This window comes from Mugil cephalus, chromosome 14, assembly GCF_022458985.1.
Source record: "Mugil cephalus isolate CIBA_MC_2020 chromosome 14, CIBA_Mcephalus_1.1, whole genome shotgun sequence".
In the NCBI taxonomy this organism is placed as follows: Eukaryota; Metazoa; Chordata; class Actinopteri; order Mugiliformes; family Mugilidae; genus Mugil; species Mugil cephalus.
Window position 1 is genome coordinate 23,409,001 of NC_061783.1, and position 61,956 is coordinate 23,470,956.

General features: G+C 39.1%; 4 protein-coding genes and 1 long non-coding RNA gene across 9 annotated transcripts in view; 1 reads left to right on the plus strand and 4 right to left on the minus strand.

Annotated features, from left to right (window-relative positions):
- The window catches only part of LOC125020590, an 11,137-nt gene extending 3,770 nt beyond the window's left edge, over positions 1-7,367 (plus strand). The window contains exons 3-5 of the mRNA XM_047606025.1: positions 677-796; positions 5,874-5,923; positions 6,274-7,367. Coding sequence (XP_047461981.1) covers positions 677-796; positions 5,874-5,923; positions 6,274-6,411 — 308 coding nt within the window. The 3' untranslated portion in view covers positions 6,412-7,367. The remainder of the gene's footprint in view (positions 1-676; positions 797-5,873; positions 5,924-6,273) is intronic.
- On the minus strand, positions 1,925-4,966 carry LOC125020589. Its single transcript, XM_047606024.1, has 2 exons — positions 4,438-4,966; positions 1,925-3,531 (listed from the first exon to the last, which is right to left on the minus strand). The coding sequence occupies exons 1-2, from the start codon at positions 4,759-4,761 to the stop codon at positions 3,022-3,024; spliced, it is 834 nt and encodes a 277-aa protein (XP_047461980.1). The 5' UTR covers positions 4,762-4,966; the 3' UTR covers positions 1,925-3,021.
- Positions 7,368-8,476: 1,109 nt separating the features above from the next.
- Positions 8,477-16,250, minus strand: LOC125020160. 2 transcript variants are annotated; one of them, XM_047605454.1, is made up of 8 exons: positions 16,091-16,250; positions 14,223-14,495; positions 12,398-12,697; positions 11,726-11,791; positions 11,006-11,068; positions 10,811-10,924; positions 10,048-10,107; positions 8,477-9,975 (listed from the first exon to the last, which is right to left on the minus strand). In XM_047605454.1, exons 1-8 carry the CDS (start codon positions 16,152-16,154, stop codon positions 9,830-9,832), a joined length of 1,086 nt encoding a protein of 361 aa, XP_047461410.1. In that variant the 5' UTR covers positions 16,155-16,250; the 3' UTR covers positions 8,477-9,829. The 2 variants fall into 2 exon arrangements, with proteins under 2 accessions (XP_047461410.1, XP_047461409.1); XM_047605453.1 differs by having other exon boundaries at positions 8,477-10,107.
- Positions 16,251-27,675: 11,425 nt separating this feature from the next.
- Positions 27,676-39,240, minus strand: LOC125019527. 3 transcript variants are annotated; one of them, XM_047604347.1, is made up of 6 exons: positions 39,151-39,240; positions 38,665-38,943; positions 37,802-38,062; positions 36,715-36,768; positions 35,151-35,246; positions 27,676-27,870 (listed from the first exon to the last, which is right to left on the minus strand). In XM_047604347.1, the coding sequence occupies exons 1-6, from the start codon at positions 39,209-39,211 to the stop codon at positions 27,815-27,817; spliced, it is 807 nt and encodes a 268-aa protein (XP_047460303.1). In that variant the 5' UTR covers positions 39,212-39,240; the 3' UTR covers positions 27,676-27,814. The 3 variants fall into 3 exon arrangements, with proteins under 3 accessions (XP_047460303.1, XP_047460304.1, XP_047460302.1); XM_047604346.1 differs by lacking the exon at positions 27,676-27,870 and adding an exon at positions 34,799-34,873; XM_047604348.1 differs by lacking the exons at positions 35,151-35,246; positions 36,715-36,768; positions 37,802-38,062; positions 38,665-38,943; positions 39,151-39,240 and adding exons at positions 28,398-28,658; positions 33,459-33,737; positions 34,264-34,500.
- Positions 39,241-45,273: 6,033 nt separating this feature from the next.
- On the minus strand, positions 45,274-48,908 carry LOC125019528. Of its 2 annotated transcripts, XR_007114079.1 has the most exons (6): positions 48,856-48,908; positions 47,624-47,686; positions 46,353-46,406; positions 46,202-46,270; positions 46,069-46,122; positions 45,274-45,941 (listed from the first exon to the last, which is right to left on the minus strand). It is a non-coding gene; the product is annotated as an uncharacterized LOC125019528 (long non-coding RNA). The 2 variants fall into 2 exon arrangements; XR_007114078.1 differs by lacking the exon at positions 48,856-48,908 and having other exon boundaries at positions 47,624-47,812.
- Positions 48,909-61,956: the final 13,048 nt, after the last annotated feature.

Here is a 61,956-nt window from a genome sequence, read left to right on the forward strand (position 1 = left end):
TGCTGAGCGGAGGTAAAACCGCTGATGGTGTTTCAGTGGAAATCCGTGGTTTCATTGATTCGGTGTCAGCAGCTACAGAGGAAACTTCTCTTTTCAAACAGAAAACCCCAAGAGCACGGAGACATCAAAGATAAAACGAAACTTTAAGAAGGACAGTGGTGGAGGACGGTGGAGGACGGTGGAGGGGGGTGGTGCTAATATGCTCATTTCTTCTTAAAACAAATGCAAAAAACATCCTGAAAGTCGACAAAGAACAGAATAAACCAACAATACCAACACCTGGTACAATGTTTCAGTTTCATGCGTCTGACTGGGTTTACTTTCTGGACTTCTTTCCCTCCTTTCATCATTTGCTTTCCTTCCTTCCTTCCTTCCTTCGTTACTCTAGGAATAATAATAGGAATACACTGTAGCTCATATTTTATGAGAATAAATCACAACATTTTTCATTTATTATTTGTTTCTTTTCTCATCATTTAGTTAAAAATCATTTCCTCACGTCCTTCGTGTCATAAAGTCTGCAGGTGTCTGAAAGCAGCTTCATGCTGAACCTTTCATCTGGTTTCAGGTCTGAAAAAGAAATAGAAATTCTAGCCTGGAGCTGACAGAGCCTGAAAACTGAGCCTGAGGTTGAGTTGAAGGTGAACATGTGGTTTCCGTGTGTCTCTGTTTCCAGGAGTCGACGGCTCCAGAAACCAGACGTCGTGGCAGCCATGTTGGAGCCTGGGGTTCTGCCTCCTTCCGGGTCTGCTCGCCACCGGCTTCGTCGCCGTGGTCGGATTCTACTTGTGCTCAGGTAAACGAGGTCCTACGTTCAGGTGACGTACAAATAAAACGCATACAAATCACAGCACGAATTTACAAAAGTGCAAAAAATTACATAGAAGACATTTTTTTTTTTTTTCAATGAAAATAACTGCGATTCCTAATTTGTGGACAGAACACGACATTTTATTTTAATCTACTTTTCTTTTCCTTTATTCCCTTCTTTTTAGTTGTGGTTTTTAAGAGTGTTACTTTTAAGGCTAAAGAAACGAGCCCAGATTACACTGACTTTAAAAGATATTTTATTAAACGTTGACATTCTCCTAATTTACTTGTTCTTCTTTGCACTAAAACTAATGGAAAAAGTTTAGAGTTGTTGTTACTTGTAGGTTGTTATTATTGTGTTGTGTCACTGGTCCAGTGGAGACTAAATTTGGCCCCGAACTAAAATGAACCCTCTGGTTTAAACTTGGACTCAGACTTTAATGATCCAGTAGGAATATTACTTGGTCACAGTTGTTTGTAGTTGCACATTAAAACCACACAAGTAAAAAGATTAAATAACCTGCTACATATTTACCTTTACTCCCCTCTGCTGGTGGAGCTGTGGAACTACAACTCTCACATTTAAAAAAAAAACTACAAACACATTATAAACTCAAAACGCTGAGTAGGTTGTTAGACGTGTGTGTAAAGCCGCTCACATTGTTGGAACCAAAACTTAATGTGGAAATTCACATTTTATAGCTCAGAGTATAATTTTGCTCACTTCATTATCTGCACTAGTAAATCTCAGCTGCTGTCGTATCTCCTTCTGTTTGTTTTAACCCTCTGACCTTCCTCTGGGTCGTCTATGAGACATCAGCAGCATCTTTTTGAACCAATCAGAGCTCCGGAGTAAATGCTGCATGATGTGATATGATAACAGTCATTATGGGATTCAACCAGCTCAACTTCTTATTTTTTAACTGTGTGTCAACGTTGATTCCTCCAGAACAAAACCACCTTTGACTTTTGTGTTCATGAACAGGATTCAGTTTACTTTTTGTGTGTCCTACAAAGGCTGGAATGATGAGAGGTTCAATAAATCCCAAAAACGTTACGTGCACGTTGTCGTAGTCTACACCTAATGAAATAATTCCTCCAGAGAAGCTGCAGATGAAGTCATCAGTCATGACTGAGCTCAGTGTTTAATGGTGGGTTGTTTTTACGAGCTCCTATAGCTCAGATAAAAATCACAAGAACAGTCATCAAGTTTAAAATAATAAAAATAAATCAATTATTTTCACATCAGGACGTCGGTTTAATTCAAACATTCAGACCTTTAGTCACAGACATACGGAGAAATTAAAAGCTGTAACACATGTTTCAGTCCTCATTCCCTGACTTTAAGAGAACATCTTTAAAGAGACCTGGCGTTGGTCCAGCTGGAGGTAAATAACCACAGGAAGGAATAAAGTGTCAGTAGATGGCAGCAGAGATCAGATGATTCCAGACACTAAACCCTGAACCTTCACGTAGAAGAGAACAACGATAAACATTTTCAAGGTCCTCAAACGCAACGCGAGTCTGTGAAGAATCGAAAATTAACTAAATGAGGGAGTGAAAGTAAAAACTAATTGAATCTAAAACCATAAAATGTCTTTAAAAGTGAAAGATTCTTATTTTTAGGAAGTAAAGAAATAGTAGTCACACACATGTGTTTGGTTGTAGATTTTACATCTGCAACTATAGTGAAAACAAAAACTTAGCGGATTTAAAACCATAAAATGTCTTAAAAATTATTATAAAGAAATAATAATGTCTGATTTTTGTCTGATTTTACTTTAGATTTTCTGTCCATGTTTTATAAAACTGTTCAGGTTTTTCAGTTTCCATTATTTTCATTTCCATTGTCAGTGTTTCCATTAAACGGCAGAAGTTGAGTTCAAGTTCCTGATGAAAATCTGAATTTCCCCAAACGCAGCATGAGTCTGTGAAGAATCTAAAATGAACTAAATTAGGCAGTGAAAGTAAAATCTAAAACCATTAAGTGTCTTTAAAAGTCAAAGATTCTTATTTTCAGTAAAGTAAAGAAAAAAGAGATAATGATCATCACATATTCGTCTGGTTTTACTTCAGATTTTCTATTTTTGTAAAACTGAGGTTAAAATGTTTCCAGTAAAAGAAAAGTTCTAGTCCCAGATAAACATAACTATGGTCCTCAAACACATCATGAGGACAGAGTCCTGAGGACTGTGGTCCTCAGGACGTGGTTCAGAGTGTCTTCAGCAGCAGGCCGTAGGGACGGATGGACTCCTGGACGATGGCCTGGGTCTTGACGTGGTTGCAGCCCTCGGGGACGTAAACCAACCACACGTCCTCCCTCTGACACTTGGTCCTCTTCTTGGGATTGATCCGGTTCTGGAGGACCACCTGGTACGTCTTCCCATCCACCTTGGACTTGAACTTCTTGCAGTACTTCTCCGCCATCTTGACGTCCGGTGTGGAGTACACCCCCCGTCCCCTGGTGTCCCCCATGGTCAGGGAGGCGGCGGCGGCGTCCAGGAAGGAGGGCTCGTCGGACGGGTCCCCGTCCCGGGTCAGGATGATGCCCAGGGAGCCGTCCATGTTGTGTCCGTGGTAGGAGACGGGCCAGGCGTCGTCCCCCGTCCCCAGCCAGTGGTCCCCATCGTCATAGCGATTGGTGACGCGCAGGGCCACCCGGTTCCACCCGCAGGGGCGGACGTACAGCTCCTTACCACGCATGAACTTCCTGTCGCCATCCTGGAGAAGGAAAACAGAGCCGTTAACAGCTACATGCTACATGCTAATCAAAACATAACCAGTCAGACATTATCAGCTACATGCTACATGCTAACCAAATCATAACCAGTCAGATATCACTTACATGTTAGTCAAATCCTTATTAGTCAGACATTAACAGCTACATGCTACAATGCTACATGCTACATGTTAGTCAATTGTTAGTCAAATCCTTATTAGTCAGACATTTGCAGCTAAATGCTTCATGCTATGTGTTACGTGCTACATGCTAATCCTATCATCAGTCAGACATTAACAGCTACATGCTAGGTGCTACATGTCAATAATCCTATCATCAGAACTTAACAGCTACATGCTACATGCTAGTCAAATCCCTACCAGTCAGACATTTACAACTAGAGGCTACATGCTATGTACTATGTGCTACATGCTAACCAAAACCTTACCTTTTAGACATTCACAGCTACGTGCTACATGCTAATTATATCATAGTCAGTCAGACATTAATAGCTACATGCCACATCCTGTGTGCTATCAGAAATTTACAGCTACATGCTACGTGCTAATCAAATCCTTACCAGTCAGACATGTACAGCTACTATTCAATCACACTGACACACAGCTAAATACTAAACTTACAGCTTCCATTCTATATGCTACATGCTATGTGCTATATGCTATATGCTACATGCTACATGCTATGTGTTTTCTAGATTCTTTTTAATTAAATCTGACTGATTCATTCATAGTTATTCTTTTTTATTTTTTATTTATTCTTATTTATTTGTTGTCAGGTTTTTAGATTTTTTTTGTATTTAAATCAGACATCCTTCTCACTCTGTTGTTGAGTCACTAGTGATCAGCTGGTCAGACCAGTTCCTGGAGGCCCAGGTATCGAGGCCTCACCTTAATGTTGGTGAAGTCATAGTCGTACTGGGGATGGAAGAAGTCCTGGGGGTTGATCTTCACCGTGGTCTGCAGGCTGGGCTCCTGGGGGCCCTCGGTCAGAGCTAGGGGGGAGCTGTAGAGGTCCTGGTCCTCGTCCACCAGGGACAGGGTCCCTAAGCTGGGGTACTCCAGCTCCTTGAAGCCCTTCTGCTTGTAGAACTCCTTGAGGGCCACGATGTTAACAAAGTCCTGGGGGGTCAGCTGGGAGGCCCCGCCGGTGGACTCGACGTTGCAGCCGGACAGAGCCGACAGGGCCTCGAGGCAGAGCTTCTGGTCTGGCATTGTCCCGAGAGGACGAGGACGAGGAGGAGGAGGACGAGGACAAGGAGGAGGACGAGGAGGGGACGTCACTGAGTCTCTGAGTCTGTGTCCGAGTCGTCTTTTATAAAAGTTTAAATCTGGGAGCTGCCTCCGAGTTCCAGCTCCGACACAAACAACTCGCCCTCCTTCACTTCTTTCACTTTCACTTAGAGTTCCTGCTTAGAGCGGCGGAGGGGGACGGCTCTAACTTTAACTCTTCGCTGGGTCCCCGGGCGTCTGCTCTGGGGTATCACATGTTTGTCATTTGCAACAACAACAACAACAATAAGAAGAAGAAGAACAACAACAACAACAACAATTAATAAAGACAATAAAGATACATTATGTCAACTTCAGTAAAACCATAAAAAGTGAATAAAAAAGATAATTAAAAGAAATAAAAACGTGATCACATTGTTATCATTTACATTAATACTGATAATGATGATGATATAATAATAAAGTCGGGAGAAATTAAAACAATTAAAGGGACAAAGAGCTTCAGTGTCAGTCAGAAAACCTATAAACAAACTAAACAGAATAAAAATGTATATTTTTTTCATAATTTCTAGTTTGTTTAAAGATTTCAAAATTTCACATTTCATACAAAATGCATTTTTAAAAAAGTATTAAGACGAAGCTCCTTTACAGGAATAATTTATATTTCTGGTGCAGCTTCAAAGTTAAAGACTCATTCATGACATATATAAGAGGAAACTAAAGCTTGAGCAGAAATGAAAGTTATAAAACAAGAATAAAAGAGGCCAAGTGTGTTTAAATGTTTCTCTGTCTGTCTGTGATGTGCGACAGTTTCAGTTTTGCAGAAATAAAAGTATAAAAGGTTTCAGTTTGAAATGAAACTAAACGGGAGCAGGAGACAGAGAAGCTCATAAAAATAAACAAGTTCAACCACGTGACTTTTATTTTCAGATGCTTGACTCTTATACACATCACAGATTTATCTGCTTCCTGATTTTCATCTGCACATGCTCAGTCTGAAGAATCCTGAACATGTTTAAACGTGATTCGGTTTAAAGAAACAAACTGAACATTAATGAAGCTGCTCACCTCCTCTGTCTCTGCTCCGTCTGCAGGTAAACCAGCTGTTTGCTGCTGTCGCCGACGGCAACAGGACGTCACGCAGGTCAGGACATGGTCTCGTGTTTGATTCATTTTATTTAAATAGTTTTCATAGGTGCAGAGACTTGAAAACTAATCTGAACTAAGGTCATTTAAAAGATTCAGGGGGTTAGGAAACACAGAGGATGATATATTTGTCTAAAATCTTTTAAAGTCTTTATATTATTCTTATTCTTAATGAATTTATAATTGGTTTAAAATGAGCAGGTAAACTTATAGGATTTTCTCCAAGTTTTTAAAATTTTTTTTGATTATTATTATACTTTATATCATTTCTGTTCTTTAATGATGTGTAACTATAGTTATTTAGTTATTTTTATATTCTGATCACAAACCTTTCAAACCCTCCTACAGGAAGAGTCTTTACATTATTCCAGCCTGAATCATCCACACAAGCCCCGCCCCTCCAGCAGAGGAGGAGCCGGATTCGACAACGTCACGTACTCGACAGTGGCCAATCAGATGGCGCCAAACGCATCACGTGATTTGTAGTTTTGTAGTTTTTCGTTTGACTTTGAAATAAACTGGTTTTTATTTTTATTCTACTAAAGGTTTGAGGATTTATTGAAATATCTGACTTATTATTATTAAACTAATAATAATAATGATGATGTTAATAATGATGTATTGAATGTATTGTTTATATTATTGAAATACATAATGTAATTTCTTTTTCAGAGCTTTGAATGTCAACAACAGAACCCCTCATTTCAAATATGTGTAGTTCAGCTGAATCAGTGTTATTCTTAATAAGCTACGTCTTCTTTTTATTTTTCTCCTTCCACATGGAAACTCTCTGTAGATGTCTCCATTCAGACACCAGGGGGCGCTGCGATAATTCAAACTAGTCACTTCAGCCAGACATTAAAAATGATCAATTCTATGTATAAATAAAACATAAATCCCTTATATTCAGTTCATATTCTGAATTATACGCAGGATAAAACGAATTTCACTTGAATGTTTGTGTCATAGTTATATAATAGTTATGTTTATAGTAATATCAAGATAATTAATAAAGATAAAGATAATTAAAAACTGACTGGTCGTCTCAGCTGTTTTCTAAAGGTATTTTCTAGTTGTTTAATCAAATTGATGCAATTAGAAAATGGACCTAAATGATTTTTCTTTACTTCCATGAATCTTTTCATTTCATTTTGAAGCTGAACTGTTTTTAGCTGCTTTCTTTTCTCCTAATCCACAGAAACATGTTGATATATTTGTCATACGTGTTTTCAGGAGCTCTGGATGTAGATGGTGGAGAAATGTTCTTATTATGTTAAATCTGTGTCTTGTAAGAGGCTGTGACGGCTGCAGACCAGCTGCTCTGCTGTGCTTTTAGCTTCATGTACACATGTGAATATAAATATAGATCTGTACTGTGGGTGGAGGCAGCTGTAGCTCCTGGACTTCGACTTTGTGCCTCCAATAAACTGAATGTGAGATCACTGGTGTGTGTCTGTGTGTGTGAAGCTGCTCTTATAAGTTTAAGTTTCCATCAGTGCTAAACTTAGAACCTCAGCCGTTATAGACTCCTGCACTGTAAAACATTACAAGTCGGTAAAATGTGAAAGTATGAGTCAACCTGAAGAAAAACCTCTGATTCAACTCAAACAGTTAAAAACAAAAAGCTAAAAAAAAGAAGAAGCTAGCGATCATTTCTTTTTTCTTTTTTTGTCACATTATCCTTTGAAGAAAACTAAATTTGGCTGCGTTACAGTTTGTGGCTTCAATTTCTGCAGGAACTCTTCTCTTTAGTCAAATGTTCGTAAAATCCAGTGTCATGTCATTTAAAGTCTGGTGATGCATTTTTCTGCCTCTGTTCACCTTCGTGACAGAAACTCTGCCATAAAATCCTCATACATCAATATTTCTTTTCTGCTTTTTCTTTCATAAATGTTTGAGTTTCTATAATTTAAGGATTTTAACTGTATTTCAGAGCTGGTCTGAAAATACAAAGTATTAAATATTGTTTACAAAAAAACACAAAAACTGAATTATTTTCAATAAAATAAACAGTAGATGGAAGAGACTGTGGTGGTATTTAGAGTCAAACATTAGTAATAAAACTGGTTTGATTGCATTAGTATTTTTTATGTAGTGTCTCTGGACTCCCCATTGACTTCACTATTGTATAGTTATAGATTTATCTAAGTAAAATATGAGAAAGATCAAAATCTTGTCATGACTATTGGAGTTGAGGTTAGTTAATGGGATGTGATGTTTATTTTGTTTTCTGATTTTTATGATCTGCTCACTTGGATGAATGCAAGTATCTTTAATAAACCGCACGGTTTTCTGGCCCCTGACATACTCGGCTTGTGAGCGCATTGATTCCTGGTTTTTACAAATGTAGAATTTAAAATGAGGAAAGCAGCAGCATCCACCTGCATTCCTTTAATTTCTTTTATTTATGAGGCTAAAAACATTTGTACCAGCTTCGCTGAGCGGCCACAAGATTCTCAGAAGAGAAGTGAAAGGGAAACGAGTGTGAAGAGAAACGACCTCAAAGAAACGTGACTGTGTGAAAATTACAAAACAAAAAACAAGACGCAAATCTGCTCAACATTATTTTATTAACCTCTTTATTTCAATTTCTTGAGGTGACAAAAGATTTTTAAAGATAATTATTCAGACAAAAACAACTTTCTTTAGATCATGAGTTAATTATAATGAACCTGAGATGATTAAAGACTAAAAGCTGCTGGATTAATAAACACATTAGATCAGTTAAAAGTGAAAGTGCTTTTATTTTACAGCTAATACTTAGAAATGTGAGAACATGTGAGAACATGAGAATCGAACCTGAAGCGTCAGCGGCGGCTGTGGTCACAGGAACTTGCTGCTGCACCACAGTTGTGTCTACGAACAACGTTGTGTCAGCGTTTGTGTGTCTGTGACGACTCGATAGAAGCTTCAGACTCATCTGACTGTGGTTCACACCAGAACAGATGAACCAGGCACCAGAGGAACAACTCCCGGCTTTACATGTGGTAACTTCATGTCATTCTTCATCTGTCAGTGAGGCCTGTTTTCATGTGGTTTTCAATGAGCCAATCAGAGAAGATCAAGGAAACATGGTCAGGTCTAACCAGGGTCTAATCTGGTCTGAAGAATGTTTCTAATGTGATGATGTTGACAAGTGTCTGAATCAGCTCTGACGTCCTAATGTGACAAATACATGTTTCCATTAGTTTAAGGACCAGGAACCAGATATGAGAAATAAATTCATCTGGATTTAACACATGAAAATTTAAAAAATGAGAAAAAAATTCACCAAAGTAAAACAGTCGTCTGAATCCAGGGTTGGCATTTAGATTTTCAGTGAGAGTCCTATAGAGACTGAGACCAAACATTAGGTCCAGGTGTGAACCCTGATCTGGTCTGGGACCCATGTGACCTCATTCCTTCGGTTAATGTGAACCCACATTGAGTCCTGGTCCCAGTGAAGACCACCTTTTAACTCATTCTTTCATCCACTGGTAGAAATTAATAAGAGAAATGCAGCAGAAGTAGCATCTTCCTTCCTTCTGCTTAGCATGTAGCATGTAGCATGTTAACAGCTCTGTTGACCTCCAAGATGGCGACAGGAAGTTGACACATATTTATGCGGCGTACGTCCAAGAAATGAGATCGTCATGTGAGAGTCTTTCCATCTGGTTCCTAAATCTGGATCAAGTCTGGTGTCTCTGGTTCTGGTCCAGTGGTAGGTAGAGATCCATCAGAGTCAGCAGCTGATACAATATTCTACTGACCACATGGGGGCGCTGCTGCTGATTTACACGCAGACTGAGATCAGATCTCAAGTGTCGGCTGGGGACGCATGTGGAGACTCGTGTTCATTAATGAATTAAGACCAGGTGTGAAGACAGAGACTTAGAGACGTGAGATATGAAGTTTGAATCCATCTTTATCTGGTGATGATGGAGGAGTAGATGACGCTGTGGTGGTTCTGGTCCGGGGGAGTCCTGCTGGGTCGCTCCCTCCAGTTGTGTCGGCCCAGGGAGGCGTAGTGGATCGTCTCCTCCTCCTCCTCCTCCTCCAGAGACTCGGACTCTAAAGAGAGACAGAACCGCTTCAGTCCTGCAGCGGAAACTGCAGCAGCATCACGACCTGGACCCTCGTTACCTGTTTGTCCTCTGGACGTCTTCCACGGCTGCAGCTCCGTGTCCTCACGTCTCCCACCGGCTGCAGAGACACATGGAGGAAGAGGGAGGAGACGTCTGGAAACATGCTTCACAAAAACAACCCGACCTCCTCAGTTCTTCTTTATCCTTCCCCAATAACAATGAGTCTACGTGCTCCTATTAATGTTTGATGATCAGGATCAAGTGCAAGAAAAATATCATCACCTTTTTTTTTATTCTTTTTTTTTTTTTTTTACAAAATTATTTTAATAAACAATATCATATGTTCAATCTTTATTTTAGATTTTTTTGTTTTCTGAAAAACCTGAAAAAAAATAATTTGGGCCATTATCGATAGAAAACAAATATATATTTATATGGAATTTTACTTTAGATTAGAAAATTCTAGTTTAAGTATAAAATGATAGATAAAATTTATATAATGTTTTATAGAAAAATGTTTTTCATGATGGATGATATAAAAAACTAAATGTACTTAAAAGAAGAACAAAAGTAAATATAATTGATTATTTTTTTACCAATATAGTAAAAATTCAATAATAAATTTTAATTCAGTCAAAGAAGTCTTTAAATAATTCTTCATCTTCATTATTTTTTCTTTTATATTTATATATATTTATATATTTTTAAATATAGTAATGTAAACAAATCCAGATGTTATTTTTTTTATTATTACTATTATCACATCTAAAAAAAAATCTAATTTTTAGACTTTTAGAAATTAAAATAATGACGGCATCTACCTTCCTGTCTCTTCCTCCTCTTCCTCCTGAGCTTCATCCCGCTCAGTAGAACACAGACGGCGGCCATGAGCACGACCATCAGCGCCAACCCGACCACGGCCACCAGCAGCAGAGCTGAGGACCAGACACACAACATCTGCTCAGGAAACCAACGTCTGGAAGCTGTGGTTCAGAGCTGAGCATCCTGAGACCAACCGTTCTCTGAGCTCTTCTTCCTCTTCTTCTTCTTCTTCTTCTTCTTGTCGGCGTCAAAAACATCTGAGAAACAAGAGAGGAGGAAAATAAACTCACATGTTCTGTGTTCAGGCTGAAAAAAAAAGCTTAAATTCAGATAAAATCATCAAATATTTAAAGAAATACAGAATTAAATTATGTTTCAGTAACAGACTGGAAAAATACTGAATAAATAATAAAAATAAAATGTATTATTTACAGGTATCTGTGTATAAATGTTATAAATGGTCTGCACACACTATTTTGAGTAAAATTTCCTGAATTACACAATTTAAACAAAAAAGGTTCAATTTGCTAATAATCTGCATAAATATGGTGAGTTTATGATATAATCTTACATACGGAGGCCAGAATGAATCCAGTTATTAAATAAAGCATATCAGGATTTATTTTATTTTATTTTATTCGAACAAATACTCAACTAAGATAATTTAATTTAAAAAATAATAATTAAAATAAAATAAAAAAGTAGATCAAAGCCTTTAGATTGAAAGTTCAGCTGCTAAAATAAATTCCGTTTCAGTCTGTGTGAGGAACGAGTCTGGATTGTGTGTTTGATCCTTTAATTTTATTTCTCTTTCCTCTGTATTTTATGCATCTGTTCATTCTTACGTTTGTGTTTCTTTGAGACACCTGTTAGCTAAGGAGCTACCGTATCTGTGACCTCACAGGACGTCCTACCTGTCGCTGTAGGAGACTCTGGACTGGTCCTGGTCTCTGACTGGACGCTGGTCGTCTCTGGACTCACTGACAAACACAAAATCAGTTCAGTTCTCTGTGTTTAACGGTCAAATCTTTAACTTTATACACAATTCCCTTAAAAAAAAAGTGTAAAAGCTGCAGACTGTGTCCTGGTTTTAGCTCTGATCAGATCTGAGATCAGGTCTTTATTAATCCGGGGTGGTTACTGTAGGTTAGTCCGTCATAAAAAGTGACAAAAACTCCTGACGTCTGGATACGATGAGAACATTTAATAAAGTCACTGATCGTCTTCTCTTCAGAAAGCAGCACAAACACACAGCTTTCTTTTTTTCCCTGAGTGTCTACACACCACATACCAACCTACATATCAGTGTTACCTCCTTACACACTATTATTATAAAATAACTGCCACATCATGTGCTCTATTATTGGCCCAATTTTCTAGTATTGTCTAGTAATGTCTAGTATTATCTAGGCTTTGTGTTTTCTTCAGAGCGGAGTGTGCTGTCAGTTTGTGTTGTTGCAATGTGTGTGTGTGTGTGGGGAGGGGGTGGGTCATGACCTTTGAGGAAGAACATTTACACCCTGTGTTCGTGTTGCATGTGTCAGAACAGACACTAAAGCCATGAAACTTTCCAGTGTGTGACTCACCTGGGAGGACGGACACTTTGGCCTGCAGAACCCCGTTGCACAGATACTCTCCGGCGTCCTCTGGCTGCAGGTTCTGGATCTGCAGGCTGTCGTTGACGAAGCTGAACCGACTCCTCCCCTCCTCCTCATCATCGTCCTCCTCCCTCTCCAGTCTCACCGTCCCGTTCCTGAAGCGGGTGAGGATGGCCTCCGGCCTCCGGCCTCCCACCCTCTGGTGAAGCCACCTCTGTTTGTTCCTGGCGGAGCTGCCGTTGCAGGAGAGCAGCAGAGTCCGGCCCGCAGACACCCTGAAGGTCTGACCTGGGGGCAAACAGGCCGAGGGAGGGGGTGGGGGGTGTTAGTGAGTGGTTCATCGATATTAGGAAAAACAGTAAGTATGGCAGCAGTATAGGTCGTAAGCCCCGCCCCCTCCATGTTAGTGGGCAGGACTTGGGTCAAACTAAACTAAAACAGGGGAGCAGGAACGTCAACACAACTGAATGAGTAGTTGTGACGTAAACTATCCAACCCCCCCGGAACTAGTTCTGTGTCATGTGTCAGCAGAGAACTCTTATTCATAGATTAGCGCCAGTTAAATATAATTTCATGTGCGGGTCCAGGTCTCATCCTGACGACGTGGGTGTTGTATGTGATAAATTTACACCGTGGGAACCTTTTCTATCTTTCTTATCCATCCCTCCTTTTCCGGCCTGCGCTCAACATCCTCTTTCATTTAGAAAATGTGCAGCAACGACAGAAGTGCACACACCAAAACCGGACCAGTTAACTTCCGCCCAGACAGTTTGTGGTTTCTGCGTATTTCTGTACAGGGAGTTGTTGTTGGCTCACAATCCAGAATGATTCAGCCCTTTATTTTGGTTCCTGTTGTGACATGTAACAGTGTTTGTCAGAGCGTTGACTGACCTTGTTTACTTTATGTGAACGTCTAGTTTACCACCTTCAATTAGCTTCAGCTAGCAACCGAGGCCGAATGTGTCCAGACTAAAGCCATGGACTTGAATACACCACAGGAAGAGCTACTATTAGCTGAGAAGCTAGGAAGAGCTACTGTTAGCCGATGGGCTAGGAAGAGCTACTATTAGTTGGCAAGCTAGGAAGGTAGGAAGAGCTACCATTAGCTGAGAAGCTAGGAAAAGGTTACCATTAGCGGGGAGACTGGGAAGAGCTACTATTAGCTGGGAGACTGGAAAGAGCTACTATTAGCTGGGAGGCTAGAAAGCTAGGAAGAGCTACTATTAGCTGGGAGACTGGGAAGAGCTACTATTAGCTGGGAGGCTAGGAAGAGCTACTATTAGCTGGAAAGAGCTACTATTAGCTGGGAGACTGGGAAGCGCTACTATTAGCTGGGAGGCTAGAAAGCTAGGAAGAGCTACTGTTACCCGAGGGCCTAGGAAGAGCTACTATTATTTGGAAGGCTAGGAAGCTAGGAATGGCTACTATTAGCTGAGAAGCTCAGAAGAGCTACTGTTAGCTGGAAGGTTGGGAAGTAGTAGCTCTTCCTATTCTGACAGCTAATAGTAGCTCTTCCTAGTCTCCCTAGCTTCCCAACTCATAGAGGCTAAGAAGAGCTAGCATTAGCTGGGTGACTAGGAAGAGCTACTATTAGTCAATGCTCCTTACCAAATAAATAAAAATTGATGTGTTTGTTAAAGGTTTGTCCATGAAAAGAAAAAAAACAAAAAAAAAAAACTGTTGGCTGGATGTGAAGATTAGCTCCAGAATCTCTGTTGGTCTCTACTGGAGCATGAACTACTGGATTACTGGAGTTTATGGAGTCATAATGTTTTCCCATGATGCACCACATGCAGCTCCGCCTCCAGCGTACCTGTCAGCACCTGCAGCTCCGCCTCCAGCCTCTGGTTGCATCGATATTCTCCGCTGTCCGAGTCGTCGAGCTTCAGGAGGCAGAGGACTCCGTCAGACTTCAGGATGTAGTGCTGCCGGTCCTCGTTGGTCTGGTGGTCGCCCCGTCGGGTCACCAGGACCTTCCTGTCCCGGAGAGTCCAGACCACATCCCAGCTGTCATCAGAGCACGGCAGGCAGACGTGGTGGTCCTCCGGGACCGAGAGGCGGATCACCTCTGGAGGTCTGAGGGTTCCTGCCAGGGAAACAAAACAGGCGTTTAACCTTCATGAATGAATTCCCCATATCCGGTCCCATATCTGGTCTTTAAACAAATGTAAACATGAACCTGCAGAACAAACACATCAGGTTCAGCTGTTGATGAAGAATCTAAAACACAGGTAGCAAACATATGGCCCACGGTCCAAAAACGGCCCACCAGAGGCTCGAATCTGGTCCATGGGATACAAAGTGCAAAAATTGCATTGAAGACATTCATCATAATTTTTCCAGTTAACTGCCATCCCTTGGTTTCACGCAGCTTTGTTGAAAGAGTGACACAACACAATACAACGCTGAGACCTGAAACCAAACACAAATTGCACTTTCTTAAGAAATGTCTGGTGTTTCATTACATGTTTTGCAATGAGTTCCTGTGAAGAAACAACTGGACTGTTATGTGTAGTGTAGTGTCATCATTATTATTATTATTAGCGTTATTATTCGGGATAAATAATCTAAAACTATCTAATCTAAATGTAAACATTTATAACGTACTTCTTTGCACTAAAACAAAGGGAAACATTTGGAGTTGTGGTTGTTCATAGGTTAATACACTACTACACTACTGTGTTACTGGTCCGGCCCATTGAGATCAAACTGGGCTTAATGTGGCCCCTGATCTAAAACATAAAACATATTCTGGTTTGTGTAGAAAATAAAACTGTCATGGTATTAATCTCATTTGCTTTTCTTTCATGTTTCTGTTCTGAAAGTTTGTTTCTTGGTGGTTTTGTTTCCTACTCTGCTTCCTGTGTTTGGTTTGACCTTTTAGGCTCGGCCCTCATTAGTTTATCCTGTGTCTCATTCACCAATCAGCCCTGGTGCTTCTGTATAGTCTTTGTCTTTGTCTTGTTTTCTGTTCAGTTTTCTGTTTGTTGTTCACCTTGTTCCCATAGTTTTGTCTTTTCTTTTTCTTTGCCCGTTCCATACGTTTGGTCCTCTGCTCTACGTCTTTAACACCAGCTAATCTGGAATCTGCCCATCAACCCGACACATTCAGTTTCTATATTTGCTGCTGAGTGACTGCTCTGCCCACAGAGTCACTTCCTCTTTTATCGCATGGAAACATGTTGGCTGTCAACCGGTCAACCACAAATAGCGACTGAGCTGGAAAATAATGAAATGACTTGTCTTGATAAATTCATTAGAAAAAACTCTGACGGCGTGTTTCTCCCCTTTTGTATTTATTAATTTTTATCTTTAGGTTTTAATTTAGTTACAGAAAAAAACGCTACAGAACAGAATAACAAGTCATTTATTTTGTCATTAATTATAACTTCATCTGAATCAAATAAAGAGTAAAAAAACTCCTCGGGAAATTAATTTTACAGGTTAAAGCCTGTGACCTTCATGGTTGAAGTTTCTGCAAAGTTCCCACAGTGGGATGAAAACATTTACTCTCACTTCATACTCTATATACCTTATATGTAAAATATGCATTTAATAAATAAATACAAAAACTTGACAAACTCCTGCTGCAGTACACGCACACACACACACACACATATATATACATTAAAGCATGAAACACTCATGAAATAATCCCGTGCATAGAGAACAGACGTGTACCTGTGGAGCTTTGGATGCAGCCGAGCAGGAACCAGATGAGACAGAAGAAAAACAAACTGAGCATCTTTAAATAAAAATAAAAACCTGAAGCTGCTGCTGATCCTGATGAACGTCCGCTCCGTTAAAACTCTTTTCCAAACGTCCCTGCTTCTCTTCTTCCTCTTCCTCAACTGAAACGGGAAATGGAAAAAAAAAAAAAACTGGAGCTATGGATCGATCTGGAGAAGGAGAAGCTGTGGATGCTTCATGGTTTTAAATAGAAAAATAAAGATCAATGTAAGGAAATAAAATATGTTTTAATCAGACCTGAGAAGTGAATTAAACATCTTCATTGTCATTATTATAATCTTCTATGTGTGTAGCATCAGTCAAAGGATTTCATTAACTAAGAACAGTCACTTTTTGCTTGTTCAAATCTGCTGTTAATTTTTTTTGAATTGATCATTTTTCATTATAAATAAAGTTTAACCTCTTGAAGTCTTGTCCCTGACACACTGGATGTTGCACAGGTACATTTACAACCACGTTTAGGCTGTTAGATCCCATAATCCTGCTCTTTTGTTACCCCTGAAACATACAACTAATGTTGAGTTAGCTAGCAGTTAGCATTAGCAACATGTAAAAAGAATCCTCCAAATAATGATTAACTTAACGTAATTTCAGTCACAATTTATTCCAACTGACAACGTTATCCAGGCTCAAACTGATGATGCATTACACATTAATCTGACCTGAATGGCTATGACTGGCAGTAGCTGGTATTTGACACCAAAATATACAACAACACGACATTTTCGTGGTTGACAGTGACAGTGTTCGCCTCCAGCTTCCCTGTTTTGCCTCCAGCTAACATACTGACGTTAGGTATGGATAAAAAATAAAAGAAACAAAAAAGTAAAACAAAATCACAAAAGGAAAGTTACGTTGAGTATGAAACTCTTGTCAGTTACATTTTACTAGATAATTGCAACAGCATGTGTTGAAGTCATTGTTGCAAAACTTGTTCTGTAAAAAGTTTGTTTGCTATCATGATCAAAACCACAATTTCTGATGAACCCACATCAATTGCATGCTTAAAATAACATACTGGTCAAAGCCCCGCCCATTTCAACAAAAACCCGACCCACTTCCGGGTTAAATCCCGCCCATTCCCGGTTTAGACTCCGCCCACTCTGAGTACACACACAGATAGTTCGTATGGTTAACAGATACAGATACAGATAATGCTGTTCTTGCTCATCCCTACTATATGTATGTTATTTTTGTTTTGTTGTGTTTTGTTTTGTAGATTGTTTGGAGGTGTTTTTTAGTTGCTGGATGTATTGTTTTGTTGTGTTTTTGGGTAATTGAGTACTGCAGTGTAAAGATAACTGTGTTGGGTGTGGACTCCAGGAAGAATAGCGATGACCTTAGCCACCAAAGCTAATATAGGTCCAAATAAATGAAATGAAATGAAAAACGAATGAGTCATTTTAAGAAAATTCAGTCGGTCAAACATTGAACAGTTTATTTAATAAAGTGTAAAATAAAACAGCTCTAAATGTACTTTATAAATAAAATAAGATTTATAATAATAACAAATAAAACTATTATTTAACACACTTATTATTATTTATTGTAAAATGACAAATGAACCTCAACAACCAGAACAACTTTACTACTTTGTATTTTGTGTTTGAATGTTTATCTGGAGCAGTGTTGCCACAAATTATCGTACCAGAAGCTAAAATTTGTCGTATTTTGAGGAAAATTATCGTACAAACTCAGGAACATCTGCTACAGTAAAACATTACCACAGGTCGTTTACAGTTTAGCTCATAATGCAGTTTTACCTTTAAATAAACTAACAGCAGTCACGTATTGAAGGAGTCAAATCAAATTTTTGTACATCATGGGATTTTGCGATTACTGATCGTACAGAGGGTGAGATTATTATCAAAAAACGTCAGATTTTTAATGTGAAAATTCAGCAGTGAACAAAGAGGAACACGCTGATGACACACAGATAAAGAATGGGTTGTATTTACATCCATAAATAAAGTTTTTTCTCCAGATGAACTCCTCCAGAGGTCAGAGTTCAGCTGCTGTAGGTTTCTGCAGTAAAGAGTACGGGTTCGATGGCGACAGCCCTGCAGGTCAAGCAGATATTAGATTATAGAGGTTTATTTCTTTTTAAGTCTCTCAGATACATTGATGTAAAAAACGCATTTGATGCCATGAAAGGCAGAAATGATGAGCCACTAAAAATAATTTACCTTCGTTACTTCGTCCACTAACAGCTTGGGCACCAACCAGACAATATGGGGACACTGCAGGTAGAGTTCATGTATTTAAGTGACTGTGTGTTTGAAGGATTGTCAGTAATGTGACTGATGTCTGGTGTGTTACCGCTCTTGTGTCCTGGCACTGGCAGCTCACTGATGGTGGCGTACGTCGGGTCGTTTTGGTTCGATCCTCCTGTTCAAACGTCACCAGAAAACAAAGTGATTTTTAAAACCAGTCTCGTTTGACTTGAAGCTTTATTTTTTTATTTACTAACCTTTAGAGACCAGGCTGTAGTAAACAGCTGTTTGTCCTGCAGAGAGTTGGACACCTTCCAGAAGAAGCAACGAGGAAACAACATCATTTTTAATTAAAACCTACTGATAGCATGAATCTGTCTACTTCTGTCTCTCACTTTGGTGCAGCTTTTTCCCTCCAGGTCATCAGACGGCTGAACTCTTAATAAATATTATAATCTCTCTCTACTCTTTACTTTCTCTGTGTTCATTAGACAAGGTCAAATCAGTTTCCTCCTATGGACAATGTGACGTAATGAGTTGTGTTAACTCATAATAAATGATTGTTAGTTCTAACTGAGCTGAGTTTATTCATATTTTAAGGCAGCAGGTGATTAGATTAGATTCAGCTTTATTGTCATCACACATGTGCAGATACAGATCAACTAAATGTAGTTTAGTCGATCTAAAGTGCAGAGGAGCAGTCAGCAGTAAGAGCATGTAGCATAAATACTGAGATATATATAAGAGGTATGGTACAGGTTGGTTTATAGCAGATGGTGAATCTTTGCTGACCAAAACCACTCAAGATACATGAAAACTTTATTTTAGTTTCAGAAACATTGTAGTTTTGTTTACACACCTTCACGGTTTGTAAACAGTGTGATGTTTTTTGAGGGGCGGGGCTTAACTGGAGGCAAAATGATCTCAAACACTATAGCCTGTAAACACCGGTTAGCACATTTCAATGGACAGTTCTGGCAACAATGGACGAGGAAACAATATATATATAATGGCAGATTTACACATAACCCGTGAGCAACATAAACAATAATGACTGAGTACATGAACATTTACAGATGGATTGTGTGTTAATAGTAAGTGGACTACAAACAGGAAGTATAACATAATCTACATGAGGAGGAAGTAGCAGGTGATAAGTTAGGCGGTATCAAATACAGATAAAGTGAACGTTAAACAGTGCATAAATAATAAGCAGTATTTGTCTAATGTAACTAAACTAGTGCATATTTGGTACATAGTAATGTGCAGTAAAGTGTGTGGTGGTGGTTTAACACTGAACCCTCCACTGGTTCTTTTTACTTTTTATAGTGTGAGGTATGTCCATAGGTGCTGGTGCTCTACATTTCTATGCTGTGCTGAGCCGAAGCGACCACATTAAGCTCTATATAAAGAGGGTCTATGTCTGTCTATGTCTGTGTTGGTTCTCGCGGTGCAGCTCAGTTAAAGGTTCATTGTTAATCAGTCTCCATCTCAACATATGAAGAAAGTTGTTTTTTTCCTCACCGTTCGTAGGAGGAGGTCTGTCCACTGGTATCTCCTCATAGACGTGTAACTTAATCTCACTTTCTGCAAAAAGAAAGAAAGAAAGAAAGAAAGAAAGAAAGGACTTTATTAATGGTATAAAACAGATCAAACTGATGAAACCATCACATACTTTCCCACCATGAAGCTTCGACACTGATGAGGAAATGAGAAATAAATGACGACACTGTGAACAAGAACCAGCTTCATCTCATGCCTACTTCCAGTTTAACAGGGCGTCCACACTCATCGGTTTCTCTTTTAGTGGTTAGTCAGAGATCATAGTGTGTTAAATAAAAACCACCCACACCAACTCCAACCACCCACACAACATGAGGTGATGCAAACGAGGCCTAAAACGTTAAGAAAGTGGAAGGAGAAACATTGGGATGATTCTGATTCTGCTCCTACAACCATCCACTAAATACTAAAACTACTTTTAGCACAAACCACTACCTCATTGTCTTGTCCAACACATTTTACAGTCAGGAACTATTCACTACAGGCCAAACGTTTGGAAGCAACTTCAAGTTTCTGTTCACGATGCCTTTCTTAACAACCAGCATGAGTTCTATCTATTCTAGGATGTTGTTTACTGTAGGATCAGACTTTACTTTTAGTGATATGAACCATTTTCCTCAGTTTACTTTTAGGTGAACATTAATGTTACCAGCACATTGGTGAATAAATGTCAGCAAAAGAAAAGAAGAGCTTAGTTTTAGGGTCGAGAAGATTTACAAGAGTCACAACTTCAGTGCAAAAGTTAAAAAAAACTATTCGCTTTAATTCTTTAGCTCTTTTGAGAGTCTGCAACCAAACATCCCTGGTATATGTCATGCTGTTGTTAAAGGAGGTTATTTTGAAGAAAGAAAAACTCAAATACCTGATAATTACAGTAAAAATGTCTCTTTATATAATAATCACGATTATTTTAATGCAAAGTATAAACTAGGAAACTATGATCTTTTATGTGTATATTTGATCTTGCTTCCAAACCTGTGGCCTGTAGTGTGTATATTCTTATATAAATAGCATCTTATTTTATCTTATCAGAGCCAATCAGGTCGTGAGGGCGGGGCTTAAAGCGATGATGGACACAAGAGTAATGGCGACGTAGAAACTAAATGTCTCTGATTGGTTGGAGGACGATCCACCTCATAATTAAGACCAGGTAAGAAGCTCACCTTGTCTTTTAAGACGTCGTCTCTGAGTGAAGAAGACGGCGACGATGATCAGGACGATGATGACGCCCCCAGCCCCAAAAACTAAATACTGCCACAGGTCTGGAAAAGAAGCAAGACACAAAAACTGTGATGATACAACAAGGGCGGATAATAAAATATTTATTGTGTTTGTATGGTTCAACATGTGTCACAAACAAACATTTAACATCCTAGTGGTCTATGTGTTACCTAGAGACGTTGGTGTTGGAGTCGTTGTTGGTGTTGATGTAGTTGTTGTTGGTGTAGTTGTTGCTGTTGGTTCAGTTGTTGTAGTTGTTGTTGGTGTAGTTGTTGCTGTTCCTTTTTAACATGTTGGAAAAGAAGATTAAGATGCATTTAAATGTGCTTATAACTGATCATAAACACATTCAGCTTTACCGTACGAATGTCACAGAGCTGTAAACCTCAGATGGAAACAAAAGAAACGTCGCTATCTATTTTCTGTTTTTTTGTGGTTGTGTTTTGTACAGCAGCTGTCTCACCTTTGAAGCCACTCAGATAAACGTGGCTGTAAACCTGACCTAGTTTCATGTCCCTATTGTCTTTGGTCGCTTTACATCTGAAAAGGTTTAAACAGTCGCTATTCAACCCTTTCAGTCAGTTTAATCATTTCATTTTAACACATATCTGCGTTTAGATCCTGGTGAAGGTGACGTGAATACAACATGATGCAACATGGACTGATGTTGATGGACAGCAGAGCTGGGAGTTCTCTAAAAAAAAAATCTTTTATTAAGTTCTATTTTAAGATGAATACTAATCAGACGTTTAAATATAATCTTCACACAATCTGTTTTGAATCATCTCACTCTAAAAAAAGGTCCACCTGGTGTAAAACGAAAGTCACACAACAAGACATTTGTTTGCACAAAACATTTGTAAAAGCAAACACACAGAGAGAAAACATCATCACACTCATCTGATCCTTATATATTAATAATTATAACTCAGCACAGTTCAGTTTTATTTATTTAACTCCAGTAATAATCCATGTTGTTACTAAACCCAGAGTCTTTGCAACTCTAAAGTCACCAATTAAAACAAATAAATACAAAACAATGCATTTCACTGGATTATCGGCTCCTTTTCTTTCACTGCTTTTGCACAAACTTGACAGTTTCACACCAAACGTAGCGTGATCTCAGTTCTCAGTAAACTTCTTTTATCACCCATCTAGGCGACAGACCTAGATGACTCCAGTCTGACCCCACATTAACATAACACCAGAGTGCAGGCCTGTACCAACACAAATACATCACAGAATCTGCACGATACATCGAAAATTCAAGATATCCGGTATCGACTCGACAGCTCAAACTTAATATTTTCCTCTAAGTCTTGTAAGTCCTGTAAGTCCTGTAAGTCCTCTAGGTCCTGTAAATCCTCTAAGTCCTGCAAGTCCTCTAAGTCCAGCTCAACAAATGGACTGCCACCTGAGCTCCAGCCTGTAACCAACCTCCACTGACCTTTCATCCTCACTAGGGTCATGGGGGTTGCTGGAGCCTATCTCAGGGCTAACACAGAGACAAACAACCATTCACTCTCACACTTTAGCAGTAGCTAGGGTCAACATACGGTCACGAATTAGCTTAGCCTAGCATATCTTTGGAAACCAGAGTACCCAGAGAAAACCCACACAGACTCAGTAGCAAAGCAACCGTGATCGCTAACAATTGCTAACGGACTCTGAACCCTCTGACTCCAGAAGGACTGTTCTTTTGCACATCAGTATGTATCATAAGCAAACACTCACACAGAAAACCTTGCTGCTGCTACGTCTGCGTATACACATGGGAACTACTTATTTTATTTTATTTCATTTCTTAACTGTGCACTGAAGTTATTGTTTACTTTAGTGTTAGAAAACGTCTGTCTTTACCTGTTGTGCCTGTGCACTGTATCTCTTCACCGTGGGATAGTAAGCAAAGTTTGGTTGATTCCTGTGTATGTTTGGTACATGTGAAGAAACTGACTGTGACTTTGACTTTGATAACAGGATCTAACTACGTGACCTTTACGCTAGCTAGCAGAAATGTGAATGCTATCAGATGGATAAGCTGTTTCCTTTGTTTACACTCTTTATGCTAAACTAAGCTAGCTGTCTGCTGGATGTAGCTTAATGTCTGTTGCACTGAATTATTCTGTGTTGACCTCTGACCTTTTCTACCTCTGCCTTGTTTCTTCTGTGTGGTCACGTTGAGATAACCAGCAGGTTTTCCATCACAGTAGTAGAGTCCAGAGTCACCAGGACCAACCTCAGTGAAGATCAGACTCCTGCTCTCAGTGGAAACATCAGACCTGATTGGTTTTTCTTTTCCAGCCATTTCTCTCCTCCATCTTGGATCATGTGATCCTCCAACATCATGAGAACAATTCAGAGAGAAGCTGGTCCTCTCTGTAACACTGTGGATCCTGGTTCCTGAGAGAAACCACAGACACAACATTCAGGTTTCATAAAGAATCTAAAGCAGGTTTTAGACGACGAATATAATAAATCTACTAGAACAGTGGTTCCACATGAAGAAGAATCAGTTTCAGGCTAAACGACTAAAATTAGCTGATCCAGATGTTTTCAGTTTCCTCGGTTTCACATCTGCTCTGAGATGAAGAAGTTTAAAGAATTCAGATAAAATCATGTTAATGTTCATGAGTTTAATTATTATTTAACAGAACCCTCAGCAAAAACACAAACACACACACACACACACACACACACACACACACACACACACACACACACATACATACACACATTACACAGACACACACACACTCACAACCATATACAATGTAAGAGCTGTTGAGACATGGCAGTCACTGAGGTTAAGACAAGGAGACGCTACCCATAGGGGCCCGTCCTACGCAACCAAGGAGACTAAAACAGTAAGATGTGGTAGGGAAAGAATAAATAAATAAATAAAATAAGTAAATAAATAAGTAAGTACTAAGAGTGGAGTAAAAGTATTAAAGTACATGAAAAACACTAATGAGAAAAATTAAAATAAATATAAATAAAATCATTTTAAAGCCTGATGAAAGAGATGAGTTTTCAGCCTCTTTTTAAAAGTATTACTCGTCTCTGAGGCCCTGACGTTCTCCAGCTGTTCCACAGTCGGGGCCATAATAACTGAACGCCGCCTCCCTGTGTGTCCTAGATCTAACCTGTGGTATTGTTAAAAGGCCGGTGCTGGAGGACGTCAGGGTTCATGAGGGTTGATACGGTAAAAGTAAGTCAGACAGATAAGAAGGCTACTAGAAGTTTACTTTCTATGTACTATATCGTACAGAATGTTGTTTTATGTCTTGTGATCATGTAAATACGTTGCAGTCTAGTGTCCACACAGTATGAGTTACTGTAACTTTAGAATAGTTTAAGAAGTACATTTCAAGTATATACATGACATGCTACAAGTAATATACTGATTAAACTTATAAATATACTGAAAGTACAACAACAACTACAGTAGTAAAATAAAAGAGTGTACCTGTTGTATACTTCAAAGTGTAGTTTTGTAAACTTAAACAGCCTTATAAAATATACTTAAAGTTTACTTTTACAAACTTGGAAAAAAATGTTTCACTTTAGTCTGAAGAAGTATTACATTAATATACTTTCTAGTACACTACAAGTACATGGTCCTTACTATACTAGCTATACTTATACTCAAGCATACTTCATAAAAGTATACCACTGTTTGCTAAGAGAGAGGAAGATGAGAAAGAGAAAGAAGAACTTTGATGAAGGCTAATCTTACCTAATGGGATCACAGTCAGTTCCACAGCTTCATTATCACACAGATATTTTCCAGAGTCAGAGACATCAGCTCTGATAATATGCAGAGATTTATCAACTAATGAATTGAATCGTTTGCCTGGATCATTAATGTGTTTTATGTCTCTGTCACCATCAACTGTTAGAATATCAACTTTGCTTCCATCTCTCTCTCTGCTCCACGTCACGTTATTCTTCACAGGTTGACGACAAGGAAGAGATATTCCCTGTCTTTCTTCAACTACTTTATAAAATAAATCTGAAAAACAAGAGTCAGAGTCAGAATCACATCAAACCTTCAGATGAAGTTGGTTCATATTAACGTCACGCGACTATTTCCTGGTTCACAGCTAAACACAGACAGACAGACAGACAGAGCTCTGAGCTCAGAGATGTTTCCTCTGAACTCTCATCTTTGTTCCTTATGTTTAGAAAAAGTAATAAAAGAGATCTGTCTGACTTGTACATGTGGTCTCTCCTGTTCATAGTCTCCATCTGTAAATATTGTCCATCTGCTATAAACCAACCTGTACCAAACCTCTTATATACCACAGTATTTATGCTACATGCTCTTACTGCTGACTGCTCCTCTGGTTCAATGATGAACTACATTTAGTTGATCTGTATCTGCACATGTGGAACGAGAATAAAGTTAAATCTAATCTAATCTAATTCTAGTCCATCTAGAAAATAATCTGCAGGGTTCTTTTCACCGTCTCATAAAAGTTGACAATAAAAACTGAGTTCTAGTCATTAAATGGGATTAAATTAGAGTTCTCACCTGCAGAGACATGACAGCCCAGAGCACAGGCTAAGAGGCAGCAGTAGATGTTCACCCTCATCCTGACTCACTCTGAAACGTCTCCGCTAACTCTCACCACTATTTCTATGAGCTGTGAGAACAGGAACTCAGTGGTCTGGGTGGACATGGGAGGCTTTTTCTGGTTGATTATGCTTCCTTTTATTTGAATCAGCAGTAATATCATGTCATAGATAAAACAAATACGTGTTCTCACTTTTTATATATTTATTTATTTATGTGTTTGTCAGAGACGACGTTCACTGAGAAAACGATTTGTGCATTTTATTCTTGTTTTGTCTCTGAGCTAAAACTAGAGGAGAATGATTGTTGAGAATTAAATATTGTTCGTGACTCTGTCTCTAGACTCTGGAGGTGGAGCCTCCACGGATCAGACTAGTTCCTGGTCCACAGAGTCTGGACTGAGATCAACACCTTGACCTGAGGAGGTTCTTCTTCTCTAAGATGATTCTTTACACTCTGCCATATTGTAAATATATCAAATATTGTGTTTTATATCCATTAATTCCAAATCTGTAGATATCTAAAGAAGTCGTCCCCGTCTCCTCTGGTCAGGTTCCTAATTTCCTGCATTTGTTAAATTTATTAAACTGTTCCTTCATGGACTCACACTGAGGCCTGAATGAATTTAAATGTAGCTGCAGCGCAACCTACAGGTGAAGAGTTGAAGTGGGTGGATTAGACCTCTACAGGTCATTATTTAACCTCCTGTTATTTATCTTTGGGCTCAGTTTGACTCCATTCACTTAATGTCTCTAAATATTTGATTAACATTTATATATATATATATATATATATATCATTGTATATATATATATATATATATATATATATATATATATATATTTTTATTTCACATGATATATGTGATATTATATATATGTTGATATGAGTATATGATGTTTTGAAGGATTTGAGTAGATTTTGGTACAATGTCCTAAGCGACGTCACGTGATTGACAGCAGCGCTTGTTGATTGGTCAATGTAGGTGCGGAAGTCCCTCCCTCCCTCTCAACCCGGAAAAACAAACGGTCGTTCAAAAGAAAGACAACGGCTGTTTGGGGGATTGTGTTTATTTTCGTTATTTATCAAATGCACATAACTGTAAATAACCGCATGAGGCAGTGAGACAGAGAGCATTTCCTGTCCGTAATTAACGTCAAACGGAAAAAGAAACGGCAGCGGAGAAAAAAAAAAAAAGTCCCATCGCCATGTCTGTTTTGGATTTCAGCGCATGCGTATTGCGTTACTTCTTGTATTTGGTCCTGCCGCTGAGCATGATGTTCGATACCATTGATTTCATTTCTTAATAGATACCGATACTTTGTGTAGATACACCCTAATGTATCTGGTAAACGTAAAAAGTATTTTTTTTTAAATCATAACTTCGAAAAGAAAACAAGACGTCAGAGTAATTTATTTATTCATTTTTAACTTATTTACTATATACCTGAGCAAATACAACAACAGAAAAACCAGAGACACAATCATAGTAAACATGTGAAAATGCTGTTTCAAACACACAAAAAGAAAAAGGAAAAATATATTTTTTTAAGAACTACTACCAACAACAACATATGTGCAATGTCCTGTTTCATGTGTAATATTTACTGCACTGTTGTGTATGTAACTACATGTACATGTACATATATATTTATACCTGCTGTTTTACACTGTCTGTTTCCCTCCCATCTGTAGATGTGTATATATCTACATATATAAAAACATGCTAATTTTATATATTTTCTGACTTGAACGCTGACTTGTTTATTTATATCTTTTTTATATATATATTTTTATGCTTTTATTTTAGTTCTTTAGTCCACCTATATGTGCACTGTGTGTGTGATGCTGAATGTCTCTGCTGCTGTTAACAATGAGAGTTTCCCTGCTGAGGGATGAATAAAGGCAGATCTTACTATAAAATGAAACCTTGCATCTTACATTCTTGGTCACAGTAGCTTAGAACATAAAAGAAACACAAGTAAAAAGAAAGATAAAATCAAATCAAAATAAGGATTATCCAGTAAAATAAAATGGGAAACATTTTAATCAGAATATATTAGCTGGTAAAACAGTGGGGGATCAGGGATCAGTTCCTCTTTCTGCTGAGGGTCTCTTCTGGTTCTGGATCTGTCCAGCTGTGAAAGACAGAGAATAAAACCTGTTTCTAGGTCTTTTACTCCTCATTTAAATCATCATAAAGGTGGTTTAACTGGTGGGAACCTGTTATCCACGTCTGCACAAGATTTTCTAAAACTACTTCTTCAGTTCCAGTGGCTTCTGACATATCCTAACGTCTATTGAACCAGCTGTGGGATAAATAATGATTATTTCATTTGATTTGATCTTAAATACGTATAAACATACGTATGTGTATATACATACATGTAAATACTCTACACTTCCTGTTTCCTGCTGCTAACTGCGTGTCCTTGCCTTTTACTTCAACATGTGTAACGACAATAAAGTTGAATCTAATCTCACACCTTCAGTCTCTTGAATGATGTCACACGTCTAAAAAATCTCTGGGTTCATTGGAAGAAGGAACAAATGTTGATGATGTAATTTCATGAGCTCATGGGAGGTTGTTTAATCACTTCCTGTTTTAGCTCCAGCTCTGAGTCATATTTAAACTGTAGGTTAGAGACACATTTGAAGTTCTGACCTTTACCCCCTCCGTCAGGTTTCTTCTGTGTGGTCACGTTGAGATAACCAGCAGGTTTTCCATCACAGTAGTAGAGTCCAGAGTCACCAGGACCAACCTCAGTGAAGATCAGACTCCTGCTCTCAGTGGAAACATCAGACCTGATTGGTTTTTCTTTTCCAGCCATTTCTCTCCTCCATCCTGGATCATGTGATCCTCCAACATCATGAGGACAATTCAGAGAGAAGCTGGTCCTCTCTGTAACACTGTGGATCCTGGTTCCTGAGGGAAAATTATTCAAATAAAAATAATTTATTCTGATTAGAAATGATGGAATTTGTCATGTTGTAAAACGTGTTGCATAATTCAAAGTGTAGATTAGATCTTACCTGATGGGATCACAGTCAGTTCCACAGCTTCTTCATCATCACACAGATATTTTCCAGAGTCAGAGACGTCGGCTTTGAAGACGACCAGAGATTTATCAGCCAATGAACTGAATCGTTTTTTTGGATCTTTAATGTGTTTTATGTCTCTGTCACCATCAACTGTTAGAATATCAACTTTCCTTCCATCTCTCTCTCTGCTCCACGTCACTTTATTCTTCACAGGTTGACGACAATGAATAGTGACCACCTGTCTTTCTTCAACTGCTTTATGAAATAAATCTGAAAAACAGGAGTCAGAGTTCAGTCAGAATCACATCAACCCTTCAGATGAAGTTGGTTCATATTAACGTCACGCGACTATTTCCTGGTTCACAGCTAAACACAGACAGAAAGACAGACAGACAGAGCTCTGAGCTCAGAGATGTTTCCTCTGAACTCTCATCTTTGTTCCTTATGTTTAGAAAAAGTAATAAAAGAGATCTGTCTGACTTGTACATGTGGTCTCTCCTGTTCATAGTCTCCATCTGTAAATATTGTCCATCTGCTATAAACCAACCTGTACCAAACCTCTTATATACAACAGCATTTATGCTACATGCTCTTACTGCTGACTGCTCCTCTGGTTAAATGAGGAACTACATTTAGTTGATCTGTATCTGCACATGTGGAATGAGAATAAAGTTAAATCTAATTCATCTAGAACAGTGCTTCACTGTGTCTCCCTACGTGTACAATATCTAGGGATATTAAATTAATCAATTAAAAACAGCTGATGCATATATTTTAATGTTCAGCACATGGCGACAATATACCAAATTGTGAGTGATTGTGGCACTCGATGGAGAATCATTGTAGAAGCTCCAGCTCAAAATCAGAGCAAAGTTTATTTTATTTATTTATTTTACGTTTTGTTCATTTTGTTCATGTTCTGTCTGTGAGTTCTTGTTTAAACGGTGCAGCAGACAAACAAAAAATGTAAACAAATATGTGCAATCGTTGAGAGTATATAATATATATATATATATATATATATATAAATATATCCTGTTTATACAAAGACTTCGTGTACATGTATATTTATACCCGCTGTGAACGCTGCCATGTTAGTTCGTAATATATCTTTTATATATATTTTTCATGCTCTTATTTTTATTCTTTAGTCCACCTATATGTGCACTGTGTGTGTTATGCTGAATGTCTCTGCTGCTGTTAACAATGAGAGTTTCCCTACTGAGGGATGAATAAAGGCAGATCTTACTATAAAATGAAACGTTTCATCTTAATTGTGACCCTGTTCTCTCCTCTTCTGTCCTCCTCATCATAAATGCCTCGTATTCTGTGTTGTGGTTTAACCTGAGGTGTTTTCTCACTATAAAAACTAAACTGATTGATATTGTCTCTGCATAATTCTCTTAAACCACTTCAACAATTTATAAAACTACCAAAAAATGAATCCCAGAGGATCTTAACGCTTTAAATGCTGGTTGATTATTTAGCATGGCAGCAGCTGGAGGTAGGCATCATGGTAGGGTGTACAATCTCTCCACTAGCCTTTACAATGGCAATGGAGGTGATTATTACGGCCTCAAAATGGGTGGTAGGTGGAAAAAAGCTGCATGGAGGGCTTCGTCTCCCCCCAATTAGGGCATACATGGATGACATGACGACTGTGACGTCTACTGCTCCATGTACTAGCAGACTGCTGGATAAGTTACACAGTGCTAGAGAAGCCAGTGAAGAGTCTGGGAAGGTGGTATGACACAAGTCAAGATATGATCCAAGGCATTTCAAGCATAGACTGATCAGGGCTCCCAGGAAAGCTGAGATTATGGTGCATGCAAATTGGGTTATTACCCCGACTAATGTGGCCACTGATAGTGTATCAGGTCCCTCTGACAAAGGCTGAGAAGCTTGAAAGGATGATTAACTCATCAATTAGGAGATGGCTTGGTGTTCCACGCTGCTTAAGTGGTGCAGCCTTGTATAGGAAAGGCATACTGGAGCTCCCAGTAACTAGTCTAACAGAGGAGTTTAAGTGTGCTAAGGCTAGACTGGAGATGACTCTCACTCAGTCAAAAGATCCAGTAGTCAGGCGGACAGCCCCCACGGTTAAAACAGGCGGGAAGTGGAACCCAAGAGACACGGTTCAGGAGGCGCAGGCTGCCCTCAGGCTCAGAGATATCATGGGGCATGTGCAGCAAAGAGGCGTGGAGGCCTGGGACTGTGTGCAGGGAAACCTCTGTGGAGCAAGGCGTCCGCGGTGGAAAAGAGGAAGATGGTAGTGGAGGAAATTCATCAGATCAAGGAGGCGCAGGCATACTGTAGGGCAGCTAAGTGTGGGCGGAGCCTGGGAGCTGAGGACCGACCTAGATGGAGCCTTGAGCGTTCCACAACAGATACCCGTGAGCCTTAAAAGACCGGACGTGCTGTTGTGGTCTGAGAAAGAAAGGATAGTGTATTTTGTGGAGTTAACTGTCCCGTGGGAAGACAGAGTTGAAGAGGCGAATGAGCGCAAGAGAGATAGATATGCTGAGTTGGCATCGGAAGCGGAGCAGCGAGGCTGGAGCGCCCGTGTGCGCCCAGCGGAGGTCGGCTGCTGTGGATTTGTGGCCAAATCCGCCATTGCTCTCCTGTGTGAGTTGGGCATTCGCAGAAAAGAACAGAGGGTTGCCATAAAGAATAAGGCTTAACAGTCCCTGGCAGCGGAGTGAGTGAGTCAGTGGTTGTGGCTACGGAGGAAGCACGCTAGCTGGGGAGCATGCTAAAGGTAAGGCTAGCTATGTACTGACAATAGGTAGCAGTTGTAGTTAGATTAATCTAATCTGTCTGTTGAAAGGCACACGGGAGGTGACTCCGGGACGCTGGAGTTCACTGTTAAACCTTCTTGAGATGTCGTGGGCCTAACTTAACGAAACATCGGTGAAGGGAGGTGCCCACTTGAAACCCCCAATGATGTGCGGGATACTGCACACTGCCTACTGTTGCTAGTTAGGCTCGTTTGCTGGTGTTTTCTTGTGTGTAACTTCTGATCTTGGCAGAGGAGAGGAATGTTGCTTGAAGCATAGTTGTATGCCCCATCAATCCTTACTTACTATTGGCGGCTAGGCTAATTAGTTGGTGCTTTCGAGTGTTTCGTTTCTGACATAGGCAGAAGGAAGAGATGTCCTGGTCTGAGTGTAGTTGCATCTCCATCATCTCTATTACCGACTGCTGGTGTCTAGGCTAATTAGCTGGGGTTTTATTTCTGTGGCTAAGCTAATTGTATCTCGTTTCTGACATAGTTTGTAGCTGACTGCTGGTTGGTTTTCCAGTTGGACCTGGCTTCTAAGAGAGTTTTGCCTTAAATCATGGCACAAGGGATTGTAACATCTCGTCCTGTGTATTAATGAATATTTAAGTCACTGCTGTTAAACTATATAACAATAAAACTGGTGGTGGAAGGCTGGGCATTTTTCTCAGTCTTAGATATGACCAAGATTATTTAAAATATTGACTTGACTAGATTATTAGTTGTTGTGTAGCATCAGATTTAAAATTTACTGCTAAAATGTCCCATTATAACCACATGTTTTATTCTCTCAGCCATGACTCAATAAACTCATTTATTCTTCAATATGGTCAGATTTGTCATTTTTAATGTTTAACACTAAAATCTGTCACTTTGTTGATGTTTTTATCCTGAATGATTCTAGAGGGAAGTAAATTAAACTGATGCCTGAGGATTAAATGTCCTTCATTTGTCTGTATTGGTATAAAACAGAAGACAACAGCGTCCTCTAAACCACTTTGGTTCTTTACTGTGGTTTTACGATTTCCGTGAGGATTGTATTGGTGGTGGTGGAGGAGTTGTAGTTGGTGGTGGTGGTGGTGGAGGAGTTGTAGTTGTTGGTGGTGGTGGAGGAGTTGTAGTTGGTGGTGGTGGTGGAGGAGTTGTTGTAGTTGTTGTAGTTGGTGGTGGTGGTGGTGGTGGAGTTTTCCCTATTGATCAGTTGAATCACATGTCACCAATCAAATAAATAACCATAGTTTGTACACATCCTGTAATCTAGTTTCCATTGATCATAGATTAAAGGTCTTGCTACAGTTTCCGTACATCACTGTGTCTATAAATATCCTGATGGTTAAATCCGGCTGTGGGATAAATAAAGGATTATTTTATCTGATCTGGTCTTGTTAGAAAGCCCACACTGTGTTGTTGACTCGTTGAACTAAGTTCCATTCAGCAATAGCTTCTTTCTCTGTAAATTATTATCTGTCCCATGCTCATGAACGCACCATGGCCGCAAGACCACTTCAGTCTCTTGAATGATGTAACACGTCTAAAATATCTCTGGGTTCATTGGAAGACGGAACAAATGTTGAATTTCTCTTTCTTGAGCTCGTAGGAGGTTCTTTAATTGCTTCCTGTTTTATTTTAGCTCCGGCTCTGTCATATATTTATCTGACTATTGTAAACTTAAACAACCTTATAAAATATACTTAAAGTTTACTTTTACAAACTTGGAAAAGAATGTTTCACTTTAGTCTGAAGAAGTATTACATTAATATACTTTCTAGTACACTACAAGTACATGGTCCTTACTATACTAGCTATATTTATACTCAAGCATACTTCATAAAAGTATACCACTGTTTACTAAGAGAGAGGAAGAGGAGAAAGAGAAAGAAGAACTTTGATGAAGGTTAATCTTACCTAATGGGATCACAGTCAGTTCCACAGCTTCTTCATCATCACACAGATATTTTCCAGAGTCAGAGATGTCGGCTTTGAAGACGACCAGAGATTTATCAGCTAATGAAATGAATCGTTTTTTTGGATCTTTTATGTGTTTTATGTCTCTGTCACCATCAATTGTTAGAATATCAACTTTCCTTCCATCTCTCTCTCTGCTCCACGTCACTTTATTCTTCACAGGTTGACGACAATGAAGAATCACCACCTGTCTTTCTTCAACTACTTTATGAAATAAATCTGAAAAACAAGAGTCAGAGTCAGAATCACATCAACCCTTCAGATGAAGTTGGTTCATATTAATGTCACGCGACTATTTCCTGGTTCACAGCTAAACACAGACAGACAGACAGACAGACAGAGCTCTGAGCTCAGAGATGTTTCCTCTGAACTCTCTTCTTTGTTCCTTATGTTTAGAAAAAGTAATAAAAGAGATCTGTCTGACTTGTACATGTGGTCTCTCCTGTTCATAGTCTCCATCTGTAAATATTGTCTATCTGCTATAAACCAACCTGTACCATACCTCTTATATACAACAGCATTTATGCTACATGCTCTTACTGCTGACTGCTCCTCTGGTTAAATGAGGAACTACATTTAGTTGATCTGTATCTGCACATGTGGAATGAGAATAAAGTTAAATCTAATCTAATCTATTTCTAGTCCATCTAGAAAATAATCTGCAGAGTTCTTTTCACCGTCTCATAAAAGTTGAGAATAAAAACTGAGTTCAAGTCGTTAAATGGGATTAAATTAGAGTTCTCACCTGCAGAGACATGACAGCCCAGAGCACAGGCTAAGAGGCAGCAGTAGATGTTCACCCTCATCCTGACTCACTCTGAAACGTCTGTACCAACTCTCACCACTATTTCTATGAGATGTGACAACAGGAACTCAGTGGTCTGGGAGTTTTTTTCTGGTTGATGATGCTTCTCTTCATTTGAAGCAGTAAGATTGTGTCATAGATGAAACAAATACATGTTGGTTTGTTGTGTTGCCACAACTCAATGGTCTAGTTACTTTCCACTGTGTTCCTACATTACAACTGATGCCTGAAGTATCCTTAGTATCAATACTTTGATTTCAAAATCGATTTCAGAGCAGAAGACAATGGTGTCAGTGGAAGGATGGATATTTCAGTATATACATCACAGACTTTAATGATTTGACTTTAATGACTTGTTCAAAGCAGCTTAGAACATGAAAGAAACACAAGTATAAAGAAAGATGAAAAACAAAAATAAAAAATAAGGATTATCCAGTAAAATAAAATAGAAAACATTTTAATCAGAATATAGTACCTGGTAAAACAGTGGGGGATCAGGGATCAGTTCCTCTTTCTGCCGAGGGTCTCTTCTGGTTCTGGATCTGTCCAGCTGTGAAAGACAGAGAATAAAACCTGTTTCTAGGACTTTTACTCCTCATTTAAATCATCATAAATGTGGTTTAACTGGTGGGAACCTGTTATCAGCGTCTGCACAACATTTTCTAAAACTACTTCTTCAGTTCCAGTGGATCTGATTGAAATTTGGACCATGGAACAAGAACCAGTGATGAGGTTATTGGTGCAGATCAGAGCCCCCATGTGGACATTTATAGAGCTGGAACAGTCTTACAGTTTAAATATATGTGTGTGTCTTCCAGGGGCTCTACCTTTCCTCCAGGTGGCAGCAGTGATGCTGATCATGGTGATTAAGTAGATCACTACGACCACAGTACGAACACACACTGGCCACAGGTCAGAAGGAGCTGGAAGACAAAGACACAATAACAACAAGCAGAGCTTCATCCATTAGTCACTGAGTTAGTTTGACAACATGAAGCAGAAACACGAGGCTCCTCAGCTGAACTGGTTTCTACTGTAGTTTCTGTTTTTATTAAAGTAATCCTTCAAATCAGTTAAAATAGAAAAAGTTGTTGGGTCCATCTTCTATTTATTTATTTTTGAAAGATTGTGTTGGTTGAATCCTATAATGACTTATAATTAAATCAGAAAGAAGAAAATGACATATTGCATCATGCAGCATTTACTCAAACACAACTGGTGTCCAGAGCTGTGATTGGTTCAAACAGATACTGCTGTCCCATAAACCACCCAGAGGAATGATAAAGAGTTAACCCTCAGGTCACAAAACACTGTAAAAACTAAACTGATTGATATTGTTTCTGCATAAATCTCTTAAACCACGTCAGGAATTTATAAAACTACCAAAAAATGAATCATTTTGAGGATCTTAACCCTTTAAAAGCCAGGTAAATTAAAACAAAACATTAAAACAATATTTGTTTTCCATTAAACTAGTGTTGGGGGGCAGGGGCTTTATTTTAAAAGACTATTTAAAATATTTCATCCACTTGAAACCCCCAGTGATGTGCGGCACACTGCCTACTGTTGCTAGTTAGGCTCATTCGCTGGTGTAACTTCTGATCTTGGCAGAGGGGAGGAATGTTGCTTGAAGCATAGTTGCATGTCCCATCAATCCTTACTTACTATTGGCGGTTAGGCTAATTAGTTGGTGCTTTCGAGTGTTTCGTTTCCGTGGCTAGGCTAATTGTATTTCGTTTCTGACATAGGCAGAAGAAAGAGATGTCCTGGTCTGAGTGTAGTTGCATTCCCATCATCTCTATTACCGACTGCTGGTGTTTTATTTCTGTGGCTAAGCTAATTGTATCTCGTTTCTGACATAGTTTGTAGCTGACTGCTGGTTGGTTTTCCAGTTGGACCTGGCTTCTAAGGGAGTTTTGCCTTAAATCATGGCACAAGGGATTGTAACATCTCGTCCTGTGTATTAATGAATATTTAAGTCACTGGTGTTAAATTATATAACAATAAAACTGGTGTTGGAAGGCTGGGCATTTTTCTCAGTCTTAGATATGACCAAGATTATTTAAAATATTGACTTGACTAGATTATTAGTTGTTGTGTAGCATCAGATTTAAAATTTACTACTAAAAATGTCCCATTATAACCACATGTTTTATTCTCTCAGCCATGACTCAATAAACTCATTTATTCTTCAATATGGTCAGATTTGTAATTTTTAATGTTTAAAACTAAAATCAGTCACTTTGTTGATGTTTTTATCCTGAATGATTCTAGTGGGAAGTAAATTAAACTGATGCCTGAGGATTAAATGTCCTTCATTTGTCTGTATTGGTATAAAACAGAAGACAACAGCGTCTTCTAAACCACTTTGGTTCTTTACTGTGGTTTTACCTGAGTTTTCCGGTGGAGGAGTTGTAGTTGGTGGTGTTGGTGGTGGAGTTTTCCCTGTTGATCAGTTGAATCACATGTCACCAATCAAATAAATAACCATAGTTTGTACATATCCTGTAATCTAGTTTCCATTGATCATAGATTAAAGGTCTTGCTAGAGTATCCGTACATCACTGTGTCTATAAATATCCTGATGGTTAAATCCGGCTGTGAGATAAATAAAGGATTATTTTATCTGATCTGGTCTTGTTAGAAAGCCCACACTGTGTTGTTGACTTGTTGAACTAAGTTCCATTCAGCAATAGCTTCTTTCTCTGTAAAATCTTATCTGTCCCACGTTCATGAACGCAACAATGGCCGCAAACGCACCACATCCGTGTGTGAAATGCAGTAAAATGTTGGTTTTACTCCAGATGTGACTTGGACTTTTCCCAACATTCACCTGTAGCTCCTGGTTTATTGCCTGAAGGTGAGTCACTGTTAATGATGTTATATTGTCTAAGTTGGTGGTTAACTTTGTGTTAACGTGCATTGTTTAGTTGTGCATTAGTTAACGCCAGTAATGCCGCTCTAATCTGACCACTTTGTTCAACGCGTTACTATTTCCAAACCAGTAATCAGATTACAGTTACTTATCCAAGTCACTGTGCGTTGCTATTTTTTCCCATTTTCCTGAATAAAAAAGATGTAACGGGAACACCAACCCCACACTTTGCCACTCTGAACCTGGTCAATTCCTGCAAAGTTCTGAAGCTGGAACACGGTTTGTTCCAATTTAATCCAAATACATATAAATTTATACATATGTAAATACTCTACACTTCCTGTTTTCTGCTGCTAACTGCATGTAGTTGCCTTTATTTCAACATGTGTAATGACAATAAAGTTGAATCTAATCTCACACCTTCAGTCTCTTGAATGATGTCACACGTCTAAAAAATCTCTGGGTTCATTGGAAGAAGGAACAAATGTTGATAATGTAATTTCTTGAGCTCATGGGAGGTTGTTTAATCACTTCCTGTTTTAGCTCCAGCTCCAGTTATATTTAACCTGTTGTGTAAGTTAGAGACACATTTGAAGTTCTGACCTTTACCCCCTCCGTCAGGTTTCTTCTGTGTGGTCACGTTGAGATAACCAGCAGGTTTTCCATCACAGTAGTAGAGTCCAGAGTCACCAGGACCAACCTCAGTGAAGATCAGACTCCTGCTCTCAGTGGAAACATCAGACCTGATTGGTTTTTCTTTTCCAGCCATTTCTCTCCTCCATCCTGGATCATGTGATCCTCCAACATCATGAGGACAATTCAGAGAGAAGCTGGTCCTCTCTGTAACACTGTGGATCCTGGTTCCTGAGGGAAACACAGACACAACATTCAGGTTTCATAAAGAATCTAAAGCAGGTTTTAGACGACAAATATAATAAATCTACTAGAACAGTGGTTCCACAGGAAGAAGAATCAGTTGAGAAGTACATTTCAAGTATATGCATAATATACTACAAGTAATATACTAACCAAACTTACAAGTACACTTAAAGTACAACAACAACTAAAGTAGTAAAATGGAAAAAAAAAAAGTATTTTGTTTAGTTTTAGTAATTTTTTGTTTGTAAAAGTACTTACACTATACTTCAATTATCTAAAATGTGGACTAGAAGTATACAAGTACACTAGTAGTATATAGAAGAGTGTACCTGTTTACTTGAAAGTTTGTAAACTTGAAACAACCTCATGAAGTATATTTAAAGTTTCCTTTAAGAAACTTAAAAATGTTTCACTTTAGTCTGAAGAAGTGTTACATTAATATACTTTCTAGTACACTACAAGTACACGGTCCTTACTATACTAGCTATACTTATACTCAAGCATACTTCATAAAAGTATACCACTGTTTACTAAGAGAGAGGAAGAGGATTAAGAGAAAGAAGAACTTTGATGAAGGTTAATCTTACCTAATGGGATCACAGTCAGTTCCACAGCTTCTTCATCATCACACAGATATTTTCCAGAGTCAGAGACATCAGCTCTGGCAATGACCAGAGATTTATCAGCAAATGTACTGAATCGTTTGCCTGGATCTTTAATGTGTTTTATGTCTCTGTCACCATCAACTGTTAGAATATCAACTTTCCTTCCATCTCTCTCTCTGCTCCACGTCACTTTATTCTTCACAGGTTGACGACAAGGAAGAATCACCACCTGTCTTTCTTCAACTACTTTATGAAATAAATCTGAAAAACAAGAGTCAGAGTTCAGTCAGAATCACATCAACCCTTCAGATGAAGTTGGTTCATATTAACGTCACGCGACTATTTCCTAGTTCACAGCTAAACACAGACAGACAGACAGAGCTCTGAGCTCAGAGATGTTGAGAATAAAAAAGTTTAGAATAAAAACCGAGTTCAAGTCGTTAAATGGGATTAAATTAGAGTTCTGACCTGCAGAGACATGACAGCCCAGAGCACAGGCTAAGAGGCAGCAGTAGATGTTCACCCTCATCCTGACTCACTCTGAAACGTCTCCGCTAACTCTCACCACTATTTCTATGAGCTGTGAGAACAGGAACTCAGTGGCCTGGGTGGACACAACAAATTTTTCTGTGGTTGATGATGCTTCTTTGTATTTGAATCAGCAGTAATATTGTGTCGCAGATAGAACAAATACGTGTTCTTACTTTTTATATATTTATTTATTTATTTATGTGTTTGACAGAGACGACTTTCACTGAGAAAAAGATTTGTGCATTTTATTCATGTTTTGTCTCTGAGCTAAAACTAGAGGAGAATGATTGTTGAGAATTAAATATTGTTCAGGACTCATGGATCAGACTAGTTCCTGGTCCACAGAGTCATGGAGTATTGTGTTTTATATCCAATAATCCCTCATCTGTAAATATCTAAAGAAGTCGTCCCCGTCTCCTCTAGTCAGGTTCTTAATTTCCTGCATTTGTTAAATTTAATAAACTGTTCCTTTATGGACTCAAACTGAGGCCTGAATGAATTTAAATGTAGCTGCAGCGCAACCTACAGGTGAAGAGTTGAAGTGGGTGGATTAGACCTCTACAGGTCATTATTTAACCTCCTGTTATTTATCTTTGGGATCAGTTTGACTCCATTCACTGTTTAATGTCTCTAAATATTTGATTAACATTTATATATATATATTTCACATGATAAATGTGATATTATATATATGTTGATATGAGTATATGATGTTTTGAAGGATTTGAGTAGATTTTGGTACAATGTCCTAAGCGACGTCACGTGATTGACAGCAGCGCTCCTTGATTGGATGACGTAGGAGGGGAAGTCCCTCCCTCCCTCTCAACCCGGAAAAACAAACGGTCGCTCTAAAGAAAGTCAACGGCTGTTTGGGGGATTTTATTTATTTTAGTTATTCATCAAATGCACATAACTGTAAATGACCGCATGAGGCAGTGAGACAGAGAGCATTTCCTGTCCGCAATGAACTTCAAATGAAGGAAAAAGAAACTGCAGCGGAGGAAAAGAAAAAACGCCCCCTCGCCATGTCTGTTTTGGTTTTCAGCGCATGCGTATTGCGTTACTTCCTGTATTTGGTCCTGAGCATGATGTTCGATACCATCGATTTAATTTCATAATATATGCCCATACGTTGTGTAGATACACCCTAATGTATCTGGTAAATCCAAAAGAGTAGTTTATTTCAAATCATAGCTTCGAAAAGAATACAAGACGTCAGATTAATTGATTTATTCATTTTTAACTTATTTACTATATAGCCGTGCAATAAAACAACAGAAAAACCAAACAGAGACACAATCATAGTAAATATATGAAAATGCTGTTTCAAATACATAATAAGAAATAAGCAAAATATTTTTTTAACTATTAAGAATTACTACCAACAACATCATATGTGCAATATATCGTTTCATGTGTAATATTTACTGCACTGTTGTGTATGTAACTACATGTACATGTACATATATATTTATACCTGCTGTTTTACACTGTCTGCATCCCTCCCATCTGTAGATGTGTATATATCTACATATATATAAACATACTCATTTTATATATTTTCTGACTTGAACGCTGACTTGTTTGTTTATAATATATCTTTTTATATATATATTTTTTATGCTTTTATTTTCATTCTTTAGTCCACCTATATGTGCACTGTGTGTGTGATGCTGAATGTCTCTGCTGCTGTTAACAATGACAATTTCCCTACTGAGGGATGAATAAAGGCAGATCTTACTATAAAATGAAACCTTGCATCTTAATTGTGACCCTGTTCTCTCCTCTTCTGTCCTCCTCATCATAAATGCCTCATATTCTGTGTTGTGGTTTAACCTGAGGTGTTTCACAAGGTTTGTTGTTGCCACAACTCAATAGTTTAGTTTCCACTGTGTCCCTACATCACGTCCAATGACTGAAGTATCGAAAATATAAAAAGAATATAATAAGTACAAAGAAAGATAAAATAAGGATTATCCAGTAAAATAAAATAGAAAACATTTTAATCAGAATATAGTAGCTGGTAAAACAGTGGGGGATCAGGGATCAGTTCCTCTTTCTGCTGAGGGTCTCTTCTGGTTCTGGATCTGTCCAGCTGTGAAAGACAGAGAATAAAACCTGTTTCTAGGTCTTTTACTCCTCATTTAAATCATCATAAATGTGGTTTAACTGGTGGGAACCTGTTATCAACGTCTGCACAAGATTTTCTAAAACTACTTCTTCAGTTCCAGTGGTTTCTGATTGAAAGTTGAACCATGGAACAAGAACCAGTGATGAGGTTGTTGGTGCAGATCAGAGCCCCCATGTGGACATTTATAGAGCTGGAACAGTCTTACAGTTTAAATATATGTGTGTGTCTTCCAGGGGCTCTACCTTTCCTCCAGGTGGCAGCAGTGATGCTGATCATGGTGATTAAGAAGATCACTACGACCACAGCACGAACACACACTGGCCACAGGTCAGAAGGAGCTGGAAGACAAAGACACAATAACAACAAGCAGAGCTTCATCCATTAGTCACTGAGTTAGTTTGACAACATGAAGCAGAAACACGAGGCTCCTCAGCTGAACTGGTTTCTACTGTAGCTTCTGTTTTTATTAAAGTAATCCTTCAAATCAGTTAAAAAAGAAAAAGTTGTTGGGTCCATCTTATATTTATTTATATTTGAAAGATTGTGTTGGTTGAATCAAATAATGACTTATAATTAAATCAGAAAGAAGAAAATGACATATTGCATCATGCAGCATTTACTCAAACACAACTGGTGTCCAGAGCTGTGATTGGTTCAGGCAGATACTGCTGTCCCATAAACCACCCAGAGGAATGATAAAGAGTTAACCCTCAGGTCACAAAACACTATAAAAGCTTAACTGATTGATATTGTTTCTGCATAAATCTCTTAAACCACATCACCAATTTATAAAACTACCAAAAAATTAATCATTTGAGGATCTTAATCCTTTAAAAGCCAGGTTGATTTCTTAAAGACGCTGCTGTTTGTACCAAAAAGAAAAAAAAAAGAAAAAGAAAAAAAAACATACAAAATTTGTTATTTTCCATAAAACTAATTTTGGGAGATTAGGGCATTTTTTTCAATTAGTCTTGGATATGATCAAGATTATCTAAAATATTTACTTGATTTAATTATTAGTTTTTGTGTAGCATCACAAATAAAGATTACTACTAAAAATATCATTATAACCCATTATAACCACTTGTTTTAATCTCCCAGCCCTGACTCAATAAAATGATTTATACTTCAATACAAGGGTTTTAAAATGGTCAATTTTTTGTTGGCCACTGGTCTGGAAAAGAAGCAAGACAAAAAAACTGTGACGATACAACTAGGGTGGATAATAAATAAAATATTTATCGTGTTAATGTCGTTCAACATGTGTCATGCAACACATTGTGATTCTGGACAAAAACATTTAACATCTAAGTGATTGTTGTGTTACCTGGAGACGTCACAGCAGCTGTCGTTGATTAAGACGTTGGTGTTAATGGAAAAGTTGTTGCTGGTGTAGTTGTTGGTGTTGTTGTTGTTCCCTTTTGACATATTGGACAAGCAGATTAAGATGCATTTAAATGTGCTTATAACTGGTCACAAAACATACTACATGTGTTTAGCTTTAACATACGAATGTCTTGGAGCTGTAAACCTCAGATGGAAACAAAAGAAACGTCTCTATCTATTTTCCCTTTTTTTGTGGTTGTGTTTTCTGCAGCAGCTGTTTCACATTTCAAGCCACTCAGATAAACCTGAGGTCTGTATCACAAAGCAGGATTACGGATTTAGCGAGGTAACTTCAGGGTTAACCCTGGGTTTCCGGTATCACAAAGCTGGATTCGTTCTTATGGAGGTACATGACCATGGCAACTTACTCTGAACAACAAACCCGCTTCCGGTCAGGGTACCTTTCAGGATTTATCTGAATCCAATAAAAGTCTTTTACAACCTCTATTTCACACAGAAAAACCTGCTGCCGCTATGTCTACATATACAACTCCTTATTTAGTTTTAATCAATTTTTTAACCATGCACTTTAGTTATTGTTTACTTAGACTTTGATAACAGGATCTAACTACGTGATCCTCACACTAGCTAGCAGAAATGTGAATGTAACAAAGGAGATGCTATAAAGTGGATTAGCTGTTTCCTTTGTTCACAGTCTTTATGCTAAGCTAAGCTAGCTGTTTGCTGGATGCAGCTTAACGTCTCTTGCATTGAATTATTCTGTGTTGACCTCTGACCTTTTCCACCTCCAGATAACCAGCAGGTTTTCCATCACAGTAGTAGAGTCCAGAGTCACCAGAACCAACCTCAGTGAAGATCAGACTCCTGCTCTCAGTGGAAACATCAGACCTGATTGGGTTTTCTTTTCCAGCCATATCTAATCTAATATAATCTAATCTAATCTAATCTTTAAAAGGATTAAATTAGAGTTCTCACCTGCAGAGACATGACAGCCCAGAGCACAGGCTAAGAGGCAGCAGTAGATGTTCACCCTCACTCTCACTCTGAAACGTCTCCGTTAACTCTCACCACTATTTCTATGAGATGTGACAACAGGAACTCAGTGGACAGGATGCTTCCTTTTATTTGAATCAGCAGTAAGTACTTTGTAATAATAAAAGCTGATTCAACATCTGCATCACTAAAACACAAATGTAATAATTGTGTGTTAAATGTTTGCAAGGTGAAGATTTTAATAAAATAAATCACAAGTAAAAATAGATAAAAAAAATAAATAAATAACACTGATGCTTAGCCTGTACGCTAATAGAGGGCTGGTGAGGCCAAAACTCACAAGTTAATGGAGACCAAAACTAGAGCAAAAAGTAAAGGAACTGAGGACAAAAACAGTGACAACGTTGCTTCGTAGCTCCTGGTGAATCTTTGCTGGCGTTTTAGCCAAGTTTTTTCAGTTTTTCCCTTTGTAAGTTGTTTAACTGCTGATGTTTAGTTGAGGCTACTGTTTACAATTAATTAGTGTCAGTCTAAATGGTTTTAAGAGATCCAGACTATAAATTTAATAAACTGGAATCACTTCTAATGTAAGTAAATATATAACTGACCATCTAATCATTTATGAATTATGCTAACAGCTACATCCTAGTGTTATTGCTAACTGGAACTAGGTCCTGTACTATAGACTCCTTCATGGTTTGTAAACAATATGACGTTTTTTGAAGGCGAGAATGGACGAGGAAAACGTATATTCTATAGAATATACTAATACGCTAACTCTCTAAGACCGTGAATGTTATTTTGAAAAGTTGACTCTGACTGATTGGACTATATTCTCCGACCCCTCGACTGTCACCCACTGGATGGATAATTTGACCAAAGGACACAGGTCTGTCTTTATCAAGTGAAGCCTCTCCAACAAAGATATTACAAGACGTAAGTGGAACCACTGTGGAGGGTAATGTAGTAAATACCTGAATACACACAACTAATGTTGAGTTAGCAGTTAGCTTTAGCATAGACATGTAACAAGAATCGTCCTAAATAATGATTAACTTAACATAATAATATAATTTCAGTCACAATTTATTCTAATCTAAAACGTTATCAAGGCTGAAACTGATGATGCATTAAATGTTAATCTGACCTGATATGAAGTGTTCTTTTAATCGTTCAAACAACGTTGTCTACAACTCGCAGTGGCTCATATGTGATAAAACTTCAAGTTAGTATTTTTGATTTTTCAGCTTTGGCACCAAAAATACACCAAGACGACATTTTCCTGGTTGAAAGTGACAGTGTTCGCCTCCAGCCAATGTTGTGACGTTAGGCCATGAAGGGGTCTATACTATCTGTATGATTTTTTTTTTTGTTTGTTTTGTAGATTGTTGTGAGGTGTTTTCTTTTAGATATTGGTTGTGTCGTTTTGTGGTGTGGTGTGTTTTTGGGTAATTGAGTACTGCAGTGTAAAGATAACTGCGTAGGGTGTGGACTCCAGGAAGAATAGCGATGACCTTAGCCACCAAAGCTAATGGAGGTCCAAATAAATGAAATGAAAAACTAATAAATTCAGAGTCATTTTAAGAAAATTCAGTCGGTCAAACATTGAACAGTTTATTTAATAAAGTGTAAAATAAAACAGCTCTTTGGTCAACATCCATCTCTAAATGTACTTTATAAATAAAATAAGATTTATAACAATAACAAATAAAACTATTATTTAACACACTTATTATTATTTATTGTAAAATGACAAATGAACCTCAACAACCAGAACAACTTTACTACTTTGTATTTTGAGTTTGAATGTTTATCTGGAGCAGTGTTGCCACAAATTATCGTACCAGAAGCTAAAATTTGTCGCATTTTGAGGAAAATTATCGTACAAACTCAGGAACATCTGCTATAGTAAAACATTACCACAGGTCGTTTACAGTGTAGCTCATGATGCAGTTTTACCTTTAAATAAACTAACAGCAGTCACGTATTGAAGGAGTCAAATCAAATTTTTGTACATTATGGGATTTTTGCGATTACTGATCGTACAGAGGGTGAGATTATCATCAAAAAACTTCAGACTTTTAATGTGAAAATTCATCTGTGAACAAAGAGGAACACGCTGATGACACACAGATAAAGAATGGGTTGTATTTACATCCATAAATAAAGTTTTTTCTCCAGATGAACTCCTCCTAAGGTCAGAGTTCAGCTGCTGTAGGTTTCTGCAGTAAAGAGTACGGGTTCGATGGCGACAGCCCTGCAGGTCAAGGAGATATTAGATTATAGAGGTTTATTTCTTTTTAAGTCTCTCAGATACATTGATATAAAAAAACGCATTTAATGCCATGAAAGGCAGAAATGATGAGCTACTAATAATAATTTACCTTCGTTACCTCGTCCACTAACAGCTTGGGCACCAACCAGACAATATGGGGACACTGCAGGTAGAGTTCATGTATTTAAGTGACTGTGTGTTTGAAGGATTGTCAGTAATGTGAGTGATGTCTGGTGTGTTACCGCTCTTGTGTCCTGGCGCTGGCAGCTCACTGATGTTGGCGTACGTCAGGTCGTTTTGGTTCGATCCTCCTGTTCAAACGTCACCAGAAAACAAAGTGATTTTTAAAACCAGTCTTGTTTGACTTGAAGCTTTATTTTTTTATTTACTAACCTGTAGAGACCAGGCTGTAGTAAACAGCTGTTTGTCCTGCAGAGAGTTGGACACCTTACAGAAGAAGCAACGAGGAAACAACATCATTTTTAATTAAAACCTACTGATAGCATGAATCTATCTACTTCTGTCTCTCACTTTGGTGCAGCTTTTTCCCTCCAGGTCATCGGCTGAACTCTTAATAAACATTATAATCTCACTCTACTCTTTACTTTCTCTGTGTTCATTAGACAAGGTCAAATCAGTTTCCTCCTATGGACAATGTGACGTAATAAGTTGTGTTAACTCATAATAAATGATTGTTAGTTCTAACTGAGCTGAGTTTATTCATATTTTAAGGCAGCAGGTGATTAGATTAGATTCAGCTTTATTGTCATTACACATGTGCAGGTACAGATCAACTAAATGTAGTTTAGTTGATCTAAAGTGCAGAGGAGCAGTCAGCAGTAAGAGCATGTAGCATAAATACTGAGATATATATAAGAGGTATGGTACAGGTGAATCTTTGCTGACCAAAACCACTCAAGATACATGAAAACTTTATTTTAGTTTCAGAAACATTGTAGTTTTGTTTACACACCTTCACGGTTTGTAAACAGTGTGATGTTTTTTGAGGGGCGGGGCTTAACTGGAGGCAAAATGATCTCAAACACTATAGCCTTTAAACACCGGTTAGCACATTTCAATGGACAGTTCTGGCAACAATGGACGAGGAAAACCATATATATATATATATGGGCAGGATTTACACATGAAACCAGTGAGCAACATAAAAACAATGACTGACTGAGGTACTATGAACATTTACAGATGGATTTGTGTGTTAATAGTAAGTGGACTACAAACAGGAAGTATAACATAATCTACATGAGGAGGAAGTAGGAGGTGATAAGTTAGGCGGTATCAAATACAGATAAAGTGAACGTTAAACGGTGCATAAATAATAAGCAGTATTTGTCTAATGTAACTAAACTAGTGCATATTTGGTACATAGTAATGTGCAGTAAAGTGTGTGGTGGTGGTTTAACACTGAACCTTCCACTGGTTCTTTTTACTTTTTATAGTGTGAGGTATGTCCATCGGTGCTGGTGCTCTACATTTCTATGCTGTGCTGAGCCGAAGCGACCACATTAAGCTCTATGTAAAGAGGGTCTATGCCTATGTCTGTGTTTGTGTTTGTCTGTGTTGGTTCTCGCGATGCAGCTCAGTTAAAGGTTCGTTGTTAATCAGTCTCCATCTCAACATATGAAGAAAGTTGTTTTTTTCCTCACCGTTCGTAGGAGGAGGTCTGTCCGCTGGTATCTCCTCATAGACGTGTAACTTAATCTCACTCTCTGCAAAAAGAAAGAAAGAAAGAAAGAAAGAAAGAAAGAAAGAAAGAAAGAAAGAAAGAAAGGACTTTATTAATAGTATAATACAGATCAAACTGATGAAACCATCACATCCTTTCCCACCATGAAGCTTCGACACTGATGAGGAAATGAGAAATAAATGACGACACTGTGACCAAGAACCAGCTTCATCTCACGCCTACTTCCAGTTTAACAGGGCGTCCACACTCATCGGTTTCTTTTTTAGTGGTTAGTCAGAGATCATAGTGTGTTAAATAAAAACCACCCACACCAACTCCAACCACCCACAGAACATGAGGTGATGCAAACGAGGCCTAAAACTTTAAGAAAGTGGAAGGAGAAACGTTTGGGATGATTCTGATTCTGCTCCTACAACCATCCACTAAATACTAAAACTACTTTTAGCACAAACCACTACCTCATTGTCTTGTCAAACACATTTTACAGTCAGGAACTATTCACTACAGGCCAAACGTTTGGAAGCAACTTCAAGTTTCTGTTCACGATGCCTTTCTTAACAACCAGCATGAGTTCTATCTATTCTGGGATGTTGTTTACTGTAGGATCAGACTTTACTTTTAGTGATATGAACCATTTTCCTCAGTTTACTTTTAGGTGAACGTTAATGTTACCAGCACATTGGTGAATAAATGTCAGCAAAAGAAAAGAAGGGCTTAGTTTTAGGGTCGAGAAGATTTACAAGAGTCACAACTTCAGTGCAAAAGTAAAAAAAAAAAAACACAATTCACTTTAACTCTTTAGCTCTTTTGAGAGTCTGCAACCAAACATCCCTGGTATATGTCATGCTGTTGTTAAAGGAGGTTATTTTGAAGAAAGAAAAACTCAAATACCTGATAATTACAGTAAAAATGTCTCTTTATATAATAATCATGGTTATTTTAATGCAAAGTATAAACTAGGAAACTATGATCTTTTATGTGTATATTTGATCTTGCTTCCAAACCTGTGGCCTGTAGTGTGTATATTCTTATATAAATAGCATCTTATTTTATCTTATCAGAGCCAATCAGGTCGTGAGGGCGGGGCTTAAAGCGATGATGACACAAGAGTAACGGCGACGTAGAAACTAAATGTCTCTGATTGGTTGGAGGGCGATCCACCTCATAATTAAGACCAGGTAAGAAGCTCACCTTGTCTTTTAAGACATTGTCTCTGAGTGAAGAAGACGGCGACGATGATCAGGATGATGATGACGCCCCCAGCCCCAAAAACTAAATACTGCCACAGGTCTGGAAAAGAAGCAAGACACAAAAACTGTGACGATACAACAAGGGCGGATAATAAATAAAATATTTATTGTGTTTGTATGGTTCAACATGTGTCAAAAACAAACATTTAACATCCTAGTGGTCTATGTGTTACCTAGAGACGTTGGTGTTGATGTAGTTGTTGGTGTTGATGTAGTTGTTGGTGTTGATGTAGTTGTTGGTTCAGTTGTTGTTGGTGTAGTCGTTGTTGTTGTTGTTGGTGGTGTCGTTGTTTTTGTTGTTGTTGTTGTTGTTGTTGTGGTTGTTGTTGCGGTTGTTGTTGGTGTAGTTGTTGGTTCAGTTGTTGTAGTTGTTGTTGTTGGTGTAGTTGTTGTTGTTCCTTTTTAACACATTAGGAAAGAAGATTAAGATGCGTTTAAATGTGCTTATAACTGCTCATAAACACATTCAGCTTTACCGTACGAATGTCACAGAGCTGTAAACCTCAGATGGAAACAAAAGAAACATCGCTATCTATTTTCTGTTTTTTTGTGGTTGTGTTTTGTACAGCAGCTGTCTCACATTTGAAGCCACTCAGATAAACCTGGCTGTAAACCTGACCTGGTTTCATGTCCCTATTGTCTTTGGTCGCTTTACATCTGAAAAGGTTTAAACAGTCTCTATTCACCCTTTCAGTCAGTTTAATCATTTCATTTTAACACATATCTGCGTTTAGATCCTGGTGAAGGTGACGTTAATACAACATGATGCAACATGGACTAATGTTGATGGAGAGCAGAGCTGGGAGTTCTCTAGAAAAAAAAATCTTTTATTAAGTTCTATTTTAAGATGAATACTAATCAGAAGTTTAAATATAATCTTCACACAATCTGTTTGATACATCTCACTCTAAAAAAAGGTCCATCTGGTGTAAAACGAAAGTCACACAACAAGACATTTGTTTGCACGCAACATCTGTAAAAGCAAACACACAGAGAGAAAACATCATCACACTCATCTGATCCTTATATATTAATAATTATAACTCAGCTCAGTTCAGTTTTATTTATTTAACTCCAGTAATAATCCATGTTGTTACTAAACCCAGAGTCTGTGCAACTCTAAAGTCACCAGTTAAAACAAATAAATACAAAACAATGCATTTCACTGGATTATCGGCTCCTTTTCTTTCACGGCTTTTGCACAAACTTGACAGTTTCACACCAAACGTAGCGTGATCTCAGTTCTCTATGTAAACTTCTTATCACCCATCTGGGCGACAGACCTAGATGACTCCAGTCTGACCCCACATTAACATAACACCAGAGTGCAGGCCTGTACCAACACAGAATATAGGAACCCTGCATTTAAAATGCTGTTTGTTTTGAAGTTCAACGTTTTCCATATCAGCCGTTAGCTCCTGCTCAATCGATCACCCAGTGGATTCGTAAAGGCCATGCTCCAACGTTTCTGAGTTGTGCAGACATCAACTTTGTATTTAGCTTTAAAAATAAGCTTTAGCTTTAGCTACTCAGTAACCAACACAAACATATCACAGAATCTGCACGATACATCGAAAATTCAAGATATCCGGTATCGACTCAACAGCTCAAACTTAATATTTTCCTCTAAGTCTTGTAAGTCCTGTAAGTCCTGTAAGTCCTGTAAGTCCTCTAGGTCCTGTAAATCCTCTAAGTCCTGTAAGTCCTCTAAGTCCTGTAAGTCCAGCTCCATAAATAGACTGCCACCTGAGCTCCAGCCTGTAACCAACCTCCACTGACTCCCCATAACCCCCAGAATCCCATCTTCTACTACCTATCATCCTCACTAGGGTCATGGGGGTTGCTGGAGTCTTTGGGAACCACTCTGTGCGTTGAAAAGCGCTATATAAATCCAATCCATTATTATTATTATTATCACTTTAGCAGTAGCTAGGGTCAACATACGGTCACGAAATAGCTTAGCCTAGCATATCTTTGTAAACCAGAGTACCCAGAGTAAACCCACACAGACTCAGGGAGAACATGCAAACTTCCAACAAAGGCCAGAGAGCCTCAGTGCTAACTACTGAGCTAACCTCCAGAACCCAAAATAAAAATGCTCCTCAACTCTGCAGCATTTTAAGGATTTCTTGTTGATGCAACCAGCTACACAGCAATCCATCTGCAAACACAGACATCACACGCCTCAGTAGCAAATCCACCATGATCGCTAACAATTGCTAACGGACTCTGAACCCTCTGACTCCAGAAGGACTGTTCTTTTGCACATTAGTATATCTACGCAGCATATACGCAGACTCTCTGCTGCTATTACTGTTTGTCTTTTGCATGTTTACAACCTCTATTTCACACAGAAAAACTTGCTGCTGCAACGATACACTGGGAACTACTTATTTTATTTGATAGCATTTTTTAACAGTTTTGTTGATTCCTGTGTATGTCTGGTACATGTGAAGAAACTGACTATGATTAGGACTTTGATAACAGGATCTAACTACGTGACCTTTACGCTAGCTGGCAGAAATGTGAATATAACACTGGAGATGCTATCAGGTGGATTAGCTGTTTCCTTTGTTTACAGTCTTTATGCTAAGCTAAGATAGCTGTCTGCTGGATGTAACTTAATGTTGGTTGCACTGAATTATTCTGTGTTGACCTCTGACCTATAAAAGAATCAGTTTCAGGATTTAGTTTTTATTTTATGCGAAACGACTGATCCAGATGTTTTCAGCAAATTAGCTGATCCAGATGTTTTCAGTTTCCTCGGTTTCACATCTGCTCTGAGATGAAGAAGTTTAAAGAATTCAGATAAAATCATGTTCATGAGTTTAATTATTATTTAACAGAACCCTCAGCAAAAACTACTTTATTCAAGTGTACTATGAGTATACTTATGTACTCAAATCAAATCAAATCAAACTTTATTTATATAGGACCTTTCATGCAATAACAGAAAATGTAACACAAAGCACTTCACAAATAACAACACACACACACACACACACACACACACACACACACACACACACACACACACACACACATACATACACACATTACACAGACACACACACACTCACATCCATATACAATGTAAGAGCTGTTGAGACATGGCAGGTCACTGAGCCTTAAGACAAGGAGGACGCTACCCATAGGGGGCCCGTCCTCACAACCAGAGGAGACTAAAACAGTAAGATGTGGTAGGGAAAGAATAAATAAATAAATAAAATAAGTAAATAAATAAGTAAGTACTAAGAGTGGAGTAAAAGTATTAAAATACATGAAAAACACTAATGACACTAATAAAAATAAATATAAATAAAATCATTTTAAAGCCTGATTAAAGAGATGAGTTTTCAGCCTCTTTTTAAAAGTATTACTAGTCTCTGTGGCCCTGACGTTCTCCAGCTGTTCCACAGTCGGGGCCATAATAACTGAACGCCGCCTCCCTGTGTGTCCTAGATCTAACCTGTGGTATTGTTAAAAGGCCGGTGCTGGAGGACGTCAGGGTTCATGAGGGTTGATACGGTAAAAGTAAGTCAGACAGATAAGAAGGCCCAAGACCATTAAGACATTTAAAAACTACTAAAAGAACCTTAAAGTCGATCCTGAAGCACATGGGGAGCCAATGCAGAGATTTTAAAACTGGTAGTTTACTTTCTATGTACTATATCATACAGAATGTTGTTTTATGTCTTGTGATCTTGTAAATATGTTGCAGTCTAGTGTCCACACAGTATGAGTTAACTTTAGAATAGTTTAAGAAGTACATTTCAAGTATATACATGACATGCTACAAGTAATATACTGATTAAACTTATAAATATATTGAAAGTACAACAACAACTACAGTAGTAAAATAAAAGAGTGTACCTGTTGTATACTTCAAAGTGTAGTTTTGTAAACTTAAAACAACCTCATGAAGTATATTTAAAGTTTCCTTTAAGAAACTTAAAAATGTTTCTCTTTAGTCTGAAGAAGTATTACATTAATATACTTTCTAGTACACTACAAGTACATGGTCCTTACTATACTAGCTATACTTATACTCAAGCATACTTCATAAAAGTATACCACTGTTTGCTAAGAGAGAGGAAGAGGAGAAAGAGAAAGAAGAACTTTGATGAAGGTTAATCTTACCTAATGGGATCACAGTCAGTTCCGCAGCTTCTTTATCATCACACAGATATTTTCCAGAGTCAGAGACATTAGCTCTGGCAATGGCCAGAGATTTATCAACTTGTGATCTGAATCGTTTTTCTGGATCTTTAATGTGTTTTATGTCTCTGTCACCATCAATTGTTAGAATATCAACTTTCCTTCCATCTCTCTCTCTGCTCCACTTCACTTTATTCTTCACAGGTTGACGACAAGGAAGAATCACCACCTGTCTTTCTTCAACAACTTTATGAAATAAATCTGAAAAACAAGAGTCAGAGTTCAGTCAGAATCACATCAACCCTTCAGATGAAGTTGGTTCATATTAACGTCACGCGACTATTTCCTGGTTCACAGCTAAACACAGACAGACAGACAGACAGAGCTCTGAGCTCAGAGATGTTGAGAATAAAAAAGTTGAGAATAAAAACTCAAATTCAAGTTGTTAAATGGGATTAAATTAGAGTTCTCACCTGCAGAGACATGACAGCCCAGAGCACAGGCTAAGAGGCAGCAGTAGATGTTCACCCTCATCCTGACTCACTCTGAAACGTCTGTGCCAACTCTCACCACTATTTCTATGAGCTGTGACAACAGGAACTCAGTGGCCTGGGTGGACATGGGAGGCTTTTTATGGCTCATGATGCTTCCTTTTATTTGAATCAGGGGTAAGATTGTGTTGCAGATAAAATAAATATGTGTTCTCACTTTATATTTATTTATTTGTTTGACACTAATGACGTTCGTTGAGAAAAGCACAAACCTTTTTCTCCTGTTTCGTCTCTGAGCTAAACTTAGAGGAGAATGATTGTTGAGAATTAAATATTGTTCAGGACTCTGTCTCTAGACTCTGAAGGTGGAGCCTCCACGGATCAGACTAGTGTCTGAATTTAAATGTAGCTGCAGCGCAACCTACAGGTGAAGAGTTGAAGTGGGTGAATTAGACCTCTACAGGTCATTATTTAACCTCCTGTTATTTATCTCAGTTTGACTCCATTCAGTTTTAATGTCTCTAAATATTTGATTAATTTTTTTTTTTTATGGCCTTTTAACTTTTTCTAATTTAATGGAGACACAGGCATACTACATGTTATTATTAAACACATCTCTTTCTAATTTCGGGTCACTCAGTGATTTTATGATGATCTGTATATTTCTCTATAGTCGTGTTACAGGTATTCTGGATGGATATGTGGGGTGATTTTATTTAATCTGATATTCTGATATTGTGGTGACCCACAGTAGGGAACATAGTTCACTCAGGTACCAGAGGGCTTATACTTTTAAGAGCTAGAGTTTACATGGTTGCTTAGCAGCCAGAGAGTTTATGCCGGTTCCAGGTTCTATAGAGTACATATGGTTTCTTACCAACTATTCAGTTTCAGTATTTTTATTGTGTGGAGAGTAAACGGACTCAACTCACTTAAGTCTCTGATCTGATCATTATTATTTACATCTCCACAACTGGTGACCCCAAGAATACAAACATGTCTGACGACGATGGAAGCAATGCCAACATCTATGCTGTGACTGTTAAGTTGTCTCTCAACGGCCTTGGTGACGGCAAACCATTGGTACTGATGGAGAGAATGCTGGCTGTGTTGGGCTCAGCTGACCCCTCATTCCTTTTTACACATCTTTCTTGTGATAGCCTGTTCACCCCTTTCCTCCTCCAAAGACTATCGTGCTCTGGCTGAGGAAGCAGACAAGATTTTCCTCGCTAACCGGCTACACTTTGTCCATGCACTGTTGCCTAACCAAAGAGATTCCGCTCTGCAGCCGTTTCTGGAGGACTCTGCTGGCACCGCGGCTGCCGTGACTGCCCGCTGACAGCAAGATGATGGACTGTGTTATTATCTCCTCATTCATGGGGAGGAGGTGGAGCGGGTGGACAACATCAAGTTCCTTGGCATCCACATCACATCTGACCTCACTTGGTCCACGCATACATCTCACCTGGTGAAGAAGGCCCAACAAAGGCTCTTCTTCCTCAGGAAGCTGAAAAGGACTGGACTCTCCTCTCAGCTTCTGACAAACTTCTACAGAGCCACAATAGAGAGCATCCTCTGTCTGAGTGCAACAGTGTGGTATGGGAGCTGCACTGTACAGGACAGGAAGGACTTGGCCCGGATGGTGAAAACCGCACAGGGGATTGTTGGGAGTCCTCTCCCACACCTGGACTCAATATATGACAGCCGGGTCCAAAGGAGGGCTGGCCGTATAGCTGCAGACCCCACCCACCCAGGCCACGAACTGTTTGTGCCTCTTCCCTCCAGGAAGAGGTTCAGGAAAATAAAGACCAACACAAACAGACTGAGACACAGCTTCTTCCCCAGAGCTGTGAAATCCATCACCCCATCTCCTCACATACCCCCCCATCCAGAGACTGAGCATTAAACCCCTGCAGATGCCAGATAGACTCTGATACTGCACTACACCTTGTCTAAACATGCTGCTATACATGCAATATTCATACTGGTCACTTTAAATATCCTTGATTGCACTACTACCTCTCATCTCATCTTATTTTATTCTTAAATTCTATTTTTTATTTTAACTTGTTATTCTATTTTATATTTCCTATTCTATATTTATATTATTTATATATCTCAGGTCTGTACATTTATACCAAGAGCTGCTGAACAGAATTTCGTTGTGCCTTGCATAATGACAATAAAGATTCTTGATTCTTGATTCTTGATTATCACGCGCAGTTTGGAACCAATGCCACGAAGTGTCGCAAGCCATGCAGTTTTGTGGGTCCAGGGCAATGCGAAGGCCGGCGGTCATTAGCGGCTATGGGTGCTGGCTGTGTCTGTAAGCTGCTGTTCATCACCGACAAGCTGTCCGGCCGACGTTTGCTGGTCGATTCGGGCTCTCAGCGTAGCATCCTGCCAGCACAGACTGGGGTTCACTGCATTTGTGTGGACACTATGGCTGGCGGACACAGCCCCCAGTAGGATGCAGCCAACGGCACGCCCATACGCACCTATGGCACCAGGTATGTGGAGGTGTGTTTTGGTGGGCGGCGCTTTGGCTGGGATACCGTTATGGCTGCTGTGCCTTCCTCTGCGCCTTCAACCTGCTGGTCGATGTTACAAACTGCCGCCTCATCGATGCCGTTTCTTTTGCATCATACCCCTGCACACTTAGGGGGGCTGGAACACTCTGCCTGTCAAACACGCTTGCAACTAGAGACCCATATCAGCATCTCCTCTCCGAGTTCCTTGACCTCACGACGCCCACGTTCTCGTCTGCAGTGGCTAAGCACGGTGTGGAGCTCCATATCACCACTGTGGGCCCCCCAGTTTACGCACGGGCCCACCGTCTCAATACAGCCAAGCTGGCAATCGCAAGGGAGGATTTGGCTACTTTGGAGCACTATGGGATAGTGCACTGCTCAAACAGCCCATGGGCCTCCCCCTTACACATGGTTTCTAACGCTGATGGCGGGTGGCGCCGCTGCGGCGACTTTCGGTCGCCTGAACAACGCCACACCCCCTGACCGATACCCTTCCAGCACATACAAGATTTCTCCACTCACTTGGCAGGGACAACTATCTTTTCCAACGTCGATCTGGTGTGCGGATACCAACAGGTGCCAGTCCATCCACAGGATGTACTCAAAACAACTGTCATTACACCCTTTGGCCTTTTTGAGTTCCTGCGAATGCCTTTTGGGCTCAGACCTTTCAGCGTCTGATGGACTCTGTGTTACGAGATACGCCATTCCTGTTTGTTTACTTGGACGACATTCTTGTAGTCAGCACATCTATGGAGGAACGCCTGACACACCTCCAGCAGTTGTTTGAAAGGCTCAGCAAACATGGACTTATTGTTAATCCAGCCAAGTGCCAGTTTGGACAGTCGTCCATCACGTTCCTGGGATACCTTGTCACTCCACAGGGAGCGGTTCCTCTTCCTGCCAGGGTGGAAGCAATCATCGGTTTCCCATGCCCCTGCACCACAAAGTCGCTTCAGGAGTTTCTGGGCATGGTGAACTTTTATAATCGTTTTGTTCCCCATGCTGCCCACCTCATGCGTCCTTTGTACGAGGCCCTGTGAGGAAAAAGGGCCAATAGTGAAGTGGCTTGGTCCCCAGAGAGAGACAAAGCTTTCTGTGCTGCCCAGACCACACTGGCCAACGCTGCTCTGCTGGCGCATCCGTCTCCGAGTGCCCAATCGCCCTCACTACAGACGCCCCTGATGATGCAGTGGGAGCGGTGTATGAGCAGTGGGTGGGCGGTGCCTGGCAGCCAATAGCCTTTTTCAGCAAGCAGCTCTGCGACAATGAAGAAATATAGCACCTTTGACAGAGAGCTCCTGGGTCTTTTCCTCGCCACCTGATACTTCAGCCGGTTCACTGCATTTGTGGACCACAAGCCTCTGTCATTCCCCATGTCCAAGACCTCGGAGCCATGGTCTGGTCGTCAGCAGCGTCAGCTCTCTGCAATCTTTGAGCTTACCACAGACATTCAGCACGTGGCAGGCAAGGAAAACTTTGTCGTGGACTGCCTTTCCTGGGTGATTGCATTGTCTGTTTACCTGGGACTGGACTATGCTGCTATGGCAAAGGACCAAGCCACAGACTCAGACATTCTGGCTTGTCAGAAGGGCCCCACTGCACTGTGTTCGACAGAGCCAACACAGCCTTTCTCATCTGGGTGTGAAGGCCTCTGGCAAGCTGGTAAGGGCCAAGTTTGTTTGACCGGGTCTTAAGAAGGACGGCAGAACCTGAGCAGGGGCTTGAGTGGCATGTCAGCGCACCAAGGTGCAGCGTCACACCAAGGCCCCTTTGGCACCTTTTGTAGTACCTGAGAAGCGTTTTGATCACGTGAATGTGGTGGGCCCCATTGTATCCTAGGTGGCCTGTTTTGGCACAACATTGGACATCACCTACAACAGGGGCCCACAGTTCACGTTGGAGCTCTGGACTGCAGTTCATGACGAGGAAACAGGTGAATGTGGAAATGGACCTATATGTGAACTATGTTGCCCCCATCAGCCATAATAGAGACCATCTTTCAACTCCAGCATCTTTAAAAGTAAAAATCTAATCAACTGCAATGATCCACATATTAATCAGACTCTGACAGAACCTCATCAACAAGTCTTTATTAGTATTGGAATATAATCCCAGGCCTGACAATAACAAACCAAATGAATGAATAGAAAGATGGTTGAAGTTAAACACAGAAGTCAGAATGCCGTGGGACCCTTAGAATTGTCTTCTGTCAGTAATGTTTAAGTAGTGATATATATATCTTTCTCTTTCCTATGTATCTTTTTTCTTTTTTTTACATCTGCATTGACAAAATCCAAATAAACCTTGCTTTTTTTGCTGAAATATTTTGTCTACTGATATGAGCTTTTGTCTTTATATATAATCTGTGTACATAAATACGACTAAAACTAAAAGTCAACCAGAAATGAAATGACTATGTTTATAATATTTGGATGCAGGATGATTGAACTTATCTAACATGTGTACAAAGAACTGGAAATGTCGTAAAACACATTCATTTCTGACAGTGCTGACAGCAGATCCAACACAGGATAAATCTTATCCTGGTTCTTAGCCTGGTCTGGAGCAGACTAGCTGCAGAAGATAAATCATCATGGTTACTTGTCCAGGATGACGTTATACTACACTTGCGCAACCGACTTGGAGCTAAGTTCATCCAGGATAACCAACATATCCAGGCTTAACCCCTTATCCTGGTTTTGTGCAACACCCCTCAGAAGTGATTCAGTTTTTTTTTTGTTTTTTCTCCTATAAATGTGATTTATTTTCAGGTTTTACCACTCTGGTTTCTGTGTGACAGAGGGTCAGAGACCAGTTTCTCTTTCTGCTGAGTGTGGAACTGCAAAACACAAAAGATAAATAATTCTTATTTTTTTTTCACAGTGTGGTGGATGAAGGTCCAAACAGTGCCCCCCATGTGTCTATCTACAGATGCTTTGTGTTTAGATTACAGTCATTCTTGAAATGTTTACGATAAATCTGTCTCTTTATAGTGTTCCACCTTTTCTCCAGGTAACAGCCGTGATGCTCATCACGATGGCCGAGTAGATGAGTCCAACCACCACATAAACAGACACTTGATACGAGAAAGTTGAAGCTGGAAAACAAGGAAACACTTTTGGTCAGATCAGATTCTTTCTTACAACTACAAGTTAGATCATCAGTTATTTTTACTTATGTTTTTCTTCTGCAGCGACACAAGAGCAAATCAATTGTGGTTTTATTGATGGGCCCTGTGGAACGCCACTTCTTACGAGCTGTTCTTTTGGATGTAGTCAAAAACTACACTAACATTTGAGAAAGAACCCTTTATCTAACCCACAACAGTAGATAGTTTGACCGTAGTTCAGACTGTAACACACAAGAGAACAAAAGAACTAATAATAACATGAAATAAGTACAAAATTGTACTTATGTTGGTAAAATAGATGAATGATAAACTCATATCATCACACTTTGTTTTTTTTTTGGTAAAACTTCATGTCTTTATTGTTGTCATACCTGGGTTTTCCAGTGGTGGTGCTGTTGTTCTGTCTGGTGGAGTTGTAATTGTTGTTGTGGTGGTGAATCGTGGTTGTTGTGGAGTTGTTGTAGTTGTAGTCATTGTGGATGGCTGTCGTGTTGGAGTTGTTGTAGTTGTGGTGAACGGTGGTTGTGGTGGAGTTATAGTTGTTGTCATTGTTGTAGTTGTTGTGTCTGGTGGTCGTGATGGAGTTGTTATTGTTGTTGTGTCTGGTGGCCATGTTGGAATTGTTGTAGTTGTTGTAGTAGTTGTTGTGTCTGGTGGTTGTGGTGGAGTTGTAGTTGTTGTGACTGGCTGTCGTGGTGGAGTTGTTGTTGTTGTTATTGCTGTTGTTGTTGTGACTGGTGGAGTTGTTGCTGTTGTTGTTGTTGTGTCTGGTGGTTGTGATGGAGTTGTTGTCGTTGCTGTGTCTGGTGGTTGTGGTGGAGTTGTTGTAGTTGTTGTAGTAGTTGTTGAGTCTGGTGGTTGTGGTGGAGTTGTTGTTGTTGTTGTGACTAGTGGTCGTGGTGGAGTTGTAGCTGTTGTCATAGTTGTAGTTGTTGTGTCTGGTGGTCGTGATGGAGTTGTTATCATTGCTGTGTCTGGTGGCCATGTTGGAATTGTTGTAGTTGTTGTAGTAGTTGTTGTGTCTGGTGGTTGTGATGGATTTGTAGTTGTTGTGACTGGCTGTCGTGGTGGAGTTGTTGTTGTTGTTGTTGTGTCTGGTGGAGTTGTTGCTGTTGTTGCTGTTGTGCCTGGTGGTTGTGATGGAGTTGTTGTCGTTGCTGTGTCTGGTGGTTGTGGTGGAGTTGTTGTCGTTGCTGTGTCTGCTGGTTGTGGTGGAGTTGTTGTAGTTGTTGTAGTAGTTGTTGAGTCTGGTGGTTGTGGTGGAGTTGTAGCTGTTGTCATAGTTGTAGTTGTTGTGTCTGGTGGTCGTGATGGAGTTGTTATCGTTGTTGTATCTGGTGGCCATGTTGGAATTGTTGTAGTTGTTGTAGTAGCTGTTGTGTCTGGTGGTTGTGGTGGAGTTGTAGTTGTTGTGACTGGCTGTCGTGGTGGAGTTGTTGTTGTAGTTGTTGTTGTTGTTGTTGTTGTGACTGGTGGAGTTGTTGCTGTTGTTGTTGTTGTTGTGACTAGTGGTCGTGGTGGAGTTGTAGCTGTTGTTGTTGTTGTTGTTGTCATCTTTGTACCTTTGTGTGGAAACAGAATCTTTACAGAGTCATAAAACACAGTTTAAAATTCATTCATTCAGAAATAATGCAATAAAGCAGAACTTGAAGAATCATTTGATCAATTCTGACGATTTCTGTGTTTGTATTTTATTTTATTTGTACCTCTTTTTTGACAAGTAAAAATCAATAGATACATAGGGGCCCCTGAGTAGAACCCTGTGGAACTCCCACACATTGGTTGTTGTGAAAATCCTTCAAATCAATGATTGTTTGCAATGAACTAGGACTAAAATAAGTCAAATTTAAATTCTTGAGAACAAGGAACTATATATTGTAAATTGTCTCCATGAAAATTAAAAGAATTGAAAAATTATACAAAACTAAAAAAGTCTACACGTGCCCTACAATAACACTCTGGGGATGAAATCTAGAATGTTCTCATATTTCAATGAGGGTTATAATAAAGGGTTAATCTTATCATCACAAAAGTCAGAATCTCTCTAAGTGGTTTTGTTCTGGAGGAATTAAAGTTACTTTGAAAAAATATTTTTTGGTTGAATCTATATTCACTTTTATCAATGAAACCAGAAGGAAATGACATATTGCATCTCGCAGCATTTACTCTCTGGTCGGTTCAAACAGATAATGCTGTCCTGTAAACCTCCCAGAGGAACAATAAAGGGTTAAGTGGTAAACCAATGTAGACATGCATTTAAATCATTAGAACATCAGAGCTGATTCAGACACTTTTCAACATCATCACATTAGACAACATTAGGACGCTTGTTCTTCTTCATGGTTCCTAATAAATCAGTTGTGCTCAGCTTCCATGCAGAGGGGGACCTTGTAGACCACATTAGACCCTGATTAGATCTGACAGTGTTTTCTTGATCTTCTCAACATGACAATAAACCTCACTGAGAGGAACAATGACATCAAGTTACCAGTTGTGGTTCCTGGACCCATGGAGGGGTAAAGCTAAAGAAGTGAAAAGAGTTAACTCTTCATACCAGCAGGTGGCAGTAGTCTGTAGTCATAATTCAACAGGGGAAACAAGAGGGAGGCTAAGCAGCTAGGAGTTTAATAACAATGTTGTAAATAGGTGAGACTATAAGTTGAGTTGTGTTATGTTAAAGTAGATGTGAAACTGAGAAAATAGAACTTTAATCTTACCTGAGGAGATCA

What these genes read in the sequence shown, in the direction of transcription:
- LOC125020589 (XM_047606024.1), bottom strand. Translation starts at nt 4,761, where the DNA reads ATGCCAGACCAGAAGCTCTGCCTCGAGGCCCTGTCGGCTCTGTCCGGC. An exon ending in ATGACTTCACCAACATTAAG is followed by an intron (nt 3,532 to 4,437) that starts GTGAGGCCTCGA and finishes TTCCTTCTCCAG; the next exon opens with GATGGCGACAGGAAGTTCAT.
- LOC125019527 (XM_047604347.1), bottom strand. Translation starts at nt 39,211, where the DNA reads ATGAGGGTGAACATCTACTGCTGCCTCTTAGCCTGTGCTCTGGGCTGT. An exon ending in ACCTGACGGAGGGGGTAAAG is followed by an intron (nt 36,769 to 37,801) that starts GTCAGAACTTCA and finishes ACTGATCAACAG; the next exon opens with GGAAAACTCCACCACCAACA. An exon ending in TGCTGCCACCTGGAGGAAAG is followed by an intron (nt 27,871 to 35,150) that starts GTAGAGCCCCTG and finishes TGTCTTTCACAG; the next exon opens with CTGGACAGATCCAGAACCAG.
- LOC125020160 (XM_047605453.1), bottom strand. Translation starts at nt 16,154, where the DNA reads ATGCTCAGTTTGTTTTTCTTCTGTCTCATCTGGTTCCTGCTCGGCTGC. An exon ending in GGAGCTGCAGGTGCTGACAG is followed by an intron (nt 12,698 to 14,222) that starts GTACGCTGGAGG and finishes GTTTGCCCCCAG; the next exon opens with GTCAGACCTTCAGGGTGTCT. An exon ending in GAGGAGGAAGAGACAGGAAG is followed by an intron (nt 10,108 to 10,810) that starts GTAGATGCCGTC and finishes GTGTCTCTGCAG; the next exon opens with CCGGTGGGAGACGTGAGGAC.